Raw genomic sequence first — 72089 nt, 5'->3', positions numbered from 1 at the left:
GGTGCAAAATGTAATGTTACAGTCATAGCTAGGGTGTACAGAAAGATCAACTTAATGTAAGGTAGGTCCATTCAAAAGTCTGGTGGAAGCAGGGAAGAAGCTGTTCTTGAGTTGATTGGTATGTGACCTCAGATTTTTGTATTTTCTTCCCAATGGAAAAAGTGGAAGAGAGTATGTCTGGGATGTCTTTGATTATGCTGGCTGCTTTTCTGAGGCAGCAGGAAGTGTAGACAGAGTCAATGGATGAGAGGCTGGTTTGTGTGATTGACCGGGTTATGTTCACGATCCTTTGCAGTTTCTTGTGGTCTTGGTCAGAACGGAAGCCATAGCAAGCTGTGATACAGCTAGAAAGGATGTTGTTTCTATAGTGCATGTGTAAAAGTTGTATTCTCAGCATCTCAGGGAAGGATAAGATCATGAATGTGACAGACTTCTCAAAGGGAAGATGCTTATGTTTGCTAACACTCAATAAGTAGAGGTGACTTTGCTGCTCTCGGCATATTCTCAGGATGGAAACATCCCGAAAGATATTCAATTTGGCGAGGTGGCTGAAGCCAGAATTCCAGTAGGACCCACAAAGCAACGCTTCAAGTATTGTTGCAGTCATGAAATGAAGATGCCAAACAATAATTTTCACACACGAGAGGACCACTAGCTAATGATGGAGTGAAATGGCAAGTTCATTTGCGGACCGGGATGCACCTCGCGATGATCAGTGGCTACAGCAACTTGATATCACGAAGCCACACCAAAAAGAATAACCCAGAATGCCATCTGATAACCACGTTATATGTGACTTCCAGGTACATCAAGCAGTTAAGGAGGCCAATGGTTTGCTGGCCTTCTTTGCAGGACGACTAGAGTAAGGAGCAAGGATGTCTTAATGCAGTTGTACAGAGCCTTGTTCAGACCACACTTAGAGTATTGTGTGAGTTTTGGGGTGGGATTTTACGGCTTCGCTCAGAAATTCCCACCCAAGGTCAACTGACATTTCAGTTGTCTGCCCCTCACCCGCTCCAATAGTGGACGGGGCAGTAGAATTCCAGCGCTGATCTCTTTATCTAAGAAGGAGTGCAATTAGGGTTCATCTGACTGATTCCTTGGATGGCAGGATTGACATATGAGGAGAGATTGGGTTGACTAGGCCTGTATCCATTGGAATTTAGAAGAATGAGGGGTGATCTCATCAAGACATATAAAATCCTGACAGGGTTGGACAGACTAGATGAAGGAATATTGTTTCCACTGGCTGCGATGTCTAGAACAAGTGGGGTCACAGTTTCAGAATGGGTTGGCCATTTAGGAATGAGATGAGGAGAAAATTCTTCATTTGGAGGGGGTGGGTTGAACCTGTGGCATTCTCCACCAGAGAAGATTGTGGAGACCAAACCATTGGATGTATTTAAGGAGGAAGTAAATAGATATTTAGACTTTCAGTGCATCAAGGGATATGGGAAGAACACAGGAGTATGGCTGTGAGAAGGAGAATCAGCCATGATCGTATCAAATGCTGGAACAGGGTTGAAGGGCCGAACGATGTCCCCTGCTCCCATTTTCTACGATTCTGTGTGAGACCTGTCACAGAACCTGCCTCTCATAGAATAGTCTCTTTAGCTGATGGCAAGCAATAACGTATGATACAAAACTCTCTCATCTCCAATGGATTTGCTCCCTGTCTATCATCTCATGTAGATGGAAGGATGCCACTGACACACTGACTGCAATGTGCACCATCCACTGAGTGCATTGCCAAGACTTTGACAACATGGTCCAAACCCATGACCTTTACCAACTTAAAGAACAAGTTACACAGACTCACGGGAACACCACCAACTGCAAATTCCCTGCCACGTCACACACCTTCTTGAGTTGAATGTAAATCACCATTCTTTCATCAGTGGAGTAAAGAACCAGATCTCTGTCTCTAACAATACATGGGCAAACCTTCACCATATGGACTGCAGCAGTTCAAGAAGGCAACTCACCATCTTTTTCACAAGGACAATTAGGGATGGTGAGTAGATGCTGGCTTTGCCAGCAATGCCTACATCTCATTAATGAATAATTAAAAAATACTTCATGTTAGCATCCAGGGCGGCATGGTGCCTCACAGCACCAGGGGCCTGGGTTCAATTCCTGGCTTGGGTCACTATCTGCGTGGAGTCTGCACGTGTCTGTGTGGGTTTCCTCCAGGTGCTCTGGTTTCCCTCCATAGTCCAAAGATGTGTGGATTGGCCATGCTAAATTGACCCTTAGTATCAGGGGGACTAGCTAGGGTAAATGTATAGGCTTATGGGGATAGGGCCTGGGTGGGATTGTGGTTGATGCAGAACTTGATAGGCCGAATGGCCTCCTTCCACATTGTAGGATTCTATGATTCTATCAGACTAACGATGGTAAAAATGAAGTCCAGGAGAATGCAATGGAAATCAAATTTCCTGAGCCAAAATACTTTATTTTATCAGCACAAAATACTGCAGGCACGAGAAATCTGAAATAAGAAGAAAAATCTAGAGAAATCCAATCGGTCAGGCAGCATCTGTGAAGAGAAAGGATTTTCCACTCCCGTTTTTGGGGAGTGGAACGGTGATGGAGCAGAGAATTGAGTGTAAGTTTTGTGGAGGTAGTGGGGATGGGGTTCTGTGAGGGAAGTGCTGAGGGGGAGTTCCGTGGAGGCTGGAGTGGGAGAGAAGGTTCTGTAAGCAGGAGGTTTATTGGGGTGGGGGGGAAGGTTGGTTATTCATTCAGATTGGGGCACCCTATTTAAAAACCTATAATGCTGGTGGGGCAGGTTTCATCGGAGCCCATCGGACCAGGAAGACATGGGATCCAGGCCTGTCCTTTATTTTGGAGAAGGTGTTTAAAACTACATCGGGTGTAAACACAGCATGAAATGTCTTCTCCACAGATGCTGTATAACCTGCTAATTTATTTTTTGGTAAGAAGTGTCTCAACACCAGGTTAATGTCCGTCAAGTTTATTTTGGAGTCTCAAGCTCCTTCATCAGGTGAGTGGGAGTTCTATTCACAAACAGGGCATATAAAGACACAAACTCAATTTACAAGATAATGGTTGGAGTGCGAGTCTTTACAGGTAATCAAGTCTTAAAGGTACAGACAATGTGAGTGGAGAGAGGGTTAAGCACAGATTTAAGAGATGTGTATAGTCTCCAGCCAGGATAGTTAGGGAGATTTTGCAAGCCCAGGCAAGTCATGGGGTTACAGATAGTGTGACATGAACCCAAGATCCCGATTGAGGCCATCCTCGTGTGTGTGGAACTTGACTATCAGTTTCTGCTCAGTGACTCTGTGCTGTTGTGTGTCATGAAGGCTGCCTCGGAGAACACTTAACTGAAGATCAGAGGCTGAATGCCCGTGACTGCTAAAGTGCCCCCCGACTGGAAGGGAACACTCCTGCCTGGTGATTGTCGAGCGGTGTTCATTCATTCACTGTCGTAGCATCTGCATTGTCTCCCCAATGAACCATGCCTTGGGACATCCTTTCCTTCAGCGTATCAGGTAGACAATGAGACGCAAGAGTATTTACCGTGTACCTGGTGGATGGTATTCTCACATGAGATGATGGCATCCGTGTCGATGATCCGGCACGTCTTGCAGAGGTTGCTGAGGCAGGGTTGTGTGGTGTCATGGTCACTGTTCTCCTGAAGGCTGGGTAGTTTGCTGCGAACAGTAGTCTGTTTAAGGTTGTGCAGTTGTTTGAAGGCAAGAAGTAGGGGTGTGGGGATGGCCTTGGCGAGATGTTCGTCTTCATCAATGACATGTTGAGGACGCCAGAGAAGATGTAGCTTCTCTGCTCTGAGGAAGTACTGGACGACGAAGGGTATTCTGTCTGCCGTGTCCCGTGTTTGTCTTCTGAGGAGGTCAGTGTGGTTTCTCGCTGTGGCACGTCAGAACTGTCGATCGATGAGTCGAGGCCATATCCTGTTCTTATGAGGGTGCCTTTCAGCGTCTGGAAGTGCCTGTTGCGATCCTTCCCATCTGATCAGATCCTGTGTATATGGAGGGCTTGTCCGTAGGGGATGGCTTCTTTAACATGTTTAGGGTGGAAGCTGGAGAAGTGGAGCATCGTGAGGTTATCTGTGGGCTTGCAGTACAGTGAGGTGCTGAGGTGACCATCCTTGATGGAGACGCATGTGTCCAAGAATGCAACCAATTCCGGAGAATAGTCCATGGTGAGTCTGATGGTGCAATGGAACTTGTTGATGTCATCATATAGTTGTTTCAGTGATTGTTCACCATGAGTTCAAAGGAAGAAAATATCATCAATGTATCTAGTGTACAGCATCGGTTAAAGCTCCTGTGCGGTGAAGAGGTCTTGTTCAAACCTGTGCATAAATATGTTGGTATATTGAGGTGCGAATTTGGTCCCCATAGCTGTTCCATGTGTCTGGATGAAGAACTGGTTGTTGAAGTGAAGACGTTGTGGTCCAGGATGAAGCGGATGAGTTGTAGAATTGCACCTGGAGATTGGCACTTGTCAGCAGGAGTATTTCCTTCCAGTCGGGGAACATTTCAGCAGTCATGGGCATTCAACCCCTGATCTTCAGGTAAATATTCTCCAAGGCGGCCTTCATGACACACAGCAGAATCGCTGAGCAGAAACCGATAGCCAAGTTCGGCACACATGAGGATGGCCCCAACCGGGATCTTGGGTCCATGTCACACTATCTGTAACCCTCATGCCTTGCCTGGGCTTGCAACATCTCACTAACTGTCTTGGCTGGAGACAATACACATCTCTTTAACCTGTGCTTAATGCTGTCTCCACACACATTGTCTGTACCTTTAAGACTCGATTACCCTGTAAAGACTCACATTCCAATCTTTATCTTGTAAATTGAGTTTGTGTCTTTATATGCCCTGTTTGTGAACACAACTCCCACGCATCTGATGAAGGAGCTTGAGACTCCGAAAGCTAGTGCTGCCAAATAAACCAGTGTTGTGAGATTTCTTACTGTGCTTACGCCAGTCCAACGCCGGCGTCTCCACATCAATTTATTTTGTAAGACTTTTTGCAATGAGAACATCTTTTCCACTGGCATAAGAAAACAGCTGAGTATGTCAAGCCGTATTTCCCTGAGATTGACTCCTTCAGCCATCACTGCTTTCACTGACAAGTTTCAGCAAGCCTGGGAAACCCAAGGCTCACACATTAAGCTGAAAAATCTGGGTCAATATTGCTCTAATTTAGTGATTAACATATGTTAAATACGAATCAACCTCTCCCAGAGGGATTGCCTGCTTTCAGCCTAACACACTGGAGCAAAATGCAAACATCAGGTTGGAGCCAATTTTCCCAAAGAGCTGTGAATTTTACCAGCTTTAGCCTCCCACTCACTCCCGAATCCACATGCTGTTCCATGATAAAATGCCTCTAATGTCACCAAAGAAAACTCCAACAATATTGTTGAAATATTCGCAATAAATTCAAGGGTAAAGCATAAATCTAGGAGCCCCAGTAGCTGGTAATTTAATTATATTCACATTCCATGTGCTTCCCTCGAACTTCCCCCGTGATATTAAAATGTAGAGTTATAAATCATGCTTTATGCAGTATGAGTACTGTCTTTCTAGCATCTAAATAACATGTAGAAATCCTTTCAATTATTATTTCAATTGTACATGTCCCTTTGAAAATGTCCAACTGTTCTGCCTGAATTCCAGCACACCTGCCCTTATAAGTAGAAATTTAAATTTTTTTTACTTTGCAGATCAATCATCTCCAACCTATTGCAGATGCCAAAAATTTGTCTGGAGGCAATGATAAGGCTCTGATGGAAGAAGTCCACTGGTCAGGAAGCATCCTCTTTTGCAACCACTGAATGTTATCGTCAATACCAGTGCCACATGCTAGTCAGGGTAGAAATAGCAGGATATATAAGATGAATGAGTGGCTGAAGAAATGGTATGAAGTGTGTAATAAGTCTGCGGAAGCAGAAATCCCTTCACCAAAATCCCTTTATGTACAACTCTAACAGCAGTACACAGAGTGCTATCAGTTAGCAGTCTATCTCCGGGGGTGTCAGAGGAACTGACACTCACAGTTAAATGCAAGGCAGACTGACTGTAAAAGTTTCTATGGATATGTGAGGAGAAAAAGTTTGGTGAAGACACAGTCAGAAACAGGGGACTTTATAATGGGAAACAAAGAAATGGCTGACGACATACTTTGGTTTTGTCTTCAAAAAGGAGGGCACAAATAAGATACCAGAAACGTTGGGGAACACAGAGTTTGGTGAGATTGAATTATTCGTGCAAATAGATGCAAATAGGTGTGATATGGTCAGGATTACAGAAACATGTCTGCAGGAAGACCGGGGATGGGAACTGAATATCCAGGGGTATTCAAGATTTAGGAAGGACTGACAAAAAGGAAAAATAAGCGGAGTTGCATTGCTGGTTAAAGAGGAAATTCACACCGTACTGAGGAAGGATTTTAGCTCCGACAATATGGAATCTATATGGGTAGAGCTTATGGTGTTAGAGGCAGGTTGTAGCATGGATAAAAGATTGGCTGACTGGCAGAAGGCAAAGAGTGGGGATAAAAGGGTCCTTTTCAGGATGGCAACTGCTAACTAATGGAGTTCCGCAGGGGTCAGTGCTGGGACCACAACGTTTCACTTTATATATCAATGATCTAGAGAAAGGAACTGAGGGCTTGGTACATACTGCTGCCACTGTATGCCAGAGGTTGGAGGGAGGGAACGTTTAAGATGGTGGATGGGATGCCAAGGAAGTATGCTCCTTTGTCCTGGATGGTGTTGAGCTTCTTGAGTGTTGTCAGAGCTGCAGTCACCCAGGCAGGTGGAGATACACCATCATACTCCTGATTCGTGCCTTGTAATGCTGACCAGGCTTTGGGGAGATAGGAAGCGAGATAAATCATCATAGAATTCCCATCTCTGCCCTGCTTTTGTCGCTACAATATTTATATGTCTTGTCCAGTTCAATTTCTGGTCAATAGTTGGGTGTTGATAGTGAAGGATTCAGTGATGGTAATGGCATTGAGAGAGATGGTTAGATTCTCTCCTTTTGAAGATGGCCATTACTTGGCACTTGTGTGGCATGACTATTACTTGACATTTATCAATCCAAGCTTGAATGTTGTCCAGATCTTTCTGCATATGGTTATAGACTGCTTCAGTATTTAAAGAGTCACAAATGGTGTTGAACATTGTACAAGCATCCAGGAACTGCAATTGTCATGCCGTTGGTGAGGTCACACCTGGAGTATTGTGTGCCGTTTATTAGGACTCAGATAAGTGTCCTTATCTGAGGAAGGATATCCTTGCTATAGGGGGAGTACAGCAAAGGTTTACCAGGCTGATTCCTGGGATAGCAGGTCTGTCACATGAGGAGAGACTAAGTTGGTTAGGATTACTGGAGTTTAGAAGAGTGAGGGAGATCTCATAGAAACTTATAAAATTCTAACAGGATTTGGTAAGGTAGATTCAGAAAGAATGATCCCGATGGTGGGGGAGTCCAGAGCTAATGGTCATAGTTTGAGGATAAGGGGTAAACCTTTGAGAGCTGAGGTGAGGAGAAATTTCTTCTCCCAGACACTGGTGAATGTGTGGAATTTACTACCACAGAAAATAGTTGAGACCAAAACATTGTCTGATTTCAAGAAGAAATTAGATATAACTCTTTGGGTTAAAGGGATCAAGAGATATGGGAGGAAGGGAGATCAGGATTTTAAATTTGATAATCAGCCCATGATCAAGATGAATGGCGGAGCAGGCACGAAGGGCTGAATGGTCTACTCCTGCTGGTTTCCATGTTTACGTATCCCAACTTCTGACCATATGATGGAGGGAAAGTCATTGATGAAGTAGAAGAAGATAATTAGGCCTCGGACACCACCGTGAGGAACTCTTGCAGTGATTTCTTGTGCCTGAGATGATTGATGTCTAACAAGCACAAACATCTTCCTTTGTGCTGGATTTCATTCCGACCAGTGGAGAGTTTTCCTTCTTGTTCCCACTGACTCCAGTTTTGTTTGGCCCCTTGATGCCAAACTTGGTCAAATGCTGCCTTGACGTTAGGGGCAATCAGTCTCCTGAACTCACATCTTGAGTTCAGCTTGTTAGTTCATACTTGGATGAAGACTGTAATAAGTTGAGGGGCCCGATTATTGAGAGTAGATTGATGGAGTGTAATTAGTTTGATTGTATTTGTCCTGTTTTTTGTGGACCGGGCATACCTGGACAATTTTCCACATTGCCGGATAGATGCCAATGTAACTTTTTCTTTTTGTGAACATGACTGATCTTTATATTTCCAAAATTTTCTAAGTTTATTTCGATAAGTGCTGCGGTTTGAAAAAAACTTCACTTTCAGCAGAATGAAATGCGATTTTTTTTGCACAAAAGACATATGATAATGAGAAACTCAGCTGTTTGTGGAATTAATTAAAAGCACAGCAAGACGTCTGTCTGAACATGTATCTAATAACAAAGACAGGAGAGTGGCAATGCAGCTCTTGCTGCCTGGTAATGTCAATGTGACGTATTAATATAGCTCAGAGTCATAGCTTAGTGCCTTTATATAACATAACACGGTCAACTACGTGTAAGATAATGAATAATCCAGTAATGCACAAAAACTAGGCTTGTGTCTGTTATAGCAAAATAAATTATCTGTTAGCATAACAAAATTACAGATGGCTTTAGATTAAAATGATAGGCTTGCTGTTCAGTGTAAAACTGCAACTGATATGGGTGCAGATTCTGAACCCTCTTTCTGATACTAACTAAGCTTCTGTTTTGCATTACAGGGTTTGCGATACTTGATCAGTTCAAATTATATTTTGTGGAAAGGAATAGCACTCTTCTAACAAGTCAAAATACAATCAATCTTTAATGCAATTCTTTTACCACAATATTCAAGAAGCTTTCCAAACAACTTAGTAACTAATGAAAGAGATTGACCTGATCTTAAGGATCGGGGCTGTATATGTTTGTTTAGGCTGAGAGCCAATTTTAATTCAGTATTTTTTGAGACTAGAACAATGGTAGGAGAACAGACTTTTTTATTCTGTCTGATTTACCATGTAGAGCAGAGAGGAACAGTGAACATTCAGAAGGACAAAGAGGCCACATTTCTAAATATAGCTCATGCTTTCCTTTTTATATTTCTTTCAGTTGGTGCATGAGTTATAAATAGGCTGTTTCATTTCCACACTGATAATGGATGGGCGAAGATCACATGGTTTAGTTATCATCTGAACTCCCAGTCTAAATTGCAGCCTTTTAAACTCATTAAACTAGCCGTTATTCTTATATTATGACTGATGGATCTCTTGTCCTATTACTCTCAATGATCCAGAGGCTGAACCATGACGGAAGGTAGAGCTTGAAGCAGGAAAGTAATACTGAAAAGTTGATTTTCTTAATGAAATTGAAACGCTGACAAAGAAAACTATTATCTTGGCTTTTTTTGTGGGTGGGTGCAAGAATGGTTGGGTTATGGGTATAAATATACAAACTACTAACAGTACCAATTTGGCCCATGTGCCTTTCAGGGCACGATGACTACGATGCTTTAAAACTTCTTGTGGGGTTAATAGGAGTAATATAATGGGTTTTTCTTCCCGCTTCTACGTTGGATGACAGAAAACTACCCTACACTCTTGAAAATCCTGGAGAAGTGCGTCTTGCTATCAACGGGCTGCTTGTTGAAGGCTGAGACCTCCTGGCCCATTGGCTGCTTTCTCCATTGAGAAGTTGGAGGACTGGATAGTGTCTCAGTCCACAGCACATGCACCTTTAACACCAGCCCAGACGGCATGACATCCGTCACCAATCATAATCAAGAGTTAGCGTGTGCACATTATCTCTCGATAACGTCTGCTGAGTGCTTTTGAATTTGTTCTGATGACCGTGAGATAGTCGAAAAGGCTGGTTAGAAAAAAGAGGAAAGAAAGAGCAATTTGGAGTCCCAACAGCGGAGAGTCACGGGTACATAAACCTGCTGCATGTGTAGCACAGGAATGGGGCAGTCGAAAGGAGGCTGAAGGGCAAATTGAAGCAGATGATGAGCTTTTGAGTGATGCATATGCACTGGTCTGGAAAATATCAGCTCAGGAAGCTGAGGAGAAGAATGGGAGCAGCAGGAGAAGCAAGGGGCCAAGTTCCTGAAAGAGGAGAAGGCTAGTATGACTGGAGGGAAAGTCAGTGCAGGACATCTGAATGTCCAACAGTCAAGTTATTTCAAGTTTAGTGTTATTTTGATCATTTCTTTTAGGTATTTTCTCTGTTGCTGGTACGTAGTATAGAGTGAACAACCAACTTGACTATTGAAATAAATCGGAAAGAATACTAGGATCTGGTCAGTATCACCAGCATTAAAAGGTTTGGATTCATGCACAATTCCCAGGAATGTCATCATTTCAGAACATTTGGCCATTGTAATTTTCAATACCTTCCACTCTCAGATTAACGCAAACCTTTTACATAAATTCATTACTGTCCAATCTTTCATTTCCTTCTCAGCCTCTGGATAAGGACCAGCTGTTCCCTTTAGTTGAAGGGTCAGTAACAAGGGGATATAGGTTGAAGGTGAGGGGCAGGAGGTTTAGGGGGGATGTGAGGAAAAACATTTTTACCCAGAGGGTGGTGACAGTCTGGAACGTGCTGCTTGGGAGAATGGTAAAGGTGGGTTGTCTTACATCCTTTAAAAAGTATCTGGACGAGCACTTGGCACATCATAACATTCAGGGCTATGGGCCAGATGCTAGCAGATGGGATTAGGTGGGATTTCACGTGCTTCTAATGTGTCGATGAGGACTCGATGGGCTAAAGGATCTCTTCTGTTCTGTATGATTCTATGATTCTCTGACTCATCACATTAAGTAAACGTACCTTTTTGCTTCTATGTATATGTTCCTCTCATATACATTGGCCTTGATATTAAAACCTTATGATGTCTGGAAAGAGATGGAAGGGGAGGTGTTAAACATTTTAAAATAGGAATGGATCCCCAACATGCAAAATATGTATCATTTTTTTATTGGTGGCTAATAGCATACAGTACTGGAACATTCAAGATGCAGGGCACTTCATTCAGATATTTAAATTAGGTTCCCACAGTGCAATTGGGAGTCTGATTAATTCTAACCAATGTTGACCAGTTTCCCAGGGCTCAGTAAACTCGACAATCCAGCTTCAGAAGGTATTCAGGCTTTTTACAGCACTCCTTGTGGGTCAAGTGCATCAGCAGTGCTTCCTCCACCTCTTAACAGAAGAACCTTCAGCCTCTTTCCTGGCAGGCGAGGCATCTCTCTCTCCCTGCCAAGATTGGCGACCCATCCAAGTACCAGTCTCTGTTTCCCTTCCTCCTGATAGCCGGGGATTCTCCCCAAGGGTCCCCAAACGTGCTAATTTTTACAAATACAGATTTTCAAAAGGCACAGAATAATCTAAGAAGTTAATAAAACCTGTGTGGACAGAGTTATGGCAGATGAATTTCAAATAGGTGTAAACAAAATTCAATCAGAACAATTGCAAGGTACACCACGTTGTATGGGATAATTGATGTTAGACGTACATTATGGATGCTGTAAAGTTAGGCAAAGTTGAAAGTGTTCAGTGGTGAATTCAGTTCTCCTGCCCCGGAAAATGAGACATTCATGTGCAGAAAGAAGTTGCTAAAGGGATTTTTAAGGAACCACAAGTAGTATTTCATGAGCTCTTTCGCATTATTGTACTATTCTCTGCTTATTATCTTCATTGATTTATTCATATGGCTACGGAAGCAGTCATAGCTCAATGTCAATGTTAACAATCCATTCAATAGCTTCAGTGAATTGTTGTAATAACACCAGGAATTGATCTCCCAGGGCAGAAGTTCAGTATGTGTGTGATAGGCTGGTTTGGATAGCCATAGTCATAATTTGGACTGGTCACATCTTCCCTGGCCTGTCCTCAAATGGCTCAGGTTGACTTGATTTTCCATGGAAGATTGAAACCTGGGGCTACACTTGGGTCAGTTACCAGGTCATGGTTGGTGAAATTTGCAGTCAGTCACATAGTGTGCAATTGAGAAGTTGTCATCAGTTTTGTAGGATATGAAGTGTGGTCCAGTAAGGACAACGGGATTTCAGACAAGTGAGTGTTTTTGTTTAAGGTCCTGTGTCAGTGGAAGTGCTTAGTTAGCTGTCAGTTGATGGCATCCTTTGAGGAGGATATTTTCCCTGCGATCAAGAGGTTCAATGTGTGTCAGCACAGGAAGCTACTCGAGCTGTATTGATCTCAACATTCCAGAAATAATCCTATGACTTCCTGGAGGTGAAGGTCTACCACATTTGTGTGGCAGATCCTGATTCAGGTTGAACAGGAGTACTCTGCTGTAGGGTAGACTAGTGTAAATAAAACAGTGCACAGTGCACTGGTTCTGCTGCTTCAGATGATACCTGCCAATTTCCATTTAAAGCTCACTTGACCTTGGCTCGGTTATTCTGGAGATGTTGCCGTTATGCCAATGTGATGCCAAGAAATTTTGGCATTGATTCATGGGTGAGTGTTCAGCCACAGATTGGACATAAAGTTCTTCCCTGCCCCTTAAGATGTCTTGACTGCGTTTGGCCAAAGTCTCCATTTACTAAAGTAGGTTTCCAGGGAACATGGATCTTCATCATACTTCTTGAAGTCCTTTTGCTGGAATCATAGAATCCTACGATGCAGAAGGAGGTCGTCCAGCCCATCGAGTCTGCACTGACCAAAGTTCCACCCAGATTGTATCCCCATAGTCCCATGCATTTATCCTAGCTAGTCCCACTGACACCAAGGGGCAATTTATCATGGCCAATCCACCTAACCCGCACATTTTTGGACTGTGGGAGGAAACCAGAACACCCAGAGGAAACCCATGCAGACACGGGGAGAACATGCAACTCCACATAGACAGTGACCCAAGCCGGAAATTGAACCCGGATCCCTGGTGCTGCGAGGCAGCAGTGCTAACCACTGTGCCACCGTGCCACCCCTTGGAAAGACGGGGTTTAGTCATCAGCGTGTGTGAAGAGCTGTGATGTGATGGATATATATGTTGAAGGTCACCCACACGAGGACTTAGCCCTGTGGGAACCCATTGTTAATTCTGTGTGATCAGCTGATTTGATCTTGACAATGTTATTAAAGCACTTCCTCCTCGAGTTAATACAAGATGACAGTAGAAAGCAGTTTTTAAAGTAGTTCTAGGAAAAGTCATGACCTGAAACATTAATTCCGTTTCTGCCAGCTCCACTGAATATTTCCAGCATTTTCATTAAAACTGTTTTAAATGGTTCTTCTTCGGTTTGGTAATTATTTATTGGCAACCCTTTTTTTTGTTGATTGTTGGTTTCTCATTGGAAATTTTCCTACAGTCAGGGTAATCGTACCTTTCAGTTGAGAGAACTTGTGATTTGGTGCTTCTGATAAATCTTGGAGATTTTGCAAGTCTGGTGAACATTTTGGATGTATGATTTTCCTGTGCCTGGGGATACATGCTCCAGATAAAGCCGTTAATTATACATAGATATACTGTGGCCTCATTAAAATGATAACATTGCTAACGTCAGTTAAAAATAGATCTAAATTATACCACATGTAGAAGGTAATGTCATGTTACAAATAAATTTTGTCATTCATGGGATTCTTTTCTGAAGCTGACAAACAAAACTATAAACTTTCCGCAGACTCAAGAGACATAAAGAGCAGCTGAAGAGTGTATTTTTGGTTCTAGGAGGGTGGTTTGGCTCCAGCGTGCTGTGTCTCCCAATGAAAAAGTGCTCATTTTTAAACCAGTGCAAATCCACGATCCCAACTGATCTCAAGTATGCTCAGGAAGATGGTGGCATAGTGGTAGTGTCACTAGGCTAGAATCCAGAGACCCAGAATAATACTCTGGGGACGCAGGTTTGAATCCCACCGCAGCAGATGGTGAAATCTGAATTCAATAAAAATTTGGGTTTAAAAATCTACTCATGACCGTGAAACCATTGCCAATTGTCGGAAAAAGACATCTGGTTCATTAAAGTCCTTTGGGGGAGTGAAACCTGCTGTCCTCACTTGGTCTGGCCTACGTGACTCACAGCAATGTAGTTGATTCTCAAATGCCCTTTGAAATGGAGGGTAATTAGGGATGGGCAATAAATGTCGGGCCCAGCCAACGACACCCACATCCCCTGAAAATTACTTTTTTTTCCAACATGGAAAGCTTAAGACAGAGCTAGGCACTTCACCAAAGGGAGGCAAAAAAGCCAAGTAAGTCATCCCAAGTATTTTTTATGCCTTTTTATGCTTGATTTTAAATCAAGCAGAGCTTTGAATAAGTTCTGTTCTACTTATTGCAGTGTTCCCACATGCATTAGAATGATTGTATTTTACAGTATGTTGGAGCTATGATGCTCTCCACATTTGCCCAAATTTGTCAATTTACCATGATACAAAATGAGTACAAGTTCAAAATGGTGCCTGATTGGTGGAATTCAGAACTTCAGCCATCTGGGACAGTCTGAGGTGTGTTTCTTACTTTAAGGGGAATAGAAAGGGTGATTGCTGGATCTAATGTTTTGTGATCAATCCAGCAGATGCAGATTGGAGTACCTGACAAATGGTACAGATTATTTTTAAAAATGTTATAAAAATGCAAACATATAAAAATGATCAGCAGGAAAAGATTAACTGGTTCATCAGGTCTCTCACACAATTTGTGAATGATTGAGCATTATGACTAGGCACCCCCCCACCCTGCCCCACACACACACACACACACACAACACAACCACCACCGATATCCTGGCTTTGATGGAATCTTGGCTCATGGCCAATTACGCTTTTCTTGTTTCTCCTTTACAAACCTTGTTCTCAACCAGCCAAAATATCACTCGAAGCTTTGAACCAATAACTCTTCACCCACACTTCACCCTGCCACCTTAACTTTAATTTCACTGTCTTTCTGTTCACCACATATAGCTCCCTCCATACAAACTCTCTCACCAATAGTTACATCCATTCTACTTTGCCTTCTCACCAGGCCTCCCTATCCCTATTGTCTTTATCATGAGGTGATCTTCAATCACTTTATGTCCTTCATCACTCACATCCCCAACCATCTTCCTTGCCCATGTTCTTCTGCACTGCCTCAGAGTTAGAATTAAATCCGTTTTGGGATTTGTCACATACTGTCAATGTCATTTACATTGTCACATTTTCAAACTCTTTGGTCCTTGGTCCTCCTACAGCAGCCGACACCCTTTTCATCCACCTTTAATTCCCTTGCTCCTACCCTTAGGGGAAGAAATTAGTTGGTTCAAGGCAACTATTAGCCGTGTTATATGGACCTACATCAACTCCCTGTAAGCAGGCAGCCCTATGCCTTGTACTTGCATAGTCAACATGACTGAGGAATGCTGCACAGGCCACACAGCTCATGGCCTGCAGCACTGCCTGGCCTGATGTATCAATTTAGCTGGCATAGTACACAAACCCCACCCTGGGGTTCTCCTTTCTGTGCCTTCAGCTTTACTACCTCAAGTCCAAGGGGCATAATCTTGAGTGGAGCGGACCCACAAATGTTTTCACTATCCATCAACATTGATCCTTGCTCGCCTCCTGTCAAAGTACTCAGGAATAGGCTAGAGAACAAAGATAATCCCTGATTATTTTTTCTATTACTACCTATCTTCTTAAATCCTTTTGCTTCCTCCAACCTCACCTTCACCAAGTGTGAGGAACTCGACTTCTTTGCCATTAAGATTTTAGTGCCACTCCTCATCTGCTCCTATTCCATTTCTCAGCAAGCCAACCTTATCTCTAGTTCCCTATCCTGCACCTTGGGCCTGAATCTGCATTTTCTCTTCTGTCTACACTATTAAACACTCTCCAAGCTTACTTTGCCCATGATGCCCATTCCCACTAAACTCCTGAGCACCCAACAACCCATTTTGGTCCCCATGTTATCTTCTGACAGTGTAAATTTTTCCCCTCTTCAGCCCTAACCCTAACCCTAATCCTAACACTAACATCCTAACCCTCTGTTTTGAAACTACCCTCCTCACTTTCCCCTCAAAATATCCCCCTCAAACTTTCTGGGTGGAAATTTGCTATTCTGCCCACTACAGGAATTGCAGTGAGTGAGACAAGACCATGCAAACATCCGTTGACCTCTGGCAGGATTTCCCTGTCTTGGGGCGAGCATGGCCAGAAAATCCTGCCCTCTACCTTTGCAAACTAACCTCCTATCTCCAAACCATCTTTCCAAAGACCTTAAATGCATTGTCACCTATTCCTTATCCACCTTTCACGCAGTAGCTTCAACAGACATAGAAATGAGTGAGCTGTAAAGTGGATTACCAGATCACCGTCACCTATTTCACACTGTCGCATTGTCCCTAAAATTAAGCCACCATGTATAACATTTACTCACTGAGTCAGCTGAGAGAAGCATTTCTTTGCCTAACCTCTGAGACATTTGCTAAGTGGTTAAAACCCCTGAAAGAAATGAGGGCAGTTTTACTGCCGGGTGATGGAACATTTATGCCGGAACAAGATGGGAATGATCACGTTAAAATTTCTTTCAATATGTCGGAACAGCATTTGATGATATTGAATTAAACGAGTTCTGAAGCGCATTAGGATAAAAATTGTAGTTATCTATGCGCCAGTCACATACTTCCTAGTGACAACTCTGTCAAACGCTTGGCAACTAGACATATGCCTGCTCTTACAGACATAAGCTTTGTTTGGCCCGGGGAGAAAAAAATGAATAAATACTTAGAAGGAAAAAGCAGATATTAAAATGAACGGTCTTCTGAAAAATAAATTAGATTAGTATTGAGGTAAAATCCTGTTCTGAATCTTGCTTTAAGTACATAGAAGTGTCATTTAATGTTTTAATAATGATTCATAAACTATACCGTTGAATCATCATTCTTTCACGCAGGCCATTTTTTTCCTTACAATCAATTATCTTCTCAGAACAAATGCTTTCAAATAATGATGTAACCACATGAACCTCCCCTATGTGTAGCACATTCTGTTTCTTCAAGTCCATGAAGTGTTTTTTTTGCCTTTGGGTCCTCATTATTAAAATTTATGCACATACATAAAGATAACTTGGTGGACGCAAATTAATTAACAAAAATGTGATCCACTGTGCAATAGAAGGGTCTGGCAATGGTGTAGGTACAGTTTCATCCTCTGTCAGACTGCTATAAATGTTCACAAAAGACACAAAAAGTCTTGATCTTAAAGAATCATACAGCGTAAGAAATGCATGTATTCAGGCAGCACAACCATTAAAACAAAAATGTTCAAATATTCAGACTGCCTCCCACATTCCAAAGATTTTCAGGGGTATGGGGGGAGGACCCAAATATTGGTGAGTTTGACTTTGAATGCCAAAGCCCACCATCCCGAATTGACTTAAATAAAAACGGGTCAGGAGAGTGGAAAAGCAATCCAATCAGATTGGTTTACAATGTAAGTATTGCTATGAGGCTGTGAATGGGTCGGGGGAACCCTGCAGGTGGTGGTGTCCCCGTGCATTTGTTGTCCTTGTCCTTCCAGGTGGGAATGGGCTTGGAAGTTACTGTTGAAGGAGCCTTCATGAATGAAACTTACACATGGTACAAGCTGCCACGGTGCGCCAGGAGGGAGTGAATGACTAAAGCAGTGGACGGGGTGCCAGTCAGATGGGAAGCTTTGTCCTGCATGGTGTTGGGCTTTTTAGGTATTGCTGGAGCAGCATTCAAGCAGGCAAGTGGAGACTATTTCATCCCACTTTTGACTTGTGCCTTGTAGATGGAGGACGGGTTTTTTGGAGTCAGGGAATGATTAACTTGCCACAGAATTCCCAGCTTTTGACCTGCTCTTGTAGACTCAGGGAGCGATCTTACTGGCTCGTCATGCTGGTTGATGGGGGTGGCAAGCCGGTAAGATTGAGGAAAAGGTGAAAAATTGGATTCGCAGCTGCTTTCTTGTCTCTCGTAAGGTGATCAGCTCCTTTCTGACAGCGGAATCGACTTTGCGACCATAAAGGGCACAACGCCTATTTCAATATTTAGCAAGCAATTTAATTATCATTAGTGAGTCCCAGACGCAATCCAGGCTCACTTGTCTTTCCCTGCTCACTGGTCAAGGTCCTCACTGGTGAGGATCACGTATGGTCCCCATCAGTGGAGCAGTGTCAGCCTGGCACTCTGGCACTGCCAGCCTGGCATCTTGGCAGTGCCCACCAGGTAGTGCCAAAGGGTGCGGCCTGGGGAGGGGTGGGATCCATGATGGAGAGCCAGTGGAAGCCTGGGGAGGCAGGTGGGGGAAGAGGGTACTCTGCATTGGTTGGGAATTGGCAGGGGCAGCAATCCAGAGGGTGTGGCAATTAAGGGTTGGAGGCAGAGATCAGCCAGGACAGTGATCGGAGAAGTGGGGATTGGCCAAGGCGGCAATTGGGGAGGATGGCTATTGGTCCTGGTGTGGGTCGGGGGAGTTCTCGATGTCCAGGTGTCGATTGAGAGGGGGCTGTATCCAAGTGGGGTGATCAGGGGTGGCAGAGTGATATCTGGGGATTGGTGCAGAGTGACAGATCTCCAAGTGCTGATATTTATTTGTAATGTGACATTACTTTCTAAATGTGATATAATTTAGATTTATTTTTAACTCACGTTAGCCATGTTTTCAGTTTAATGAAACTACAGTATATCTATGTATAAATAACAGCCTTATCTGGGGCAGGTATCTATAGGCATAGGAAAATTATCCATCACATATCCAAACTGATCACCAGACTTTCAAAATCTCAGTGGGCCAAGAAGTTCTGCTTCATGATTTATAACCCGGGGGGGGGCACGGGTTCATTGGCCTCCAGTCTAACTGGCATGGTCATCGCATCAGGTCTTTGATGGTGGGGGACTATACATGATCCTCACCGGTGAGGACCTCCATCAGCGAGGTGGTTAAGGTAAGTAAGTCTGGACAAGTACCTGATTACCTAATAAATATTTACATCAGTCTCATGCCCTTCCTGGGTGCGAGATTGATTATGCCGACAGAATGGGGTCGGCAACACCGCGAGAGGTGAGAAACTTGGAGTGAACCTGGTTTCTCACCCCTCACTCAATCTTACTAGCTTGCCACACTAGCCGACTGGCATGAGGAGCCAGTAAGACTGCCCCTTTAGAATGACTCCCACAGTATTTATCTGGTCAATGGTAACCCCCAGGTCGTAAGGGATTCAGCAATGGTAATTCCATTGAATGTCAAGGGAGATGGTTAGGTTTTCTCTTGTTGGAGTTGGTCATTGCCTGTCACTTGTGTGATGAGAATGTTACTTCCCACCTCTCAGCCCAAGCATGAATGTCATCTAGGTCTTGCTGCACACAGACCACCAATGTCCTCAGTAGCTGAGAAATAGCAAATGGGACTGAATATTGTCCAATCATCAGCGAATTAATGACGGAGGAAAAGTCATTGATGAAGCAGCTGAAGATAGTTGGGCTGAGAACCCTACTCTGAGTAAACCCCGCAGTGATCTTCTCAGGATGAGATGGTTGGCCTCCAAAAAACCAATCATTTTCCTTTGTGCTAAGTATGTCTCCAACTAGTGCATAAATTTCTCCTGATTCACACTGACTCTAGTTTTGATAGAACTCCTTGATATAAGACTCAATCAAGCACTGTCCACATGTAAAGGATAGTCATTCTCAGCTCTGGAATACAATTCTTTTGTCCATATTTGAATAAAGGCGACAATGTGATATGGAACCAAGTGATCTTGATAAAACTAAAACTGAGCATTGGTGAGCAAATTATTGCTGTGTAAGTGCCTCTTAGTACCACTGTCAATGAGTATAATTTACAGTACATGTTTTATACACCTACCTCATGCTATATCCATTTTTGTACTTATTTAAATGTAGTAGAATTTTCCATTAATCATTTATATGACTTATATAATTTATAACATTTATATAATGGTAACTGTGTATGAAACACATTTTGTGTACAAAGAAATACATCTCCTCTAGACACATGTTTTGTTCCCAAAATCAAAGGTAGAAAATAAAAGATGAGTGCATGTCTCAACCCAACACCCACCACGCACCTCCCCCCACTCCATACACCCAACCATCACAACCTGCACCTTGCCCATCCCACCTCCTAAATAATACCATGCCCATCATGTGAATAAGAGCCTCATTCTTTGCTGTCTGCATTAACGTATTAAACCACTTGTACTGCTACAACACAGGAGTTATTAAAAGGCAATTTCAGAGAGGGCCCAGGAACCAATGGTGCATGAAATGAACACAAAACAGACACACCAATGCAGCAGAGAATGCTTTTCTCAGATTTTTTAAAATAATAGCTCATAAGAGTCAATGACAGAAGTTGTATTTTACTGCAGCACACATTTCCATTGACTAACTGTCAAAGGCAAGGAGAAAGGAAAAAACTTGTGTAACTATATTTTAAAGCATTTTTACGAGACAGTTGTTTTGCCCTGATTTGCTGTCCAACTTATTTGTTTTCAAGAGAAAATACAAAGGGTCTATTCTAAGTCTACAGCTCAAAGAGGCCTACTTCCAGATAGTGCCAACAATTTTGTCCTGTCATTATGAGATGTATGAGCGCAACTAAAAGTGCAACGTTGAACAGAGTAGGAAATGTTTTCCTATGCCTCTCGTCTGTGCCATACACAACTTATATTGACTGACACTGCACTAAAGGAGCTAAAATGCATTAGATTCTGCAGGATTTGTATAAATTAATTTATGAGTCTAAGAATTCACCCAGAATAATCCATTTATAGAGAATTAGCTTGAGCTACCTTTTTGAACTTCAATCTCATAATGGCCCTGACAGAAGCTTAATGAAGTGATAAGTCAAGCAAGCCAATAAAACTCTATAATATTAAAGGCCCCGCCCTCGATAAAATATATTTTTACAGACGGGTAATACAATTATCATGACACAGTATAACACTCCTGTCAAATGTCAAATTGAATAACATGCACTTACTAAGAACAACACCAGAAAGGATCAACTAGTGTGTATGGAAAACGGTATCAACAGTTACAATGACCAACCCATTGAGTGTGTGTGGTGAATTGCTCTGCTCAATATCTCAGTAGTCATGATGTGGATGTGCCGGCATTGGACTGGGGTAAACACAGTAAAAAGTCTGACAACACCAGGTTTTAGTCCAACCGATTTATTTGATAGTAAACCCACAAGCTTTCGAGGGGACTCCCTCTTCGTCAGGTGAATGGAGAGTTCTGGCCTCGGACAGAGCATATAAAGCACAGACAGTTTAGAGATTACTGATTAGAATGCGAATCTTTACACCTAACCTGCTATTCAAGTCCTAAAGTGGCCGACAATGTGTGTGGAAGGAGCACTGATCACAGGTTAAAGAGGTGTGTATTGTCTCCAGATAGCACAGTGAGTGAGGCTTTGCAAACCCAGGCAAGTCACGGGGGTTACAGATAGTGCGACACTTGGGTTCATGTCACACTATCTGTAACCCCCGTGACTTGCCAGGGTTTGCAAAACCTCACTCACTGTGCTGTCTGGAGACAATACACATCTCTTTAACCTGTGATCAGTGCTCCTTCCACACACATTGTCGGCCACTTTAGGACTTGAATAGCAGGTTAGGTGTAAAGATTCGCATTCTAATCAGTAATCTCTAAACTGTCTGTGCTTTATATGCTCTGTCCGAGGCCAGAACTCTCCATTCACCTGACGAAGAGGGAGTCCCCTCGAAAGCTTGTGGGTTTACTATCAAATAAATCGGTTGGACTAAAACCTGGTGTTGTCAGACTTTCTACAATATCTCAGTAAGCAGCTTCAAATATATTTCTATTGTTAACTCTCAGGGTCACTGACAGGTTACTCAATGAATAGCCAAAGCTTTAAATGCCTGATGCCAGTCTTCAGGAATGTTTTTATTTACAAAAGCTGAACATTCTTGGTCTTTTGCAAGTGCTGGTCTGTATGTAATGCCGGACTATAGGGCAGTGAGCATTTATTCTCTGCATCGGTCAGTTGAGAACATGGAAACATAATTCCTGTTTGCCTTAAGGGAATGCATTTAACTTTTTTTTAAATAATAGCTCATAGGGGTCAATGACAGAAGTATTTTACTGCAGCACACACTTCTATTGACTAGCTGTCAAAGACAAGGGGAAGGGAAAAACCTTGTGTAAATATATTTCGAAGCTTTTTTACGAGACAGTTGTTTTGCCCTGATTTGCTGTCCAACTTAATTGTTTTCAAGAGAAAATACAAATGGTCTATTCTAAGTCTACAGCCCAAAGAGGCCTACTTCCAGATAATGCCAACAACAATTTTGTCCTGTCATTATGAGGTGTATGAGAGCAACTAAAAGTGCATTCATCTTCTATGACCTCTATGCACCACCTCCACTATAAACTTCTTTGTCATCTAACAAATTCCAGCTTTCCTCTCTTCTTTCCACTTCCATATTCAGACAGTACATCTCACTGGTTTTGCTTCCAACCCCTGCATCATGTAAGATTTGTAACCACTTTCGGCTCAGTCTAACAATATTTGGACTTCAGCCCAGTGGTAGAACAGACAGCTCAGGACAGAGATTCCAGGATAACTGTTTCTTTACTTATTACAAGCATCAATGATGAGCACAAACAAACATCAGCGTACTTACTAAAACCAGCAAATGATCAGTTCGGCAGTGACTAATAGGTTCTTCTTTCTGTGTGAGCGATCAAGTTGCCCAACTCACAGCAACTGTATGTGCTCAAACTGCTATTTATATACCCCAACATGTACACCTCCCAGATCTCATTAACAATTGTCAGTCAATGGTATCTTATCCCCTCATCTGTAGTGAGTCTTGATGCCATCCCTTCAGGGATTGCAGAAGTTCCTCATTTTGCAACGGCTTAAAAGTTTGTTCTGCAGAATTCTTGAAGCCCGTACCCTTATCTAGGATGCAAATGTTTCAACGATTGCCTTGTGGTTTTCTAGTCATTTTTTTTTATTCTGGGTTTCGCTGGCTAAGCCAGCATTTATTGCCCATCTCTAGATGCCCTTCAGAAGATGGTGGTGAGCCATCTTCTTAAATCGCTGCAGTCCATGTGGTGCAGGTACACCCACAGTGCCTGCCAGGGAGGGAGTTTCAAGATGTTAACCCAGCGACAGTGATGGAACGGTGATATAGTGCAAATCAGAATGGTGAGTGATCCCATTCCCGAGTTCTAAACAAACTGACTTCTGGCCACAGGAAAGATTGCTTGCTCACACGCCTTGGAAATCCAGATCACTGAAGTAATTGTGTTTACATTAGCAAGAGTAACATGATACCAGGACAATCTGATCTTATAGATCAAAGCTCGTCAGCAACATAAGCCTCAGCCTCTCAAGCGTACTGGCATGTTGGATTCAGTGGAGCTAGAGTGTAGATATCTGTATCTCTTTGCAATCATTGCACAATTGGGAGTCCCTTATGGAACTAAACTTTTGCCTCTTTTCATCTGCTGCATGCTACCACTTGGTGACATTGTCTGTTTGCAAAGGGTCACCTTTCACCAATACACTAATAATGCACCACTCTGACCATGCTAATATATGGGCAGTTGGGCAGGAGTGGATTTTTTAAATAAATTCTTCAAAAGGTGAGAAGGGGGTGGTGGTTCTATCTTCAGGATTTGACCTTTGTGATTAGGGGATGCGTGGCTCCCTAATATACAGTCCCTGCTTTTTTCCTATCCACCAGCTACGTTAAACCCACCACTCCAACTGCCAGCCAGGCCCCCTCTGCCAGCCAGGCTCCCTGACCTGCTCAAATCTTCTCTTCCCAAGACCCCACACCTCCTTATTTCCAGGGATCCATGGCCCTTCTTATTCTTCCCTATTGTGACACGGCCGGGATTGGCGGAGCTGCCAGCCAACAGAATTGGTCGGCAGCTCCTGAGAGTAGGACTACTGCTTGAGGGAGGGGTGGAAATCTGACACTTGCCTATCTATCCTACATGCAGCGCTTTATAACTGTGAGACAGGCTGGCGTGGAGCAGGTTGCTCAAACCTGACATTTCGTCTGGAATGGGGTAGGGCAGGGTGAGCCATCCACTCCTTCCTGTGATATTCAGCACATGGCCTTTCCAGTATCAAACTATTCTTATGACATTTACTTTCAAACAATCCACAATTTGCTCCAACTAGTCATTGATATTTCCTCCTGTTCTGATAATTGCTACTGTTTCTTCTCTGCCTTGGAGACCAATCTTAAAACCCACATCTCTAACCAAGCTTTTAGATATTCCTTATCACTTTTTTCTCTTTTGGCTCATTGTCCATTCTTTTCCTTACACTTCTACTAAATATCATAGAATCACTGATGTTCACATTGCAGGAAAGAGACAACTGACATGTTTTTGCTAACTGTTTGCGGAAGCAATTCAAAACAATTCTCACTGCCCTATTTCCTCTGTTTCAAATATTTATCAGATTCAAAGGGTGCAGGCTGGAGTTAAAACCACAGCCTCCGAAAGCAGGCCTGAAGTGGGTAGATACTGAGGCCAATCGATTAGAAAGTCCACCTCCATTCAATAGCTATGAAACTCCCTTGAAAAATCAGTCTCCTCAAGTGATCATTAATTAATCTGTGAAACTAAACAAAAAACATTCAAAATCTCTGCAAAACATTTAATCCTATTTCCCACTCATGACGCTGTCAATCAAACAGGGCACACGGTCCTACTCCTGGGAGCAACTGTGTCAACAACTCCTACGGAGCTAGATCCATTAGTAGTGTTTAGAGCTCACCATTGCAGAACTGAATAAACAAATTCTGTGGAACTCAATTGGATAGAATCATTGACCAGACATCCAACCATTTGCACTGTTTTCACAAGGACTCATCAGAAGGAGTTTTAATCAAAGAAGTCTGACATCTGTTCTTTTTTCAAAGGCTCTACAGATGTCTGGACTTTAAATCAATGTAAAAATCAATGCACAGCTTCTAGATGACTCATTTAAATCAAATTTTCAGCTCAGTTGAATATATAAGAGCGTCTTATCCACAGCTGCATAAAGGGTGGGCGCTGAGTGCGGCAAAAGTGAGGCATTTCTCACTGGCTACAATGGTAGGTTTCCATGCCAGATCATCTGCTTTTCAAGTCATTATATATGTGCATGAACAGGAAGCACAATAGATTACATGCAGTTTGCCCAGATATTTTCGGATCATCTTCAGAGATGCCATATTTAAACAGGACCTCACAGAGCACATGGAAGAGCTGGCCAGAAAGGACCAGGACCCTCCATCCACTGACAGTGAAACTGGCCTCGCCCAATGCCAGCTCAACATTCACCCAGCAGTCAGTGCTATGTAATGTTGTTAAATATGCAGCCAATCACTAATGATCTTGTCCTCTCCTTGACAGACAAAGGTGAGGAATGCAAGAGGAATAGTGGCACCCAGTCCCTTGCACCCAGTCCCCACGAAACCTTGGATGAGGATCCTGCAGACACATTACATGAAGACCCATCGCAGCATTCCTCTACACCCTCCTCAGCACAGAGACGCACAGCTCAGTGGGACCTAGTTCGAAAGCAGGATCGGGGTCATAGCATAGATTCAGGTCCACAGCAGGAAAGGGAGTAACAACAGGGGTTTCCCACACTCGGGTGACTGCTGGAAGCAAGGATTCTGCTGAGTCCACTCAGATAACAAACCTCTGGAATCTGCTCTAACACAGATCTTGGTGCTGCAACAGTAGACATGAGAATATCAGGCAGGACTGACAGAAACAGTCAACAGATTGCAAAGGACAATGGAAGAGTCCTCACCCACAGTTTGATGTAATTGATCTGACATGTCAGCACACTGAGGTCAACATTGGTAGAATGGCAATTGCAATGGAGCTCTTGATCTGGGCATACAGCCTGCAGGCCTGCAGTACTCCAAGAGCTGGATTCTATCATTGTAGACATAGGTGGCGCCCACCAACAGCTAAGCATAAAGGGGGCAGGGCACCTTCACCTCATTCCAGGTGCCTCTTCTGCTGAAGGAGTCAAACAGGAACACTGGGCACCCAGTGGGACCAGGACCAGCAGCTGGATACCCTGGAGACATTCATCCACGTGACTCCAAGACTGTTCAGTTGATCCACATCCCCTCCAGCTCCAAAGGAGCGACATTTGAAATTGGCGGGAACTTTTGAACTTGCCCATTAAATGGTTCCCAACTCCACAGCGGGCATCACCCCAAAATTTGTGAGCTGAATCAACTGAAATGGCTGCCACAGCCTTTGAAAATACCAATATCAGGAAAAAGGTCATTGGCAGCAGGCATTGGCGTGAGCACTGGGTCACGACATACCTCAGTTCCCAACCGCGGGAAAGTGCCATCTATTGTAATATCCAGCCAAGTACAGATCTGCGAGCCCTCATGCCTCAAGATTGGGCCTCTTGATATGGGTTTGCTCAGCCTCGGGAGAGAGAACTCTAGACCCTTGTTTATTCCCCCAAAATTGATCTCATACTCACTTGCGTTTTCTTGCATCTTCCCAGTACCAACCCATTCTCTTAGCCTGTCGACGGGCTAGATTTTGTGTGGTAATGTAACATGGGTGAAAGCAAATCAGCAGCTTGTTTCATATCTTTCCCAAAATTTTATTTCAATTGGAATCAGTGTTAAAGGTTTTGTATAAACATGAGTTGTGTGGAATAAGGATTTGGTTCTTTATAAATGTTTTTAAAATAATTTGATGTAACACTGTTTTGTATCATAGACATGTCATACTATATTTTAAGTGCTTCAGATTCAATGTGTTGAGCTGAATATACATTTATGTAATCCTTTGAAAAGGCACCCTAGTAAATATTAGTAGACACAAGTCATGAATTCAAACATTCATGAGAAGATGAGAATTATGATATTTTATATGCAATTTGTTGTGGCAATAAATATTGAATTTTTTTCAGGTAATATTGAAGTTCAGATGCATAGATTCACACAAGAGCTTTCCCTGCCAGCAACTGTCTTGTTATGAGGCAAAGATGCTAAGAATCACAACATGCAGTTCATCATTTTCATTCCGTCACTAAATTGATAGTCCAACTATCTACTCCGAGAAGTAGATGAAACATCCATTTATCTAACAAAACGTCTGTGTCACTAGTTTTGCTGCTTTCCACTGAGTGATCTGAATTATGTATTTGAATATCATAAAGTCAAAGAATCTTACAGGAGAGAAGGAGGCCATTGTGGCTGCGCCAGCTCTTTGAAGGAGCTATCCAATTAGTCCCTTCATCTGCTCTTTCACCATAGGCCTGATAATGTGTAAATTTAAAATGGACAGAAAGCTATTCCATACTGGGTATCTCTTAAATCTGGCAGCAGTAAAAATCTCGCGATTGCTCAACTTCAAATGTTGTTCTTTCTTCAAAGTGCAAACTCAAATTCTGGTGGCCAGATTTTTTGCCATACCCACTACCTCATGCATTAAATCCAGTAGAACAAAGGAAAATCTGGTAATCATAGAACCCCTACAGTGCAGAGGAAGGCCATTCAGCCCATCGAGTCTGCACCGACCACAATCCCACCCAGGCCCTATTCCGTAACTCCACGTATCTACCCTGCTAATCCCTCTGACACTAGGGTCAATTTAGCACCGCCAATCAACATAACCCGCACATCTTTGGAGTGTGGGATGAAAGAGAAGCATCCAGAGGAAAGCCACACAGACATGGGGAGAATGTGCAAACGCCATACAAACAGTGACCCAAGGCTGAATTTGAACCTGGGTCCCTGGCACTGTGAGGCAGCAGTGCCAACCATTTGCCACCATGCCACCCAGTAAGCTGTGACAATTCAACAGAATTTGCTAATATCTTCAATAGAGGTGCCGTTCTTTAATGGGTAAATGGAATTGTTAAGGCAAGTTAAGATTTGTTCCTCTGGTACTTCCCTCCATTAACTTTGCATTAAATTATTCCAGGCAGCATTTTAGTTTGCTTTTGTCTCAAGCAGGACTTGAAATGCAGCAACCACTGGACAGTTTATTGTATGAACAGCCAGAAGGCATTTGACAAAGGTGCTGCACCAAAGACTGCCACATAAGATAAAGGTGTACATTGTTACGGGTAATGTATTAGCATGGATAGAGGATTGGGTAACTAACAGAAAGCAAAGAATTGGGGTAAATGGGTGTTTTTTTCTGGTTGGTGATCAGTGGTATGCCTCAGTGCTGGGACCGAAATTGTTTATGATTTATATAGATGATTTGGAGTTGGAACCAAGTGCAGTGTGTCAAAATTCGCAGATGACATTAAGATAGATGGAAAAGCAATGTGTGCTGAGGACGCTGAAAGTCTGCAAAGGGATATAAATAATCTAAGTGAGTGGGTGAGGGTCAGGCAGATGGCAAATGTTGGCAAATGTGAGGTCATCCATTTTGGTAGGAATAACAGCAAAATGGACTATTATTTAAATGGTAACAAATTGCAGCATGCTGCTGTGCAGAGGGACCTGGGTGTCCTTGTGCAGGAATCTCAAGGAGTTGATTTGCAGGTACAGCAGATAATTAAGAAGGCAAATGGAATTTTGTCCTTCATTGCTAAAGGGATGGAGTTTAAAAACAGCGAGATTATAATGCAGGTGCTGATGAGGCTACACATTGATTACTGTGTACAGTTTTGGTCTCTTTACTTGAGAAAGGATATACTGGAACTGGAGGGGGCACAGAGGAGATTCACTAGGTTGATTACGGAGTTGACAGAGTTGGCTTGTGAGGAGTGACTGAGTAGACCGGAGCTATATTCATTGGAATTCAGAAGAATGAGGGGAGATTTTATAGAAACATACAAGATTATGAAGGGAATAGATAAGATAGAAGCAGAGAAGTTGTTTCCACTGGTGGGTAAAACTAGAACTAGGGGGCATACCCTCAAAATAAGGGGAAGCAGATTTAGGACTGAGTTGAGGAGGAACTTCTTTATACAAAGATTCTTAATTCTGTGGAATTCTCTGCCCAGTGAAGCAGTTGAGGCTACCTCATTGAATGATTTTAAGGCAAAGATAGATACATTTTTGAACAGTAAAGGAATTAAGGGCTGTGGTGAGCGGGCACACAAGTGGAGCTGAATCCATGATTTTATTGAATGGTGGAGCAGGCTTGAGGGCCCAGATGATCTACTCCTGCTCCTAGTTTTTATGTTCTATTATGTTCTTATATTATCATTTGTACCTTCTGCATTAATTTAGAAGACTTGAGGCTGAAAGGGAGCACAGATGCTGTAAAAAAACCTCACAGTAACTGGCACTAAATGTAGAGTAATGGGCCAGTGGTTAGGTTAATGAGCTCATGAAGCTTTTAATGATGTAAGCATGACATCTAGGGCAGGAATTTCCAGCCACACTCACCTCAAAACTAGAAAATCCTGCCCGAGGTCAACAGACCTTTGTATGGTCTGCGCCGCCCCCCCCAGCCCGCTACGATTCCCATGGTGGGCGGGACAGGAAAATTCCCCCCAAGAGTCAGATGACCAAGAAGCTTCAAGAACTTCATCCAAACATGGTGTCTGCACCTGAGGCCACAGTTTAAGAAAGCAATGCCAAAAGTTGGCAACCCACTGGTGAAGGCCTCAGAACAGATCAACTTCACAACAGTGAAGATCAAAACTGAGCAATAGCTCAGTGAGGGGATAGTGACATAGGATCAGTGTTAACAGCTACTGAACAGCCACTACCCCTTCCATTGGTCTTCCAACACGCCATGGATTAACAGCAAGAATAACAACAGTTTTAAAGGTATTTTGGGTTTACAAAACAAAACATAGAAATGTCAAGTCTGCATATACAGTTGGGGCCATAGTTGATGATGTTCGCAAGTGGCCAAATGTTGAGGAGAACTTGCCATCATAAAACAAGATTATGGGGGCTTCCAATAAATACTTCAAGCCCAAGAATAACCTAGTTATGGAAAGAGCAAGATTCAATGTGATAAGCCAAAGGCTGGATGACTCCATTTATTGCATTATTAATGATTTTAATTGATTAGTAATATCCGTGGTTATGGACTTAAAGCAACAATTAATTCTAGACTGCATCGTATTCAGCATGCTTAATGATGCAGTCTCAAACTAACCTGTGCTTCAAGGCTGCTTAACTGCAGCGAATAGTCAATTGTTATATCTATTACTGAAAAGAGAATTTGATCTTAGAGGAGGGCAAATGATTGCAAGACAGGTGGAGTTGTGAAGGTGGAAACAAGAGGAGCGATATTACCAAACTAATTTGAAGTCCAGAACAGGCATGAAAACAGGAGAGTTTCAGGTCCATTGTTTTGTTGCAGCTACCAGTCAAATCTTAAACACTTTGTACAAAACTCCTCAATCTGATTTCTGCCTGTAGAAGGAATGGGTGGGACATAAAAGATGGTTGATAGCAGCAGAGGATACAATTGCGCATGTGCAAGTCACTACGCTGACAGCAGCAGAGACTTGTCACTGCTTCTCCTGCAAAAGTGGACTGGCCTCCGTGGCCCAGTGCACCCACACCCCTGGGCTACCGTGGAGCTCAGTGGCTGTTCATGATCCCTGCCCAGAACGATCACTCCGCTTCCTCTGCCACTCCCTTCCCCCACTGTTCACCATTGCAGAGCTACAACGGCCCCCCTCTGTCCCCACCTATCACTGTGCAGAGTGCACAGCAGTCCCCCTCTCCACTGAACAGCTTGCTCCTGTCTGGCCCTGCCCAAAGTAGGCCCCATCCCCTTGGCACTGCCCAGTGCCCACTGCCAGTGTGCCAAACCAGCAGTGCCAGTGGGCACTGGTAGGATGCCAGGCTGGTAGGGCCAGGCTGGCAGTGCCAAGCGGCAACCCCCCTTTCCCCTGACTCTGTGGAGTCTCAGTGGCCTCCAGATCTACCGGTGAGGCCATCATATCTTGTCCCCATTGATGGGGGACCATACGTGATCCTCGCTGAACAGAACCTTCCCCAGCATGGTCACACAGGCAGGTAAGCCTGAACAATTCTGTCCTGGACATGCTAATTACTTTGAAATGAGGGTTAACATTCATGTGAATAATATATTCAGCCTTGCACCCATTCCTGCACGAGGTTGAAGGTGCTGGATATCCAGTGCCGGTAAGGTTGCGGGAGGCGAGAAATTGGGTGCAAACCTTAATTTCTTTTGTATCTCGTGATCTTATCGATTCACCCCACCCATCAGCCAGCAGGGCACAATGATAAGATCATCCCCAAGGTGTAATTCAGGAGACACTGAGACTCGGGATGAGTCAAGGCAGTATGTAAGCCCAAAGTCAGTCACCCCACCCACCAAAAATCCTGCAAAAAAGTCTACCAACCCACAGAAGGCGCATGGGAACCTCCTCCATAGATGCTAAAGTGTTCTAGATGGGGTGCCAATAGACACCACTACAATGAATACTGCCCGGCAGGGGATGCCAAATCCTATAGCAGGACTGGACATTTCAAATAGTTCTGCAGATCTAAAACACAAGTTAAGGCAAGAAAGCTAGAAACATGTTGCCAACCATTTTGAGGTCCAAGAAATGTATTTTCCAACCTGATGATTTCTCAAGAGAAATCAAAGGAGCTAATAAAAAGTTCTGGTGTGTAGAGTTGAAAGTCCAAGGATACGGAACAGAAATTCACCCACGGGAGCCTCAGTCTTATCAGACAAATTGGACTGGCTTCAGCGTGGGCTTAAACAAGTAAAATCCAACCATTGAATTTGAAGTTACAAGGGCCTGAAGACACAGATTTTAAAGTGAAGAGTTAGTTCACTACAATCCTCAGGCATGAATATAAGGAAATTGACCAATCTCTTTATATCTTGCAGATCCAGCAAATGTTTCTGCTCACATGGTTTTGACCAAGGATCATTCAGCTTGAAACGTTTGCTCTATTCTCTCTCCACAGACGCTGTCAGAACTGCTGAAACTTTGCAGCATTTTCTGTTTTTGTTTCCAGCATTCCAGCCACCCACAGTAATTTGCTTTTAGTTAGACGTTTCTGCTCAGCAGGTCAATGTGTTTAAAAAGCTCGGTGAGCTATCAGGACAGGAAAACAAAGGATGAAGTTTCAAAATTGATTAGAGGATTGACAGGCTTCGAAATCCATTCATTTCCCCCTGAGTCGCTCCTTATTGCAGAAACTCCATCCACTGGACCGCAGGAGGAGATTGCAGAGCGCTCACTAGAAAGCATGGAATTAGAAGGCGCTGGAAAAGACGGTGACCATCCACCCGAGACTTGAATAAATCCGGTAGATGAGAAGAAGAATGGTGAGTGTCCTGAAGGCAGCGCAGGATATGAAGAAAAGGTGACTTCCCTACCAATATTAGGATAGGATTTGTATTTTTTATAGATAGCGGTATCAGTTTTGTGCTTGCTTTAGTGTGAGGCAGTTCTGGTGTAAGCAATGGAGTCATGGTACCAACATGAGAATATAGGACAACATCATCTTTGACAATGGAATAACCCTTGGAATTAGTCCAACTCTCTTCCTTGTTTCCCAGAGCCCTATAAATTTCTCCCACACGTGTTTAGCCAATTTCCCTCATAAATTATGATTGAGTCTGCTTCTTCCAGCCTTTCTGGCAGTGTGTTTCAGAGCGTAACTTGCTGCTTAAAAGGAAACTCATCAATACCTCATTTGCCATGTTGCCACCTCCCATATGTAACTTTGGTGGCTCCTTGGGGATTGGGAAGGTCAGGATCAGCTAATCAATGGAGCTAAACAGAAACTGCTCCCATAGCAGCACTATATCCACAGCTGCAGTTGTGTTGCTAAAGCACCTGCAAGATTCAGCAAATAAAGCTACTAAATTTGAAGTCTCTGGTCCACTGATTTAAAGTGTCATATGCACATTAGTTCATATTATGAGGGCACTTAAGGCACTTTCAGGATGAAATCCTGCCACGAGTGCATTGGCAATGTTAGTATATTTCATGCTGAGGAGTGAGTTTTGGAGTTTTCGATATTTATAAACTGCCATGCATCCTGTGCTGGGACTGCACAAGTTCAAGGAGCAGATTTTCCTGACCAGGAGCATACATATAAAGACAACAGCTTCTTAAAGAGACACCTACACTCCCTGTTCAATGTAATATTATAGTAAGAAGTCTCACAACACCAGGTTAAAGTCCAGGTTTACTACCAAATAAACCTGTTGGACTTTAACCTGGTGTTGTGAGACTTCTTACAGTGTTTACCCCAGTCCAATGCCGGTATCTCCACTTAATGTAATATTAGGCAGTGGACATTCTGTGCGCTATGCATTGTGCTGAGATGTGGCAGCATTCTGTGACATTCATGTACGCGTGAAAAGTAAACCAAAATGTTACGAGTAAACTTAAAAACAAATAAAAAGGAGAAAACATAACACTACAAAAAAAAGTTAAAAGCAATTAAATCAAAACATTGCAAAAATGATGACTAATATCACCAAAAGTGACGATGGACAGCTTTGAGATTAATACATCTGCAGGTTATGCACCTTGCTCTTATATTTTAGATTTTCCAGAGCAGTACCAATGACGTCCATTCATTAACCTAGAGCAAGCAAAACCTGAAACATGTTTGGGCCCAATTTTAATCTATGCCAGTGAGTGGGTCTTTAATGGATTCCAATCATGCCAAATGTGTTTTTTCACTCATTCATGGGACATGGACTTCACAACACTATCCTTAGTTGCCCTTGCTCTGAGGGCAGTTCAGAATCAACCACATTGCTGTGATTCTGGAGTCATATGTAGGCCAGACCAGGTAAGGATGGCAGATTTCCTTCCCTAAAGGACATTAGTAACCAGATGAGTTTTCTGACAATCAACAACGGTCTTATGGTCATCAGTAGATTATTAATTTCAGATCATTTTCTTAAATTGAATTTAAATTACACTATCTGCCACGGCAGGATTCAAACCCAACTCATCAAAATATTAGCTGAGTTTCTGGACCAACAGTCTAGCGATAACACCATTAGGCCATCGCCTCATCTTGTCTGAATGTGGTCTTCCACTCCCTCTGCACTCAGCTTATGCTTGCACCATCAACGCATAGGAATGGAATTTTAGCCACTTTCACTCAGAGGGTGGTGAGTGAATGGAATCGGCTGGCGTCAGTGGTGGTGGAGGCGAACTCGCTGGGGTCTTTTAAAAGACTTCTGGATGAGTATATGGGACCTAATGGGATTGGGGGTTATAGATAGGTCTATGGCTTAGTAGGTAAACAAGTGATCGGCGCAACTAGTGGGCCGAAGGGCCTGTTTGTGCTGTAGTGTTCTATGTTCTGTGTAAACAGCCGTCTTTCCCATTAGTTGTCCTTTTGCTGTTAATGCAAGTGGCATGGTATAGCTGATTGTAAAGTAAGCTCAAGAACTGGTTCCTGTTGTCAAAGATGCTTCACTTTGTTTAATAGTAGCATTGGTTGTGTTGTTTGCATAAGTGAAGGAATTAATATAACACCTTGTGTACTCAGCAGGGTTAAAAGCCAACAATGAGAGTGTTTCAAAGCTACTTTAATATTGCTATATCTACTAACTAGACTAAGCAAATTTAAAAAGTTTACATTCATATTATTGTTGGCTGTGTGAGATTTTTGTGCCAAAAATTAATGTTGCAAGCACCTCTCTAAGGCAGTAAAGGTTGTTTAAACTCACTCGTGTCAACATCGTGAGGATTACATTGACGAGAAACTGAAATGGACCAGCTACAAGAGCAGGTCAAAGTTTAGGAGTTCTGTGGCGAGTAACTCCTGATTCCCCAAAGCGTGTCCACTATCTACAATGCAGAAGTCAGGGGTGTAATGGGATATTTTCCACTTCGCGTGGATGAGTGCAGCTGCATCAACATTCATAGAGTCATACAGTCATTGAGGTTTACAGCATGGAAACAGGCCCTTCGGCCCAACTTGTCCATACCGCCCTTTTTTTTAAAACCCCGAAGCTAATCCCAATTGCCCGCATTTGGCCCATATCCCTCTATACCCATCATACCCATGTAACTATCTAACTTTTAAAAGATAAAATTGTACCCACTTCTACTACTCCCTCTGGCAGCTTGTTCCAGACACTCACCACCCTCTGTGTGAAAAAAATTGCCCCTCTGGACACTTTTGTATCTCTCCCCTCTCACCTTAAACCTATGCCCTCTAGTTTTAGACTCCCCTACCTTTGGGAAAAGATATTGACTATCTACCTTGCCTATGTCCCTCATTATTTTGTAGATCATCCCTCAGCCTTCTATGCTCCAGAGAAAAAAGTCCCAGTCTATCCAGCCTCTCCTTATAACTCAATCCTTCAAGTCCCGGTAGCATCCTAGTAAATCTTTTCTGCACTCTTTCTAGTTTAATGATATCCTTTCTATAATAGGGTGACCAGAATTGCACACAGTATTCCAACTGTGGCCTTACCAATGTCTTGTACAACTTCAGCAAGACATTCCAACTCCTGTATTCGATGTTCTGACCGATGAAACCAAGCATGCCGAATGCCTTCTTCACCACTCTGTCCACCTGTGACTCCACTTTCAAGGAGCTATGAACATGTACCCCTAGATCTCTTTGTTCTGTAACTCTCCCCAACACCCTACCATTAACTGAGTAAGTCCTGCCCTAACAGCATTGTGGGTGTACCTACACCACAGGGACTGCAGTGGTTCAAGAAGGCAGTTCACATCTTCACAAAGGAAACTAGGGATGGGCAATAAATACTGACCTGGCCAACAAAACCAACATCATGTACATAAATATTTTTAAAACGGCAAAAAAACACCAGCAGTGGGTAGAAGTTATGTCACACTGAGTGTACAGGACAAAATAGATGAATGATGGCCAATTACTGCAAATCATTAAGGAATGATGGAATTATTGATCACTTACAAAGACAAATAAATAATTTTTAATTACTTGGCATAAAATTTATTATAGTAACATCCAAAACAGGACAATGTTCAATGAGGAAACAAATTATTTTAAAACATACCAGAATGTTTACACAATAATGGTTTTGCATTACAATCTAATGTGAAACAAAGGAATGAACTCGGGGCATTTTGGAGGCACATGTATAAGAGAGATCATTTTTTAAATCAAGAGTTCAGTGCCTTGATACAGAGAGAACATGTGGCTCTCCTGTGTTAGGACTGGACCATATAATCAGAATTCAGGCACACACTTATTGTAGATAGCTTCAGAGACATACACCAGACAAAACTCCACGCTCATTGCAGAGCTCAGAAACAATGGAAAGTGACGTAGGAGAATTTTTTGAAAATGTGCTTTCATGAAGTATTCTGCAATAAATAAAGTCTTTTAGCTTGACCTATTGCTTCAGGTATCAAAGAGTTAATCTCTTGGATTATCAAACTTGTTAATTATTGACAAGCATTAGCCTCATTTCTGGTAATAAGAAGAAAGTGATAATAATGTTTAAATACGAGCTCAGTTGTTGACACCAAGTTAAAGAAAATAATTGTCGACATTTGCAATCTCCTCATGTAAAACTCAGGAAGGCTGTGAACAAAACAGTTGGTCAGTAATCTTTGCAGGGAATTTTCATGACTGTCAAATAGTAGTTACTGTAATGAAATAAAAAATATTTTAATCTTGTGAATTCTTCAATTGATTTCCAAGTGAATAAATAGATAGGACAAAGGAACTCAATTGAAAGAGCTAGCAAATCACAAAAACTTCTTACATTTATGTTACAATTTTAATATTTCACAGAGTCGTAGGGAAAACAATGCTGGGACTGAGAGAAGTCTTAGAAAGGAAAGACAGAGGGATTTTGAAAAGGAAATTCCAGAATTGAAAGAATAGCCAACTGTGGTCAAAGAGTCACAGGATGGGACTTTCCAGATGTGCTCGCCCCAAAACCAGAAAATCCCACCCGAGGCCAATGGATCATTAGATAGTCTGCCCCCTTCCTGCTACAGTTCACGTGGCAGGCGGGATGGGAAAACTCCTCCCCAGCACAGAAAAGGCCCTTCTGCTCATTGACTCTGCCCCAACAATAACTACCACTAGAATCATAGAATTATACAGTGCAGAAGACATCTGTCAGCGCATCAAGTCCACACCGACACATTAGAAACACCTGAGTTCCCACCTAAACCCATCCGCCAGCACTTAGCCCGTAACCCTGAATGTTATGATGTGCCAAGTGTTCATCCAAATACTTTTTAAAGGATGTGAGACAACTTGCCTTTACCACCTTCCCAGGCAGCGCATTCCAGACTGTCACCACCCTCTGATTTTTCCTCATAATATAAGAACATAAGAAATAGGAGCAGGAGTAGGCCATCCAGCCCTTCGAGCCTGCCCCGCCATTCAATAATTCATATCCCCCTTAAACCTCCTGCCTCTAAACCTGCTGCCCCTCATTTGAACTTGTGTCCCCTCCTGACCGACCCTTCAACTAAGGGGAACGGCTGCTCCTTATCCACTCTGTCCATGTTCCTCATAATCTTGTATCCCTCAATGAGGACACCCTCAGTCTTCTCTGCTCGAACGAAAACACCCCAAGCCTAGCTTCATAACTTAAATGTTCCATCCCAGTCAGCAGCCTGAAGAATCTCTCCTGCACCCCCTCCAATTTAATCAGATTCTTCCTATAATTTGGAATTGCACACACTACTCTAGCTGTAGCCTCACCAAATTTCTATACAACTCCAACATAGCTTCCCTGCTTTTGTAATCTCTAAAGACATGCTAAAAGTGGGCTGAAGTAAGGAAGGATGCAAAAAATATTCACACCAGCTTCTTCAGTTTACAATGTAATCCTGGCTCCAATCTTAAATTGAAATGAACACATTCAATAATCAAGCCCACACTAGCATATTTGCACGCAACCAAGAAATATTGATCCCTGTGACGGACTATGAACTCAAGTTGCCAAACTTTCTGTTATATCCCCAGATCTCAAGCCCAATGAACACAGTTTCAAACTGCTCTTAAACGAAATGCATGATTCAAATTTCTCAAATACAATAAGTATGGCTATGTAAATAGGAAAATGATCAAGAAACAAACGTCACACACCAGTAACACAGAGTTAAGCAGAACAGTGAATGATGTTCACACTGAAAACAAATGCATCATAGCCTCTTTTAAGTCATTCTTTCATTTGCAAATTAGGAATCTTCCCCACACCTCTCAGAAACTAAAAGCAGAATCCAGTTGCCTTTCCCTTCCAAGCAGATCATGCTACCTATGTCTTTCTCACAGCATTGTTTGTCTTTTTAACTTCTTTCCCCTGATCCAGGATTTTTTCAAGAACATGTCTATTGCATTTGAATGCTGTAACTGTGCATTCTCCTGCATGACGTCCTTCTTCCTCAAATGTCCTGTAACTCTATCTTTTAATTCTCATGCCAGATGTCCCCAAGGCAGCCAAAGGTTAAAGCTGTTGATTTCACAATCTGCATTGGAAATGAAAGATTCACAGTCAGGTTCTTGTTCATGTCAGCATGTTTCTGCCAGTCTCCGTGTCACTGGAAGATCAAACATTCTATAGTTGGGTAATAAGTGTCTGAGAAGCTGAAAGGACACCCAACTCATCATCTACCATACCACTCAAATAATACAGTTTGTGGACTGAAATCAGCAAAGATAAAAGGGGTGCAGAAAGGAACAACAACCATTGTCCTTAGCGTCTTTAACAATTATACCTTATTGACTCATACCTACTTTCACATGCTGCAATTTAGATATTCCTGTCTCTAAATAATCTTTTCTATTCAGTTCATCTGCAAGGAACTGATTCAATAACTGCTCCAAATCTTTGGAACCTCTTTCCCTTTCTCAGCTGTCACATGCAGGTCCAAAAGTTCTGCAACTTAGCCTCTTCTGCTAACTTCTGACTTCCCAGCACGAGACATTGTAATACTAAAGCCTGTTTTTCATTTTGAACATTAATACCTTAATTTTTAACTGGGTGCTGTCAACTATGGACTTTCATGTTTCTCTCCATCTTCTTGTTACTGTGTCCTTTCCTGTGTCATAGATTCAACCCACTTTTTAAGAAACAGCAGGGCTTGCCTGGAATATTCCATGATCCTCCCAATGTTAACCGGAGATCTCTTTGGGTCACTATCCCGAACAAAATACTCATCCCTTGAGCTAATCTGTGGGAAACACTGCTTCAAAACAACTCAAACTCAGCAAAACTTTAGAGGAGGAGATGGCCTAGTAGTATTATCGCTAGACTATTAATCCAGAAACCTAGTTAATGTTCTGGGGACCCAGCTTTGAATCCTGCCATGGCAGATGGTGGAATTTGAATTCAATAAAAATAATCTTGAATTAAGAATCTATTGATGACCATGAATCGATTGTCAGAAAAACCCATCTGGTTCACTAATGTCATTTAGGGAAGAAAATCTGCCATCCTTACCTGGTCTAGCTCCAGAGCCACAGCAATGCGATTGGCTCTCAACTGCCCTTAGGCAACTTAGGGAAGGGCAATAAATGCTGGTCAGCCATGTTCCACAAACGGATAGAAAATTCAAAAATTCTAAAAATATCACATTGGCACATCAAATGTTGTAAAACATTTTCTCCCTTCAACTCTGACAGCTTCTGAGAAACATCAGTTGGTGATTGCTTTCATTTTGTTACTTTAAATCCAGAGCACATGGACATCAGTTGTGACAATCAGAGAATCAGGCCTTTAATCAGCTCCTGTTACATAATCTAACATGAGTATGCAGATAAATCATATTACCTTGTTCCAATATGATTGCACGATTCTTTGTTATTGAGTTTGTGATTCACTAGAAGGTATATGATATTCCACATACCATTGCAACTACAGCACAAAGCGGTTTAACCTAAACATTTAAACCAATTCTCCCTTTGATCGCTACCTTCTACTCATATTAACACTACACTAACAATACATCAAAAGACATCAAATAAATAAAATGGAACCATGAAGAAGGTATACTTGTACCATCATAAAATCCTACAATCCTTAAAGTTCAGTAGGAGTCCATTTGGTCCACCAAATCTGCATCAACTGTCCAACAGAAAGTACTATCCAGGCCCATCCCCATGCCCCATCCCAGTAACCCCACATATTTACTCCTAACCTACACACAGTAGGACACTAAAAGGCAATTTAGTATGGCCAATCCACCTAACCTGCATCTCTTTGGACTGTGGGAGGAAACCACGCAGACACTGGGAAAACATGCAAGCTCCACATAGACACTCATCCAAGGCCTGAATCAAACTCAGGTCCCTGGCACTATGTATTTCAATTGTTTTTACAGGTGACAGAGAGTTTGAATTAGAATCTGAAGCCCTTGCTCATCTCAATGTTCAAATCTGGTATGCGTCTCGGATCCTTACCTTTATAGAAGGATCAGACTCTGCTGTAGAGCTGTTTCTTTTTGGAGTATGTGTCGTACTTTCTTCCAGCAATCCATTGTAGCACTGTGCTCAGTCAAGTTCCCCAAATGATTCTGTTAGCATGGTTATATGGTTCACTTAAAATTTTCAGTCACTTTATTACTGTAAACAATGAATATAAGAACATATGAAATAGGAATAGGAGGCATCCACTCAGCCCTTCAAGTTTGCCCTGCCATTCAATGAGATCACAGCTGATCTGATTGTGGCCTTAAACTTCACTTTCCTGCCTGCCTCCATAACCTTTCACTCCCTTGTGGATCAAATATCTGTCTGACTCCACCTGGATTAAAGTCAATGACCCAGCTTCCACTGCTTTAATTCAAAGATTAACAACCCTCTGACAGAAGAAAATTAACATCAAATTGACATCTCCCAGATCTTCAGACATCAATTAACGATCTTCCTTCAACCTCTCCACAAAGCGTCCTTGTTCAAGAGTACTGAAAGCTGTTTTAATTCATTATTTGATTATCCCACAAACAGCCCAAGGCATTGAGGTATATGTTAATAAGAACTGACATTCCACAATTATTATCCATTTTCACTTGATAGAAAATGAGCAAGTGGATATAACAATATTGTACAAGGACATGATTGAGTTCTGCTTTCATATTTCATGGCCTGCCAACAAGCTTAGTAAAAGAGCTTCACTGGGTGATATATGGATGTGTGGGGTGAGGGGGCTATCTGTACTTATTGAACTAGATACAATCCATCATGAGACGAAAAGCGAAAATATATGGTGGCGGTAACTCTGTTTGACCTTTAAATGGCGTATAAACTGGAATATCTTAATACTTTATTTTATTTATCCATGCCAAAATTTATTTTCCAATCCAAATTACCCTTGCGAAGGTTGTGGTGAGCCCCATCTTATGCTGCTGCAGTCTCAGTGATGAAGGTACACCCTCACCTGGGATGGTATTTGGCACAGTGGTTAACACTGCTGCCTTACAGCGTCAGGGACCCGGGATTGATTCCCAGCTTGGGTCACTGTCTGTGTGGAGTCTGCGTGAGGGGAGATCTCATTGAGACGTATAAGATGATGAATGGGATGGATAGGATAGAGGTGGAGAGACTCTTCCCGCTCAAAAAAGACAGTAGGACTAGGGGGCACAGCCTCAAGATAAAGGGGAGGCGGTTTAGAACGGAGTTGAGGAGGAACTTCTTCACTCAAAGGGTGGTGAATCTCTGGAATTCTCTGCCCGTTGAAGTGGTGGAGGCTGCCTCGCTAAATATTTTTAAGAAGCGGGTTGATGGGTTCTTGATAAGAGAGGGGATTAAGGGTTATGGGGAGAGGGCGGGAAAGTGGAACTGAGCCACGACAGATCAGCCATGATCTTATTGAATGGCGGGGCAGGCTCGAAGGGCTAGATGGCCTACTCCTGCTCCTATTTCTTATGTTCTTATGTGTTCTCCCATGTCTGCGTGGGTTTCCTCCGGCTACTCTGGGTCCCCCCTAGTGTCTGAAAGATGTGCTGGTTAGTGACCCGAACAGGCGCCGGAGTGTGGCGACTAGGGGATTTTCACATTAACTTCATTGCGGTGTCAGTGTAAGCCTGCTTATGACTAATAAATAAACTTCACTTTACCAGCAACACTATTAACTGGCGAGTTGCAGGATTTTGACCCAACACTATGAAGGAACAGTGATACATTCTGAAATCAAGGTGAACTTTTTCAAGAAATCGGATATCGTAAGAGAACAGATCACAAGTTGAAAATAGCCAACCACATCACAAGTAACAGTCTAGCGTAAAAAAAACCCTTTCAAATAATTTCTACAAAAACAGATCACAGAACATGCTTCACGTCCATTAGTGTACACTTAAACTAGACCAATTGACAGGCAACACGACAGCTCAGTAACTATCACCGTTTGCTGTGCAGTTACAGGGACCCGGGTCAGATCTCCAGCTTGGATCAATGTCTGTGGGAGTTTGCACATTCTACCCGTGCTTGCATGGGTTTTCTCCAGGTGCTCCGGTTTCCGCCCACACCCCAAAAACGTGCTTTTTAGGCTGATGTGTCAATAAATTGTCCCTGAATGGGATCTCCCTTAATCTGGCGCACATGTAATTCCTAAATTTGCACCCCCTTTATTGTGGAGTCCACTAGAGGTAGACAAAAACATCGGCGATCGACGAAAGACTTGAATAAGGCACTCACTGAGTGTTAAAATGTGCGGCGCAGGCTTGTAGGGCCGAAGGGCCTGTTTCCTGTGCTGTGTTGTTCTTTGTTCTTTGTAATTGTTTCAATACAGAAGAAGGCCATTTGGTCCATTGTGTCTGCACTGGGTCCCCAAATGTGCAATTCACCTAGTGCCATTACCCGGCCAACTCTCCATGGCCCTGTGTTTTGTACCTTTCAAGAAAACAGTGCAATTCCCTTTTGAATGATAAAAGCATTTTATCAGGTGCTGGAATCTGATGCAAAACCAGAAAATGCTGGAAAAACTCAGCAGGTCTGACAGCGTCTGTGGAAAGCGACCGAGCCAACGTTTTGAGTCTAGCCCTTTTGAGTGCATTGATTGAACCTGCCTTCACCACACTGCAGGTATTAGTTTCCAGTCTGATTTTACACTTGTGTATATTCTCAATATAACATTGGCAGAATAATACACTTCTCTTTTTGTGCATATTGTTTAACATGCTTCACAACTGAAGTAGATGCAAAATGCAGCACAAATGACAGGCACGGACATGGAAGGTCCCAACTCCTTCAAGTGAGTGTTTGGGTCACATCACCTTTCCTATATGGCTGCAAATCAATTGTGGCTCCCATTCTTAATGACTGATCACTCCCTCTGCAACAGTTTGTAATAGGGTGTGTGAGGGGGCCCTATTGTAGAGACCTCCAGCAGGTCTCTACAATAATGGTCAATATTTTCTCAATTCTTGATGGAGGCTGTACATAACACAATAGTATAGAGGTAATAAGCTGAATTTCTTCCTTTTGTGCTGCAAACGTCCATGGTTCTAACTGACATAAAATCTTTCAATGCCAAATCCAATGGCTGGCTTTTATGGCTACTCTCCTGATGGGATATTACAGTCCTGGTGAAATAAACGGCAATTTAAATGCCCTCCACCCATCCTGCCAGGGGGAGACATGCCATAAAGGGGGCGGAAAATCCTTTTCCACATTTGTGGTTTTTGCCACAGTCAATGAATGCATGTAATATACAAATCATTCAAAGCCATTAGACAGGTACAATTGGAATTTAAAAAGTTAATGCAATATTTGCCGAAACGGCCGAGGAGAATATAGAGATGAGGAAATTATTGTGTAGATTACAACTGATGTATTTGTTCAGTTTTGGGCAATGAACTTCAGGAAAGATATATCAGTTTTAAAATAGATGCAGCACAGATACACCAGAATGTAATTAGGGTTTTGAGGATGAATTACATAAACCTGCAAAGTGAATTTTGTGGGATAATTTCATCAAGGCATTTAAAAGAGTTTGAAAAGGCAGTTATAAAGAAACACTCCTTCGTAGCTAGGCAAATTAAGAAGATGGGGACAGAACAAACTAAAGTTAGTGTGAGGCCCATTAAAGAGATTGATCAGGAAGCACTCTCATTTCAAACAAAGAGTAACAGAATTTTACAATTATCTCCCCTAAAGACTGTGGATACTGAGACAACCGTTGAAGACTGAGATTAGTACCTATTTTGTTTGGTAGATGTATCAAAAAGTCTGGGCTGAATTTTTGCACCTCAAATTCCCGACTCAGCAAAACCAATCAGGAGATAGTGAAACAGCTAGTCGAATTTTCATTCCAGTGAAAGGGGGAAGGGTGGGATTCTAACGGGAATCGGGCCCACTGTCTCCAAATACAATGTGATGGCAGCTACAGGGACTGCAGGCTGGAGACACGGGCTATGTAAGACCCACCTTGGTGTAGCGGGACTTCATCCCAGCTGTAAAAGAACAATAAAACAAAAGACATTCCTTTTTCTCTCACTCTTCATATCCCGCCACCTCACCCTCACACTCGCTGCATGCACCAGCCATGCCAACTCCTGCCAAGTCATACCCCTTCACTCCCTATGTCCTCTTATACACTCCATGCCAACCCACCTTTATGGCCCCTGTGCCAACCTAGTGCTAAATCATGACCCTGGCTCATCACCCATTGCCTACATCCTCCTACCAATTCATCCAGTATTCACCAAGGGCTGACATCAGGAGCCATGCTGAGATTAAACTAAATGAAGTTCTAAGTATCTGTGGTAGACTTGTTTCCCCTTAGATGGGAAAAGTTACAAATGAATTACACTGTAATGTGATCTCATCCCTGAAAAGAAAATCTGAGTTAATGCAAAAGATTAGGATATTGAATTTGATGGTCAGACATCATCAAAATGAATGGCAGAACAGGTTTGAAGGGCTGAATGGCCTACTCCTGCTTTTAGTTTCTATGTTTCTGTACATTATATGCCTGATCAGCGTAAGAAAGTGCCATTATTTGTTTAACCAAAGGTCATGGGCTGTGTGAAAATTAGAACATTAACTAAATAGGAGACACGAATCAACCAAATATAACTGAGAAAACTCAAGTGATTTTGCATCCAAATTGGCAAATGTGATGGCTGACTGCCAAATGACACAATACATGAAAGAAGCCATGAGATATGGTGCTCACCTTGACCTCCTCTTCATTAATAATCTATCAATAACTGTAAATGCAGGAAATGGAAGTTGTAGAATCCCTGGGCAAAAGTGAGTACAGAGTGAGTGAGACTCAGATATACCCAAGTTCAGGGGGTTGAATTTCCAGAGGGCCTTTTGATTACCGTTAAATATTGATGGAAGATCCAGGGAAACCCAAAAGAAATGAAAATCAATTGATTTTATGTCACTTAGTTCTGGTTTCTGCTGTTCTTGCACTAAACCTATGGCAGACATTAAGTATAATTCCTAAGGTAATTAAAGGTGTGCAAACATAAGTACATAAGCATTAAAGGGATAAAATGTAATAAATAAAGGAACAACTAATCAATTATTTCAGGATATGTTATTCCAGAAATCCTGCACAAGGAAAGGGGAAAAGTTTCATTGTGATAAATATAAAAAAAATTCAGGCATTCATTAAAAAGGTGAGCAGAAGTGCAAAGAACCTTGAAAAGACACTGCAGCAAGGAATGTAATAACAGTAAAGTACTTTAACAGTACCACAGTAAGAGAATGATCAGATAAAAGAAAAAAAAATCTTAAAAGCTCAGCACGGCTCAAAACTGATGGTAAACACAAAAGATCAATACTCTGAATGATGAATATTTTGAAGGGAAAATATGAGCCTCTTGCAAAAAAGATATCTAAGCAAAATCAATAATTTTCATTGAAAGTTGAGAAAGGGAAGACTTACTAGCCAAAAGGACTTAGAATAAAAATCCTCAAGAATAAATGGTCCTTAGTTTTGAGCACTTGGGAGATGAAGTTTGCTAAAGCACTGACAAACATTTTGAGAGAATTGTTGATCACTGGTGATGTACCACTAGTAGATGGAATCAACCATATTCAAAAATGAGGATGAATCAGTCAGAGGAAACAACTATCTACACGAACTATTGGAAACATTGGGACCTATTTTATAATTTTGATTCTAAATGCTGGGTGGACCTGAAACTGGGAGTGTTTCAGATCTGACTTTTAGACCCCTTCTCAGGCACCCCCATGCGCACTCTGCCTGAAAAAATATCAACGATTCTGAATCGTGCTGCACTAGCTTGTGGGCAAGGCTTAACATGCCCAAAATCCTGCAGCTCCAATTGGCACCTCCAAATGCGCATGCGCAGAAAAAAAGATAAAACGCGGCTCCTCTGCCACATCCCTCCCAGAATGAATAGTGCCTCCCCCTGCCCCTCAGACATTGCCCCCCCAACATTACTGACCCCCTTATCCCCCGAACCCCCCGCCGCCCAGACCATTTGTGGCCCCTTCCCCCATCGATCTCAACCAGAGTGGCAGTGGAACCCCCTTCCCCCTCACTCATCTCAGGCAGAATGGCAGCAGATCCCCCTTCCCCCCACCTCACATTGATCTCAGGCAGAATGGCAGCTGACCCCCTGCCTCCCACCATCCTCACTGATCTCAAGCACTTACTTCCTTGCTAACTGGAGCGCCTCAATTGGACTTTTATGGAGCATGTCTGTTTCGTGCCACTTCTGGATGGACGAACGCAGTGGTAAAGGGGGAAGTGCCAGTAAGGTTAGGTGTGCAGCCCATTAAGTCATTTTAGATGCATGCAAATGCATTTAAATGGCCACCATGCCTATTTTAGGCTATGGCAAAGGGTGAACTGGCATGGAGATGGGCGCGGATCGCGCTACTCACCTCACACCTGACTTTATGTAGATTTCGCACTCAAAAACGGACACAATGCAATGGTAAAACGGAACCGATTGCATCGTGATGTACCTGTACTTGTAAAAGGATATCTGGCAATGTTTCACATTGAGTTAAACTCAAAACATTTGGGATTCAGTGTTAGCCTTTAGAATCGATAAGACATTCAACCCCAAGGTTCTGCACAAAAGACTCTTACACAAGCTAAAGGCTCTTGAAATTGGGGGTAATACATTATTTAGCATGGATGGAGGATTGCTTAATGCACAGGAAGGCAGAGAATAGGGATAAACAGAGCATTTTCAAATTGCAGACCATAATTAGTAGAGTGCCACAAGGATTGATATTAGAGCCTTAGGTATTTACAGCTATATTAATGCCGTAGGGGAAGAAACCAAGAGCAAAATATCTAACTTGGCTAAAGACACAAGTTAAGTGGAAATGCAAGTTATGAGGAGGAAACACAGAGGCTGCAAAGAAATCTAGACAGATTGAGAGTGGACAACAAGGTGGCAGATGGAGTATATTGTGGGAAGTGAAAGGTTATTGTTTGGGTAGCGAAAACAGAAACCGGAATTTTACTATGCTCGGTGGGGGCAAATGCAGAAAATGTTGGAAAAACTCAGCAGGTCTGACAGCATCTGTGGACAGAAACAGAGTTAGTGTTTCAGATCTAAGTGATCCTTCAAGAGAACTAAAGGCAACGGGTTGGGTACCTGAGCAGGGAGCTGGAGGAGATGGAAAATGCATTAGAAACAAAAGGCAGAAAAAGTGAAAGCAAAAGAAGAAAACATTGGCAAACAAGACAGGAAACAGTGACTCTATCGTCCCTAGAAATGGGCTCAAAGAAGGAAAAGTGGTACAAAAACAAAATTATGAGTTCTGTATCTTAATGCACAAAACATAAGGAACAAGGTAAATGGTGGCACAGATGGAGTTAAATGGGTATGAGCTGATAGCCATTACTGAGACATGGTTGCAAAGAGATCAAAGTTGGGAAATCAATATTCAAGTCTGTTTGACTTTTAGGAAGGGAAGGAAAAGGTGGTGGGTAGCTCTGCTAATAAGGGAGGAACTAAGTACAGTTCTAAAGGACGGTCTAGGCTCAGAAGATGTGGAATCCATTTGGGTGGAACTGACAAATACCAAAGGAAGGAAGAGCATGGTAAGATTATTGTATAGACCCCCAAAAGGTAGCCACACTTTAGGAAAGAGGTTAAACTAAAGAATAACAAACGCATGTAAAAAGAGCACTGCGTTATTCATGGGTGACTTTTATTTAATATGTTATGAAGCCAATTAGGGATCAGGCTACCTTGGATCTGGTGATGTGTGATGAGGTAGTTATAATAAATGACCTCAATGTTGAGGATCAGGAAGTAATGATCACAGTATGATAGCATTTAGCATTCAGCCTGAGTGTGAGAAAATTGACACTTGCAATATTAGTGTTGAAGAGGAAATTATGAAATTATGAGGATGCAATTGGCCAAATTGGACTGGTCATATAGATCAGTAGGTAAGACAATGGACGAGCAGTGGCAGACATTTAGGGAGCTATTTCATGACACCCAGCAAAAATACATCCCAATAAGGAGGAAAGACTCTGTCAAGAAAGTTAAGGATGGTATTAAGTTGAAATACATAAAATGGCAAAGGCTAATGGTAGGCCAGAAGAGTGGGATAGTTTCAGAATGCAGCAAAGATGGACTAAAAAAAAATCAGGAGGAGAAAATAAAAATGAGGGCAAGCCACTGAAAATCATAAAAACAAGCAATAAGAACTTTTTAACTGCACAAAAGGAAGAGAGAAATAAAATAAAGACTTTAGAGAATGAAACGGGAAGACATTATGGGGAATAAAATGGCAGGGCAGTTAAACAGATATTTTGCATTGATCTTTACTGTAGAGGATACTACAAGCATCCCAGAAATAGTAAAAGATACAGGGTGGGGCAGGGGGGTGGAATTAAATACAGTCACATTGACTAGAGAATTAATTTTAAGCAAACGAATAGGGCTAAAAGTTGACTGGTCCTGTAGACCCTGATGGTTTGCATTCCAGGATCTTAAAGAAGGTAGCTACGGAGATTGTGGATGTGTTGGTCTTCATTTTCCAAAAATCTCTCGATTCTGGATTAGAAAACTGCTCATGTGGTATCCTTGTTCAAACAGTGAAGGAAGCAAAATGCTACAGGCCAGTTAATGAAATTACAGGCCAGTTAGTCAAACTTCAGTAATCGGAATATTAAGGAGAGAATAGCAATGCATTGAGAAAGTCATAATCTAATCAAGCAGAGTCAGCACAGTTTCATGAAGCGGAAACCACATCTGACAAATTTACGAGAGTTCTTTGAGGAGGTGTCAGCTAGAGTAGACAGAGGAGAACCAGTTGATGTTGTATATTTGGATTTTCAAAAGGCATTTGATAAGGTGCCAGAAAAAAGGTTACTACGCAAGATGGGAGCTTATGGTTTTGGAGGTAATATTGTGGCATGAATAGTGGGTTGTCTAACTAATAGGAAGCAGCGAGTAGCGATAAGAGAATCTGTCTCAGATTGGAGGGCAGTAACCAGTGGAGTGCCAGAGGGATCAGTGCTGGGACTGTAGCTCTTCACAATATAAATTAATGATTTGGAAGAAGAAACTGAGAATACCGTGTCCAAATGTGCGGAAAGTGCAAAGGTGGGATGGAAGGTGGGTTGTAAGGGGGATATAAATAGTTTACAGAGAGATACTGACAGTTAAATGGGAAGAAATTTAGCAAATGGAATTTAGTGTGGGAAAATGTGAGACTATTTGATTTGGGAGAAAGAATGAGAAGGATGATTGTTATTTAAATGGAATGAGATTGAAGAAGGCTGTAGCTTTTGTGAAATTCAAAAAGCTTGCACATGGGTGAAGAAGATAATGGGGAAGGCAAATGAAATGTTATCTTTCATTTCAAGGGGGCTGGAGTATAGAAGTAAAGAGGTGTTGCAGCAACTATACAAGGTACTGAGCAAGGCCACATTTAGAATACTATGTATTCTTTTGGTCCCCTTATTGAAGGAAATATATATTATTACTGGAGACAATATGGAGGAGGTTTACGAGGGTGATCCTGGGTATTGAGAGTCTGACATATGAGGAAGGATTAAGCAGGTTGGATTTGTACCCCTTGGAGGTCAGAGAAACAAAAGGTGATATGATTGAAACATATATGTTTCTTAGGGAGTTAGACAGGGTAAATAGTTGGAGGATGTTTCCACTCATGAATTAGTGTAAGGCCAGAGGATATAGTCATAGAATAAGGGGGTGCTCAATGAAGACAGAGTTGAGGAAGATTAGTGAATCTTTGGAATTCGTCACCCCAGGAAGCTGTGGAGGCTGAGTTTTTGAATATTTTCAAGGCTGAGGTCGATAGGTTTTTGATTAGTAAATGAATTAAAAGTTGCAGAAAGAAGGCAGGAAGTGGAGAAGGCGAGTGTCAGTCCAGCCATAACTTTATTAAATGGTGGAGCAGGGCTGAATGGCCAACCTCTGTTACTATTTCTACTGGTCTTATGGAGAAGAAGATAAACCACCATCATGTTGACTGATAGTGTAGACTCATGGGGTTGAATGCCCTATTCCTGCTCCTATTTCATATGTTCTTAAATCATCTAAGGATAAAAAAACGAAAGTACACTGTAGAGGACAGCACCAATGTTTCTTAGTTACATAAATGACCTGGATTCAGTTTCAAAGCAAAGCAATGGAATTTACAGTTAACATCAATCCAGCTGGGACATCGGAATCAAAAAAGACAGCTTGAAAATGACAGAATGAGTTGGATGAAGTATGTAAGGGGAACAAGAATGATACGGACAACTTAATGAGGACAAACATAAAGTATTGCGTAGAGCGAGAAAAGAATAAGTAATTTGATGAAGCCAAAAGTGACCTAGGAGCTTTAGTATGCTCAACATTTAAAATATTCAACCATTAACAAAGCATATGTTTTGCCAAAAACAGGATATTACAAGTCAGGTTAGACTACATTGTGAATGTTGTGTCCAGTCATGCTCACCAAGACAATAAAGAGAACATTCAAGCAGTCAAGATATGGCAAAGAAGAACACAGTATTGATCACTTGTTCAAAGATCTGAATTATGAAGAAAGATTGGTGAAACCAGTTTTTTGATCCAGGAAAGGAGGTGTCTGAAGTTCTAACAGTTCACAAAATTGTTAAAGGAATAGACAAGACAAATCTGGAATATTATTTTGAATATTAAAATGAGGGACAAAAGGACACAGAATCCACCAGTGAAAAGTAAATTTAAGACCTTTATCAGGAAAATCACATTCACATGACCAATGTATCAAACAAGACATATTCGTTCTGATCAACCAAACATTAAGCTGATATATTGTTACATAGTGCACATTAATTATTCTGATAACAACTAAATTGTCATCTTTCTAACTGAAGAGAAATTACGGTTTTCAAAATGAACATAACTTTTGTAGAAATTGCATATGTGCTCAATATTTTTATTATTTTGTGATCTAAACAACAACCTTGAAAGTATATACATTTAAGCTTATTTGAAGTGAGATGGCCAAGTGGACAGGGTGCGAAAAAGAACAGATATTTATTCTCAAACTCCTCACCTCTTTTAGACCCCCTGTTCACTATCAGTTGTCGACCTACACTGGCCACATCTGACCTTTGATCGAATATGCTGTGCCAGTGCGGCACCCTGACATCACACACTGGACTCAGGTTCGATTCCTGACTTGGATGAGTGTCTGTGCTGAGTTTGCATGTTCTCTCCAGGTGCTCTCATTTCCTCCCACAATCCGAAAGTCGTGCTGGTTAGGTGTAATCTTCCCTCAGTGAACAGGCGCTGGAGTGTGGCGACTAGGGGATTTTCACAGTAACTTTGTTGCCGTGTTACTGTAAGCCTACTTGTAACTAATAAACAAACTTTTTAAATCAACTTTTTAAACCTTTTAAATCAACTTTTCATATACATTTATCACTCAGATTGGACGAATGCAAAAGCCAGTGCTGAGATTCGTCATAGGCCCTCAGTATTGGTTATACAATAATGCTCTTCATGTTGCAAAGCTCGAAATTCTACAAACAAGAAGAGTCAATATTTGTACTAGGTTGGAAAATACCTTATGCAATCCAGCCAATGTCAGAACTGATTTACCAGCACCACACCTAGTGCAATCAAAACAACAAAGATGCTTAGCTAAATTCAACCCCATTAGATTTACGACAGAAAGGTATTGATGTAGGCCGAGCCTGACATGATTTGGGTCCTCAATTCCGCAGTTAAATGATAAAATCTATTGTGAAGTGGCTGTACTGTCTGAACGATTTATTGGTTTGTCATTTTAACATAATTTTGATTCAATTTCCTTCTTTTAATATGCTGTCCGCCATTTGCCTGTTACCTGCTGAGTTTGTTTATTTTATTAAGGCATGATCGTCACATCTTTCCATATTCTGAACTTGATTATTTTCTCTCAATAAATATTTTCATATAAATTACACTGCAATTCTGCCTTTGGGCTGCAAATGTGTTTCTTGAATATAAATACCGTTCAGGCAGCATGGTGGCACAGTGGTTCGCATTACTATCTCACAGCGTCAGGGACCCGGGTTTGATTCCAGTCTCGGGCGACCGCCCATGTGAAGTTTGCACATTCTTGCCGTGTCTGCATAGGTTTCCTGTGTGTGCTCCAGTTTTCTCCCCACAGTCCAAAGACATGCAGGTTAGGTGGATTGGCCTTGCTAAATTGACCCTTCGTGTCCAACATGTGTGGGTTAGAGGGATTAACAGGGTAAATAGCGATGAATTTATGGGCATAAAGCCAGGGTAAGGGGTTCTGTCAGAGTGTGGGTGCAGACTTGATGGGCCAAATGGCCTCCTTCTGCACTGTAGAATTCTACGATTCTATATTAACAGCAGTAGAAAATGAAAAAAATGTGTATCTCTTGTCTTTTCTCTCTAATATCTTTTGGTTTGCAGAATTTCATTAACTTTTGGAGTTTGTTCACTGTGTAAAAACAATTGAGCTAGTAATCAGCGTCTTTCACAAGAAATTGTCAGTGTTGTGTAAGATTCAAAGCATCTATTTAGTGTTGAGCTGATCAAACACCTGAAATATGTTATTAAGTACTATCTTGCGATCGTTACAACACTACTGTAAACTTATTATAAAGAACCCTTCAGTTTAACCTAGGAATATATGAATATAAACGAACACACGATATTTGCATTTTTACCTCGTGTGTTCCAGTTCTTTTACCCCCGTCTTCCAGTTCTGGCAAATCAGAACGCAAGAATGGGGGGGGGGGAGAAAATATAAAAATCATTCAAAAGTCTTTGTGAGAATTCTGTAGCAGACAACATTGCAATCGACAATGAAAACTCAGTAACCAATCTGGGAGGGCAGGGGGGGTACATCAGTTAATCAATCATCCCCATCCCGTCACCAAGCAGCAACATCGACAGATTATGGATTTGCCATGCAGTTATTTAACAAGGTAATTGGGTTAGGAGAGACACACCGACCAACCAGTTGTTCCAGAGAGCACAGACTGATATAAAAGCACGTCCCTGCGTCACTCTGGCGTGTCCGTCTATCCTCAGTTCACTGAGTGGAAAAAAAAATCCTCATTATACCCGTTACTATTTTGGAAGACACAGTCGCTTGTGGCTGTCGGTGGAATAGTGAGAGATGGTTCCTTTCCGTGCGGTTTTGCCGCTGCTAATTGCAGCGTGCTGGTATCAGTGCAGCTATGTAAATGGTAAGTGTACAATGTGACTCCATTATACAGAGCTTAAAGCGGTGGTCGCTATATGAAGCAGGTGGCAATACAGGAGCCAGAGAGATAAGGGAATAACGTATAGGAATATAACATAGTGAGTTGTTTTATAGCCACGACTGAGCTACATTGTATTCCTCCCCCACCCACACAACAAAAGTGAACTACAAATATATATGGGCTTTTATTATTGCAACAACCTTGAGGGCTTGTACACATTTCCTGTTCCATTCGATTGCTGTTGGTGAGCCAGCCGGTTGGTTTTTTTTTAAGAAAAACCACACTGGAGTAGGAACTAGCTTGGGAATAGTCAGACCTACATATGATTAAAATGGAACATTCTATTAAAAGGGCAACAGTAACCTTACACATTGTGGTGATCTCATGTGGAAGAACTATCTTGGGAATTAAATAGAGGGTCAGCACCCCAAAAGGGGTGCACTGAACTTTTTTTTTAAAAAAAAGGCGCTACGCTCTAAGGCCACTTTCTCCAGCGGCTTTCAACTCAAAAGTGACGATGTTTTGGTCCCCACCAGTTGGCTCTTTAAGAGCTGACATTTCTGAGAAACTTTACAAAACCGTACACTCGAAAAGCCATTAGATTCTTAACGTGTGCCTGGCCCAAACTTGGTGAATGTGATGCAAGTGCCTGTTAACGTTGCGTGATTTGAATGGATTGGGTTCATTAACCAATCGCAGGTATAAACATGTATTAACCTGGACTTCAAGTCGGGAGAGCCATGGAGGGGGGTGGTAGTTGGGAGTGTAATATTTCTTCCCAGTCACGAGTTTTTTTACCTATAATTAATCACGACTCCAGTCAAAATCCCACATCTGAGGTGACTTTTAGTTTCAAAACCTCCCAAACATTTGCGAGGGGGTAGGGATAGTTGTTTTGGAACATGTAAACGTTGGCTGTTTACCCTGAATTCCGAGCTTATCTTTTACAGTTGACCTTGGCTTGGGAACTGCGATAGATATAATCATCTACTTTTTAAACCGGGTTTAGTGGCCGGCTTTCAAGCTCACGAAATTGTCTAACTACACTCGCTTCTATTTCCCCCCCCCCTCCTTGCTGTGAGTGTTATATACACTTCTAGGCTAGATGCGCTCGACTGGTTGCTTAATGTACTGTTCACAAGGTCCACCTCAAACGATTAGATAGTTTTTGTCCAGTTACCAATCCAGGCAGGTTTGTTAACGTCTCCGGCGAAACTTTTTCCCACGTTCAAACAGTATTTATCACTAGCCTCCCGGTTTTACTTCTCTAAACTGACCTCTCCTAGAAACATTGAGTAAACTAAGACGAACTTTAACCTTGAACCGTCAACGTGTTCTTCCTGCTTTCAAAGAAACAGGCTTGTCTCCGCCTCTGCTCGTGTGTAGGTAAATCGAGTTTCCTGATTTGTGTGTGTGAATGCTGGTGACAGGGTTACAGCTCTGTCCTAGATATCTAGTATTGGAATCACACCTGGTACAAGGAAGATGGATTGTGCTGGTTACAGATCAGTTGTCTCAGATCCAGGAGATCATCGTGGTAGTGCCCTAGGCCCAACCAAATAACCTTATTTGAGATCAGAAGTGAGGGATATTTAGTACCATTCACATGAACTCTTGCCCCAAAATACAGCAAGACATGGGCTGACAAGGTCATGATCATATCCAACAAAAGGATCTAACCAGTGCCCCCAGGTGGCAAGTAACACTTCCACCAGACAATAACCATCTTGAGGATCTTACTAGTGCCCCTTGAACACAATGCCAATACTATTGAATCCTCCATCCTCAGTAGAAGTGTATTACCATTGACCTGAAACAGGACTAGACATAAATGTATGGGAATCCTGAGTAACTTGCCTGCAAGGCTTGCCCACATCATCAAGTTTGATGGGTACACTCCCTGAAGTGCACCCATGGTGTTGGGATAGTATGGTAGCATGGATAGAGGATTTCCAAACCAGTGGATGTTGGGGTAAGCAGAGTGCACACAGGCAACCTATAACTAGTGAAGTACTAGTACCATAATTAAATCACTTGGATGCAAAAAGTGCCAAGTTTACAAGTGGGGTGTCCCACATAGGTGGTTTGGAGGGATGTAGACCATTAAACAAATGGGTAAATGTGGTGTAGGCAAATGAGTTAAGCACCTGGGCAGGAAGAATAAATTGAGGCTGCAACACAGGCATTTGGGGGTCCTTGTATGTACATCAGGTAATGGGAAAACAAATCTAATGTTGGCCCAGTAGGTCAACTATACATGAGCAGTAGCTAGACCACATCTGATACAATTTTGGTTCAGTCCAGAGAAGGTCTACTAGATTGAACTCATAAATGGAGAGGTTGGGTCTTGGGTGCTGAGTGACACTTGTAGGATTCTTGGCTTGGGGACATACTGAGGTGGCTTTGTCTTGCAGGAGTAGCCTCAAATGAGCATATCAAGTAAGAGTGCCCATATAAGACAGATGGAGGTAGTGAATATGGACTACTTTAATATAGAAGTGGATTATTACATTCGAGGCTGATTTTTAATCCATAAGGTCATTCTCATTGGTCTAATTCTGCTCTTGTGGTTTTTTGTCTTGTGGTCAAAGCTTGACACCAAACAGGGCAAAGCAGCCCATGATTGCTACCCCCTTCACATTAGTTTTTCTCCCCCCCCCAAACAAAAGTATCTAAGATGCATTGTAGGGACTGAAGATTAAGTAGCACCTTCCAGGTCCATGACCACTATGATTTTAAAGGTGAGAGCAGAAGGAACACTCTGGCAACTTGCCATCATTGAAAATGCATTGTCCTTTGTTACTAGGACAAAATCCTGACACTACTTGTTTGGCTACATTATTGCTGCTCAAAATCTAAACTATATGGAGTCCAACTCCATTGTCAAATCTGAAGTTTAGCAACTTTCAGCATTGGGAATTGTTTGGAGGCATTCTGACTTGGTGGTCCAAATGGAAAAGCAATGCTAAATTTGGCCTTGAGGTTATTGTTTGAAATGTAAATGCATCCAATATTTTTCCTGAAGGTTTAAAAACATCTTGTGAGGCATCACAGTTTCAATGTAGAAATGGACGCTGTATTCCTTCTGTATGGAAATGTGATGGAGATGATGACTGTGCTGATGGAAGTGATGAAAGTACCTGTGGTAAGTAACTGAAATGTCCTGATTTGACCTGTTTTCCACCCAGCTACTATATGCTTAACAGTAACATTCCTTTGGCCAACCTGATTTCTAATGCTAGCCAGAATTAATTGGCACAATGAGAAAACATCTCTGGGTTTTAAGCTTCAAATGCATGTTGCAATGAACTATACTCTGTATTTGTCAAAGAACATCTTGGAAGAAAGGTGTTGAACATAATTAGTCCTTTGCCATACTCTCTATAAATTTAATAACCTTGAATTTAGTGTCATCTGAGATGACTCCCTATTCTTGAGCCTGTCTACAATCTTGTATCCACTAGGTAAACATTGTAAAAGATGGCTCATCAATCTTCTGTACCACATCCTTGATTGAATTCAAACAAGCTTCAGTGTCACTGATATCAGTGGTCTTGACATCTATGACCTGTTGAACTAGTTTATCATTTGAATCTTGAAGCAGTTTACATACTTGATCTTGATGTTAGATCAAGTGGTTTTCAAGCTTTGAATAGGTCTTTCAAAGTGGTGCCATCTAGGAATTCATCGACTTCCTATGAAAATCCAATGGTCAGTAACTATGATACTGGTTCTCAAGCCAGTCTAAGTAGGTGGGGGGGGAAGAATGCTGCCTTTAGTTATAAAGGCATAGATGTTGCTTACTGCAGTAGTGACCATTAGTAGTAATAGTTAATATTGAATATACATTCAATCTGGTTTCAGGTACCATGACTTGATGAACAGTATTGTTAAATACATGTGCATCATAAGATGCCCTGATGGGGGTGCAAACACTGGAGCAGTAACTTCAATGTAGTGGAGAGCTGGGATGATCAGATTGGGTGATTTTAAATATTGCCATCTTGAATTCTAATTTTGTAGTCAGTCATATCTAACAAAGATCTATTTTTAGATCACAAATGTGAAGTAGAATGAACTGAATTTTCATGGACCCAACAGTTTAGTGACTCCAGACAGACTAGATGCTGATAACTGTCCCATTGTATAGTTGTAGGGATGGCTTCCCTTATTTTTACCTGTTAAGATTACCTGACTGCATCACAAGGATAACTTGACAATACCTGCATCAACATTATTGTTAGACAATTGATTGAATCAGTTGCAGTAATCTCCCTCAGTGTCCTACATGCTATCCCTTGGTACCATCATAGAAACTGTTTCTCTCATCTCTCACCTTGATATTAAATCTTTAAATGTAATCAAATAACAGCATGGTGAACTGACTACTATAGTTTTGAGAAGCTAGACTTGGAGAATCAAACATGTTCAAATATCAATGGCTATTATGTGCAAAGCTATTAAATTCACTGCATGTTGCACAAGGTGCTTAAATTCAACCAAAGAATGGTATTTGAAGTTGTCTGCCTAGAACAAATTGACAAAACTTTCCTCAACTCAGAACTGAGGTTGAAGATGGAGATATCAGTTGCCTTCCAACATGACCACTACTAATTTCCAATAGAAACAATACATACTCGTGTCTTTCAGCCTATTCTAATAGCTTTATTTACAGTCCCTGTACCAAAGCTGTTTTTTTTTTGATGCTCTAACACTTTGGCTATGGCCACTAAATTGGTTCAATGATTTTTGGGAACATGATGGCTATCTATAAAAAAAAGTTAAATCTGCTTCCAGGATGAAGTTGATATTTGATGTACACTATATTTTCAGCTAAGAAGACCTGTGGTGCTTCTGACTTTGTGTGCCATGATGGACATTGTGTGCCTAGTAGGTGGCAGTGTGACGGTGATGCTGATTGTGAAGATGGATCAGATGAAAGCCCAGAAGTCTGTCGTGAGTATTAATAACTTATTTTCTAATCTATATATAAAGTAAGCTAATTCTGTCCTATCTGCACCCCCAAACAGACTAGGATTCTCTAGTTAGCACTGCTGCCTCAATGCCAGGGACCTGGGTTTGATTCACTGGAGTTTGCACATTTTACCCATGTCTATGGGGTTCCTCTGGGCGCTCAAGTTTCTTTCCTGTCTGAAAGATATGCTAATTAGGTGCACTGCCCCCAAACAGTTGCTGGAGTGTGGCAACTAGGGGAATTTTGCACTAGTTTAGTGTTAATGTAAGCCTTGCTTGTGACTAAAACTTCACTTTGACTCCAGCCCTAAAGAGATTGGTATGTCCTTATTGTCCCAAAATTGTGATTGAGAATTGTTGCAAGCCACAACCATGCATTGCCCTGTGCTAACATCTCCCCTTTAGTATCAGCTTTTTATCCAGACTAATTAGATATTGGCATCTTGCCTTCCATGATCTGGGTACAGATATCAATATGATCTATGGACATGAAAGTAATTATCTACCAGGAATAGTCCTATTTTGCATGGGGCCCCTCACCTTTGTGCACTTTAGTGTTACTTGACAATGCTAAAGCTTTTGTCTTTGCTTTCAGACATGAGAACTTGTCGGGTCAACGAAGTCAACTGTAGCCCTAGATCTACTCAGTGTATTCCTATACCCTGGAGATGTGACGGTGAAACAGATTGTGATGATGGTGGAGATGAGGCAAATTGTGGTAAGTAATTAAACTTGATGATCTTCCCCAGTGAAGATGGAATTGCCACCTCAGCTAGGAGAAACATTTCTGTCTAGGCCCCTTATTTTGTATACTTCAACAGTAACCCCTTGCCTCACTTGATGAATATCCCTAACCTATACAATCTCATAACAGCAATTTTCAAGCCCTCAACACTTTGAGAATTTCCTGAACAGTCCATCCAGCAATATGATGACCAGAATTCCAGTTGTCTTAATTAGCATTTTGTACAATTTCCCCTGTGCTCTTCAGGCCACCTTCATGGACCTGCACACATGCACCCAAGATTTCATCACAATTATTTGTGTATTCTTCCCTCCCCCTCACAATTATATGGCAAATTGCCCAGTTACACAACCTGTGCAACCAGCAGCTAGGGCCCCAACACTTAAGCCATGTGGAACACCACTGGAAACTGCTGTCTCAACCATTACCCACTGTTTCCTGTCACTGAGCCAATTTTGGATCCAACCTGCTACCTTGCCTAGTTTCTCAACTAAACTGTCATGTGGACTATAATCACTGCATTGGCCTCACCAATCCTCAGTTAACAAGATATGATCTTCCCCCTCAAAACCATGCAACTATCATTAATTAATCCATACTTTGTCTCATTCTTTCCAATAACTTGCCCACCACTGAAGTCACTGACCAGGTCATAGTTTTCTGGCTTATCCCTTGTACTAGAGGGTACAAGACTTAATTCTAAAATGAATTTCTGCACTTGCTATTGCCAGTCAAACTTGGAAATGTAATTTTAAGGCTTGATGTAGCTAGCAGTGACCAGTTGGGATATACCTTATACTCCTGCTATAGCACAGCTCTGACTGCCTTTGCCTTTCTCCTTTTTACAGAAGAGCATGTGCAACATTAAGGTTAATTGAAGTGATGCAATTTTCACACTGGTGGCTGACTTTCCCAAACTTTCTAAATTGGCCTTATCACTACAGGACAAATGTAACCCCAGCAATTGAACCTCTAACCCTGGATTAACAGTTACCTCTGCCATGAGCTTTGATGCATTTTGGTCCTTCACTTATTCCATCCTTAACTCACCAATTCAGTTAGTCTGACCTTTTGAAAGATTGTCCATCAGCAGATTGACAGAGAGCTCTCTGGCAATTAACAAAAAAATCCAGATGGGTCTATACAATCTTCCACTGGATAACAATTGTATTAGTAATTGAAAATTAAAAATGTCTCAATGAGAAACAGCACAAGTGCAATATTAATGGTTTTTTACAGATGCTCTCACTTGCAGTGCACTAGAATTTACATGTACCAGTGGCAGATGTATTTCAAAGACATTTGTCTGCAATGGTGAAGATGATTGTGGTGATGGAAGTGATGAAAAAGACTGTGCACCACCAACCTGTGGCCCACATGAATTTCAGTGCAATAGTTCAGAATGTATCCCTCTGCAATGGGTGTGTGACAGTGATATTGACTGCACTGATCACTCCGATGAATCTCCAGAACATTGTGGACGCACCCTTCCTCCCCTCACAGAATGCTCTGCTGCTGAGATCAGATGTGATTCAGGTGAATGCATCCACCGCAGATGGTACTGTGATGGTGATCCTGACTGCAAAGATGAAAGTGATGAAGCAAACTGTCGTAAGTATTAAGCTGCTACTTGCAAGGTGCCTAATAGTTAAGGACCCCATGCACCCTGGACATTTTCCCACCTTTTTTTGGGGTGGAAATTCAAAAGTCTGAGTTCACAAGTGAATTGAACAGCTTCCCTGCTGCTATCAGACTTTTGAATGGACCTAACTTGCATTAAGTTGATCTTTCCCTACACCCTAGCATGACTGTAACACTACATTTGCATATGAACTATATGCTTTGCTTATAGCATGCAAGAAACAATACTCTTCACTGGATGCTAATGTGGCAATAAATCAAATTCTTACTCCCACCAAGGTAACTGATCTAAATCTAGAATTGGAGCCAGTAACATTAGTCACCATGTAGTTCTATTCTGCCCTTTTGCACACCCTTGTCTAAATGACCTGCATAGCACTTCTCGCAGCAAAATTAATGCTGCCTTCAAGTTCCCTGGTAGAATGGGAGTGAAGTTTCCATTTTGGAATGATTGTGGTTTTGCTGCCAGCAATCACTGCAGAATTTCAGGGCAGGGTCCTTGCTACATCAATGGTTTAAATTAGTGTTCAGTTTCATTTTCTAGTCTCTGCTTGCATTCAGGCCTGCTGTGACACTAACATCCATAACCCCTTCCTCCTCTTGCAATTTAGGAAACTTTCTGTCCTAAAGTTTGATGTCATTTCACTTTGCTTCCCCCCCACCCCCCACCCCCCACCCCAACCAGTCAATACAAGGATGCAGGATTCCAATCCCTCTATTTAGGTGCTGCTGATTGTCTCATTTGATAGTACACTGGGTCAAACTGACCTGTAACAGGATTAATTGTCCAGAAACCTAAAGTCAAAAGTGGCTCTTTCCTCATCCCCCTGCAACCTCAATGTAGCTCAAGTTGCATGATGACTTGCAACCACTTTTACCCAGGAAGATGAGACACATAGGCACATGAGTGTGTCATCAATGACTCAACCTTTTTGCAAAGTGAAAACTTACAATTCTTAAGACTGGATTACCAGTAATTTTAAAAACAGCCTATCACTAAGCCAGGACAAACAGTTAAACAATTCCAACATTCTGCAATCTAATCCTCCTGACTAGGATGCAAGTAACTGGTGGTATTGCCACTGGATTGGTAATACTCTAGGTTCCCAAATTTCCTTTTTGGGAAGAAACCTGCCATTCTTGTTCTGACCTACATTTAACTCCAGAGACACTGCAATGTAGTTGACTCTTGAATGCTATGGGCAATAAATGTTGGCCCTGCCAGTGATACCTGCATCCATGAATGAATAGCTACAAGTGCCCAAATTCTAGTCCAAAAATCTCAATGGGCTTTATTCTTTTCAGCACCTCACACTTGCAGACCAGATCATTTCCGATGTGATGATGGTGGCTGCATCCATGGAAGCAGACAATGTAATGGCTTCAGAGATTGTACTGATGGCACCGATGAGGTTAACTGTAGAAACAGTAAGTGTCTTAGTTGTTTAGACAGTTTTAACATGGCATGTTTGCATACTGGTCCAACAAGTTTTTAACATTAGTGTTCTTAGTTACAGAATGTACTGGTCCAACAAACTTCAAATGTCATAGTGGAGAATGTATTGACATGACTCAAGTGTGTAATCAGCAGCAGGATTGCACAGACTGGAGTGATGAACCCCTTAAAGAATGTAGTAAGTGGATTATCATTTTGTTTTTGGCAATTGTGGATTTGAAGTCTAACTGTCAGCTTTTGTATTTGGGGTCACAGTAGATCAAAAGTTAACTGTTATAGTATTTATTGTTCCTCCATTGTTCCCTGGCACTTGCATGTGGTAGTTCCACTTACCAGTTCCTAGTGGTTGAATATTAACTTTCAAATTTATGCTAACAGCACAATTTGAATCTGAGTTTTTAATTTTTCCTTACAAACAACTCAGTCACAATTGCAGCTTGCTGAGTTATAGCCACATTACCAAACTTCTAGCCACCATAGACTTCAGTCTTGCTTGCTAAGCCAACAATTGATAGCTGATTATTTCTTTCTATACAGACTTGAATGAATGCTTGGAGAACAATGGAGAATGCTCTCACATCTGCAGAGATCTTGTCATTGGTTATGAATGTGACTGCCCTGCTGGTTTCCAGCTAATTGACAGAAAAACATGTGGAGGTAAATTGACTCTAATATTCCAAAATAATATTGTTGCACTTTGTTTGAATATTGAATTTATTGTACTTGCTCTACAGATGTTGATGAATGTCAAAATCCTGGAGTTTGCAGTCAAAAATGTATTAACTTGAAAGGAGGCTATAAATGTGAATGTTATGATGGATATCAAATGGATCCCACCAATGGAGTTTGCAAGGCAATAGGTAAACCTGGTTCCTAATATCACTAATTACAATCTTTTGAAGCATGCAAAGATCTTTGTGTAATTTTCTTTGATCCTAAATTTATGACTGTGGAACTGATGAGATGGTTCTCAAGTACTGACTTGCACCCACTTCACCTGAAAAAGCTCATAGAATTTGACTACTTTTGGACAAATAGCTTCAAACCTCCCTAGCAGTGGTTAGCACTGCTGCCTCAGGGCCAGGAACCAGGTTCAATTCCCAGCTTGGGTCACTAGAGTTTACACATTCTCGCCCAATGTCTGCATGGGTTTCCTCCCACAATCCAAAGATGTGTGGATTGGTATGCTAAATTCCCCTTAATTACAGGGGGACAAGCTAGGGTACATAAGGTTTATGGGGATAGGGCTGGGTGAGACTGGTCAGTGCAGACTCAATAGGCCAAATGGCTGCCTCCTGCACTATGGAATTCTAGGATTTTATTGTAGGCACACTTGCCTATTTTGACCTTCATGCTGTGAGGTTGTACCTGATCATGTTGTCCTCACTTGCAAAAACAAACTATTCAATGAAACTTTTTTAACAGGTAAAGAACCCTATTTAATGTTCACTAATCGTCGTGATATCAGGAAAATAGGACTGGAGCACAAGGAGTATACTGAAGTAGTTGAACAGCTAAGGAATACTGTAGCCCTGGATGCAGATATTGCAGCACAAAGAATTTTCTGGGCTGACTTGGGACAACGGGCAATTTTCAGGTAACTGAACAGCTTATGGACTGATCCTTGAGCATAGACCAGTAGCTGGTGTAGATTTCAAAATGCACATTTTTAGCAAATGTACCAGAAGCTGGCATAATGCTGTATATAGCATCTGACCTTGGCCAAAAATCAGGCCCACAGTTTACTATACACCCTGTGCTTTACTGCCATGCTGAATCTCACTTGCCACCTTCCAACCTATTTCTTCCACCACCAGTTGTTCCATGAACATGGATAGTGCATTCTAATAACCTTACTAATTCTGGACATGTTTAGGGAGGCTCACTAAACAGCTAGCAGAGTGTAATGCTCACTTTCATGAATTGAACTACTGTTTTAAACTTGCTAACACTAGTCATAATCTCTTGCAGCACTTCTATAGATCCACGGAGTTCAGACACCCACTCCAGGATTGTTAGTGATGTGCGAATCCCTGTGGGTATTGCTGTTGACTGGATTTACAAGAACATTTACTGGACTGATCTGGGTTTTAAAACTCTATCTGTGGCTACCTTTGATGGAACCAAAAAGAAGGTCCTCTTTGACACTGATCTGAGGGAACCAGCTTCTGTAGCTGTTGATCCACTAACTGGGTACATAACTCCATTTGGAATTTTAATTTTCATTGTAGTTGAAATACTTGTGTTTTTGAATACTTGACTGTTTGAAACTTCCTCTACAGTTTTGTTTACTGGTCAGATTGGGGTGAACCAGCAAAAATAGAAAAAGCAGGAATGAATGGTGTTGACCGACAGCTCCTTGTTACAAGAAACATTCAGTGGCCTAATGGCATTACACTTGGTAAGTCAATCCAATCAAGTTTTGAGTTGTTTCCCTCTTGTTTAGGTTTTTGCTGCTGAAGCTAATCCTTGTCTGTGTTCACAGATCTTGTGAAAAGTCGCCTCTATTGGGTTGACTCAAAAATGCACACATTATCCAGTGTGAACCTAAATGGACAAGATAGGAGGAGGGTGCTTTTGTCACATGAGTTTCTTGCTCATCCTTTTGCTGTTACAGTATTTGAAGTAAGTGTTTACCATTGTTTCTGCCACAAGTTCATTATTAACTTGAAGGACTTGATTAAGGCTGTACACCTCTTAGTGTCCTAAGATAATGTTTTCATGTGAAAACATGTATCACCATTTAACTCTTGGTTTTAGGACCGTGTATTTTGGACTGATGGAGAAAATGAAGCTATTTATGGAGCCAACAAATTCACAGGAGTAGATGTAGTCCTTCTTGCTTCAAACCTTAATGAGCCTCAAGATATCATAGTTTACCATGAACTTGTACAACCTTCAGGTACGAACCTCTAAACAGATTTTAACTACAAATGCTGGCAGACCTGAGTCTTCTAGCATTTTCCATTTTGATGAACTTTGCATGCCAACCTTCATCTGTTACAAAGTTGCCATTGTCTACCTTTTTAAAAATAATCAATTACAATATGTAAACAATCCTGGTTTTTCTTGCAGGTAAAAACTGGTGCAATGAAAAAGTGAAGAATGGAGGCTGTGAACACATGTGTCTACCTGCTCCTCAGATTAACAGCCATTCACCAAAGTACACCTGTGTATGCCCATCTGGAATGGATCTAGCACAAGATGGCCAACAATGCATAATGGGTATGCAAGAATTCAATTGTTAACTGAGTGGTTAGCCTTCATCCTCATGAAGCTCTTGAACCCCTTCAGCCTCCTGCCATGCCAAAAGACATGGCTGATGCAACCTTTACTAATTTCCACCTCTCTCCAACTGGGTGAAGGCAGTTACAAACTTCATCTGGATAATGCTTTCCTGCCAAAAAGCCATTTTCACTTTCCCACACCATTCCCCATTTTATTGCCAGCTTTGTTAACTTGTCACCTTGTAGCCTCCATCTTGATTTTTCAGTGAATTTGGCAACCATGCCTTGAGCTGCAGTCCCAAGCACTAATGCTGTGACACCCACCTGGTTATATTTTCAATGGTGCCTTTGTTCACAAACCTTTTGTGGAAGCTTCACGTAAAATGTAACCACTAGTTTTCCTCCTGGCCAAGCACTAATACAAACCATATTGACTCTACTATGCCCTACTATAACATGGCTTATAAGAGTAACTTGTAGCCTGTAGTTGACTTTTTGTCTCCTACTTCCCTAAAATTTAAAACCAATTCATCTGCATATCCTTATCTCATTTGTTATCTGTAGCACAATACATAGCTAGCTTTCTCCTATACTTTCCACCTTTTAACAGCACAACTTTTTTAATCTACTTTTTTTTGCAAACTTTTCAGTATGAAACTTGCCTTGCCTCAAACATTTCCAAACTTGCTTTCTTGCCTCAATTGTTTGGTATGGACCATGACTACCAGAGTTCCCCTCATGATGAGCAGATGCTTGCCTGGTGTCAGGGCTCACTACATTTTGCTCTGCTGCAGAGAAGTGTCAAAATCCCTCATGTTGACCTACAAGATTTTTCTTCCTCCTGCATCATGGCCAGCCTGCTCATCCACCAGACCTTGTTTTTACCCATAGTGCAAACACCTCAGCCTGTTTGTTGCACTGTCTAAACTCCACTATCTACTTGGTTCCTCTTGCCTATCTCAAATTATATCTTTCTGTTCCTCATTACTGACCAAAACAGACTGAGGTGTGACATCTTGATTTCTGGATACTGTTCAATCTCCCTACTCTTCATAAATAGAGAGGAGGAATAGTTCTGCCTAGGACCTGACCCTGATGTCCCAGGGCTGATATGGTTGGAGGTCAAACATTCTTGTAGATAGGATTCCAATTAAAGACTCCCTAGAATTTCATTTGGAGCTGCATAATGCTGCCTTGGTGTCTTGTCCATATCATGTAGAGCCTAGGATTTATTCTAAGTAGTTGGGCAAACTGAATTAGTTTATTCTAGCTTCTTCCAGCACAAGAATAGATGGTAGCCAGGGCCCATAATGTTTTCAATACCTTCAACCAAGTAGATTGACATCTAATGGGACCTAGCTGAGATTGCCACTGGTGGGTTCATAACTGCTCACTACTTCATTTTTGGAACTGATATGACAATATGCAGGGTTTCACCAGTTGGTTGTGGCTCTTGTGCTGAAGCTTCCACTTAAAATCCAGTAATTGGCACTTGGAAGTGAGGGTTGTGGTTACTGGCCCACTGAATACCATGGGTCAGATCCAGCAGCTGGACAGTGCTCAACACAAGGCCACCCAACCAGACCTGATGGACATAGATCCAAGTGAATAAAGCAAGATTGAATGTGACATGCCCTTCTAAAGTAACGTTTCTTTTCCAGGAGCTGCAAACACTAGGCGTACGCTCATTCTCTCTCCTACAGCTCATCACATAATGTCCACTATCCGGCCTAGAGGTAACTTGATTCTACTGGTTCACTGCAGCCACAAAAGCCTTTTTGAAGTTAATGGCACAAATGAAGCAGAAAATCACAATTCAACTTTTGATCAAATGGAATTGGCTTGTATCCTCCAGCTCCTGAACTTTGAGTCAGGAGAGAAGAGGTTTAAACTAATCACATCAGGATTAAACTTGTGAAAAGCACTTGTTCTTTTGGCCTAGTACTAATAAGGAAAATAGCAAGACACAAATCACTTGCAGAAATTAAGGTTTTTTGTATCCACCACTCTAACCCACCATTGATTTTTGGGCTTCCTGTCAAATGACTATTCTAGTAATTGCAGTAGCATTAAATCATTTTATTCAATGAACCAATAAGTGACCAATGTTTTACCCTGCAAAAATGAATGGTTGATTCATGGAGGCTTGGCTTCTGCAATATTTTTATACCTCAGTCAAACTGCTTTCTGTTTGTTGCAGGTGTAAATGCAAGTATTCCACTTCAAGTGAGCCAGTTTGGGAAAGGATCAACAGCTGTCTGGATCATTCTTCCTGTTTGTAAGTTTTTAAAATACAACCATTTTAACTTCCTGTTCTGGAGTATGGCTATTTAAACCTTTTTTAGTCAACATCCCACCCAGCAAAATCATCTCAATTCCCAGTCTTGTGTATCCAACAATGACCACCCCCCCCCCCCCCCCCCCCCCATATCTATCTGACTAATGTCAGACATAACTGTTATTTCTTTCCTGAATGTGTGGTCTGAAGTTTTGTTTACTCCATTTATTTGTAATTTCAGTGCTGCTGGTGATAGCCTGTGTGGCTGGTTATATTTCATGGCGCAACTGGCAAAACAAGAACACAAAAAGCATGAACTTTGATAATCCTGTCTACTTGAAAACTACAGAGGATGACTTGAATATTGATCTCAACAGACAAAGTCAAGCAGTTGGTCATACCTATCCTGCAGTAAGTAATGAGGGGCATCTTGTTTTCTTGTGTACATTCACTGGAAGCCTAGTGAAACCATCCATAGCACCAATAATGCTCACTTAACATGTCAGGAGTTGATTACAACTTGCTATTTTTCCTATGTACAACTGGAGCTTTAGCATTCAATTGAATTGTTGGGATTGGACAAAATGGCCACCTAGGCTTTGGAACCTCTAGTTTACTAGTCTTGTGACTTGTCTGCAAGTCTCATCTCCTTTTAGCATTTAAGGTTCAACAGTTATCCACTAGCCTTTTAGCTCTTAAAAATTAACTGACTTTTTTAAAATTGTAGATCTCAATTGTCAACACAGAAGATGACTCAGCTTGATCTTTCTCCTGGAGGGATTCTTCAACCCAGTTTGATATTCAGCTCAGTGACATATCAAGATGAGAGCATGTAGTGTGGTTTGTGGACAGCATTTCCTACTACATATATTTATTAAAGGAGTAAAATGTCACTACTAGCATCCCTCAATCTTGCAGTATTGAAATTACTTTGCAAGCAATTTCACCTTTTGTGGTGATGAACTGCAGACTTGAATACTGTGTATAAACTTGTAAATATTGAACCTTTGGAATACTCTGTAAATAACCTTTTGCAATGGTTGGGGTAAAAGGGACAGAACTGATACCAAACTGCCACGGGTTTGTAAGAGTTTTTATATGACTGACAAATTTCTGTAACATTGTTGCCAAATTATTGGCAATGTTGATTGAAAAATAAATGAACAATTGCACTAGTTGAATATTGAATTGCATTTTCCTCTAACAGGGATTTTCCCAGGTTCATGGTGTCAGAATCTAGAAGCATGGTTAGAGGTTTGGCTCGGTGGGGTGCTATGAGATTGTTACCTTAAATCTACATAAGGATTTTAGACAGGGTATTGTGGCCAAACACTTGATGGATAGCATACACTCTGTCAAGCCATGAGTGTCTAAAATGGGGGTAGGGGCACAAGGACAGCCAGAACTCGAGGTGAATTGAGAAATATCTTGTACAGGGTGTCCACCTGTTTTTTAAAAAAAATCTTCCAGAGGGATGGTGCATTGGAAGTGGCTCTCAACCTAGTGAGGTTTCCTTGCAGTAAAATTGGGCTATGCTGTCTTGAGGTAGACGACAAGGATCCTGAGGGAGCTTAATGGGGTTAGGATACAAGAATGCCAGAACTAAGAGGTACCATTTTTATTCAATAGCTGTTTCAATGGCTTTTGATAGATTCTCAAATCAGGATCCTAAAACAAGTAGACTTGAGCAGCAGAATAAGTGCCTCAACTTTGAATATAACAACTTCATGAAGTTCATGGTACAGGTAATTCTATACTAAACACCTGTAATGAATCATTGAAGAAAATTGTAACCTTGTCACACTTTTTAGTCTTCTCTACAATGGAAGCTTAAGTACACAAGTTTCCCTGCAATAGATGGCCTGTTCTAGTATCACCTTCCCTCATCCCATACTTTTAAATGCAGGTCTTTATCCAATTTCTCTAGATAACCCATCTGGCCAGTCAATTTTCCATGATCCACACTTGTGGGGGCACCAGCACTTAGTGCCACTGAATCTTTACTGTATTTAAGGGGTCAGACCACCATTCACCTGAGGACACCCCTCAAACATGCAGCATTTGTGCAGAAGAGGTTTGCACTGAGGCCCCCCACAGCAGATCAGCTGCAAAGGGGCCCTAGTCTTCCTTGAACTCTCTAGCAAAGACCATGATTTTGCCATTGGGTCAAAGATGATCATCAATTGATGTCTTTATACCAGATGTTGAAGGCAGGATGCTCCACATGAGCCTGGATAGTAAATGGTTGGAGTGTCAGTGGCTGTGGGAGAAGTTGATGGGCAGTGACACCACACCCAAAATGCCTGCACCATCCAGTAAGATGGGGCAGGCACTGTGATATCCCACAACTCCAGTGAATTTTTAGTAGCTTTGACTTTTTAGCTGAAATGCCAGCAGCAATGTTGAGTTGTGATCATGCTATACAACTTTTGGCACTGACATTTTGTGAAGGTGGAATATACTAAAATTAGGGTGAGTCCAATGGCAGTCTCCTAGCCTGTTTGCCTCCATGCACTTCTCCCTTGCCCCAAGGTGTACTCCATCTGAACAGGCTGCATTCCTTTGCAGCTTATCCAGAACACATCCTGCAATACAGACCAAGGCTACATCTGAGCCAAGCTAGCTGCTTGAATACAGCACCTGACCAAACTTCTGGTCTCAGACTTCTGTAAACAGCTTTCAAAGGTGATGGGAGTTGTCCCAGTGTAGTAGTTCATCAAGATGGTGTGACTAGCAAAACCTGGGGTTCCCATGCCTCTACCCTTCAAGTTTTTAGATGGTGCTGGCAAAGTAGCCTTTGGGTTGCTACAGTGCATCCCATACATGGTACACTGCTAATGGGCATTAGTGGTGAATGGATTGCCAGGTGATCAAGTTGCATTGACCAGAATGGTGTTGGAACTGCAGTTGTCCATGCAAGTACTGAGTATGCCATCACACTGACTTTTGATGGTGAGCAGGATTTGGGCACTAAGTTACACTGGCCTGCACTTATAGCCATGGTATTTATGGTCATTTAATTCAGACTTCTAATGGTGGTTTTGCAGCATGGACAGTTACTATTTAGCAATAGTAATGCCATTGAATGTCAGATGGTTGGTTGGATTCTCCTATTTTAATAGGATAAAATAAAGAAGCTTGGATTAAAGTGCAGCTGCCTGAAGGTTTAATATGCATACAAGTGACAGACTACATGGTATAGTAAAAGTAGCTAGAAAAATTAGTCTCAGCTGACATTCTTGAAGCAAAATTCTAGGCTAGAAGTGACTGATCAGAATCTCAACTGAGCTTCCTAAACTTGGAATATATGGTAGCTCAAATGTATTTTTTGGATGACATTTCTCAGCCCAAGAACAAATGGGAACTGGGTTGTGGTTTGAATGTTCCCAGAGCATTAGCCTGACTCCCTCTATCAAAGCATTCAAAAATCCAAATGTTACACCTACTGTATGATCATTGTCTATTTTAATGTCTATTTCTATCTTTTTTGATACCAGAATCATAGTATTTAATATCTTGATACCACTCCCTGCTATTTCTTCCCAGATTAATTCTACACATACAATCCATCCAAACTGGGTACCTTGTCTATCCTTTGATCCCATTTGATTTTTTTCTAATGTACAAAATTGGTTTCTGTATCAACTTTTAGTTTGCTTTTAATTGTTCTGAACTTTCTTTTTCCTATTTTTCCCTTTGTGCCTTCCCCTCTCTCTTTAGTGATATTACTGGCTAGTTTGATCTTTTTAGTGGGATATATTGCAACTGGATTTACTGCTGTTCTAGCTTCTATGTTCATTTGCCATTGACAATGGCTTTCACTGCTGTTTAACTTTCCCAAGGCAGGTCAACAAGACTAAATTAGTGCAAGCATGAGTTTTCATTATCTTTAGTGGTTTTTGACAAGTATTGAAGATGACCCATGCTGTTAAATTTATCAGTATTCTACTCATTGCATCTATGTAAGCCTTCAAGATTTAACATTAAGTACCAACACACTAACTGGACCAGTATAGTCTTGAGACTGGCAAATGGGCCTTAATGTTGGCGAGTGTGAGGTGGTCCACTTTGGTTGGTAGGAAGGATTATTACTTACATGGAGAAAAACTGCAGCAGGTGACAGTGCAGAGGGACTTCAGGGTCCTTGTGCATGAGTCGCAAAAACCCAGCTTG

General features: G+C 41.8%; 1 protein-coding gene across 2 annotated transcripts; it reads left to right on the top strand.

The window, feature by feature from the left end:
* Window positions 1-53341: 53341 nt before the first annotated feature.
* Window positions 53342-69083, top strand: vldlr (very low density lipoprotein receptor). Of its 2 annotated transcripts, XM_080188708.1 has the most exons (19): window positions 53342-53577; window positions 56621-56740; window positions 58429-58551; window positions 59165-59287; window positions 60554-60925; window positions 62261-62383; window positions 62467-62589; window positions 62949-63068; window positions 63146-63271; window positions 63837-64008; window positions 64383-64604; window positions 64694-64812; window positions 64897-65036; window positions 65172-65313; window positions 65487-65636; window positions 67300-67374; window positions 67839-67916; window positions 68158-68327; window positions 68644-69083. In XM_080188708.1, the coding sequence occupies exons 1-19, from the start codon at window positions 53508-53510 to the stop codon at window positions 68677-68679; spliced, it is 2604 nt and encodes an 867-aa protein (XP_080044834.1). In that variant the 5' UTR covers window positions 53342-53507; the 3' UTR covers window positions 68680-69083. The 2 variants fall into 2 exon arrangements, with proteins under 2 accessions (XP_080044834.1, XP_080044835.1); XM_080188709.1 differs by lacking the exon at window positions 67300-67374.
* The last annotated feature ends 3006 nt before the right edge of the window (window positions 69084-72089 follow it).

The sequence above is a fragment of the Carcharhinus amblyrhynchos genome, chromosome 5 (assembly GCF_965287045.1).
Source record: "Carcharhinus amblyrhynchos chromosome 5, sCarAmb.v2.hapA, whole genome shotgun sequence".
Classification (NCBI taxonomy): Eukaryota; Metazoa; Chordata; class Chondrichthyes; order Carcharhiniformes; family Carcharhinidae; genus Carcharhinus; species Carcharhinus amblyrhynchos.
The sequence above is the reverse complement of the archived record's forward strand: the minus strand, read 5'-3'. Positions and strand labels throughout refer to the sequence as shown.

Bases quoted from the DNA above. Each gene is read 5' to 3' on its own strand.
- vldlr (XM_080188708.1), top strand. From the start codon at position 53,508: ATGGTTCCTTTCCGTGCGGTTTTGCCGCTGCTAATTGCAGCGTGCTGG. The intron at 60,926-62,260 runs GTAAGTATTAAG...TATTCTTTTCAG, and splicing joins AAGTGATGAAGCAAACTGTC to CACCTCACACTTGCAGACCA. The intron at 67,917-68,157 runs GTAAGTTTTTAA...TTGTAATTTCAG, and splicing joins CTGGATCATTCTTCCTGTTT to TGCTGCTGGTGATAGCCTGT.